The sequence below is a fragment of the Abramis brama genome (genome assembly GCF_963993115.1).
Source record: "Abramis brama genome assembly, chromosome: 6".
Lineage (NCBI taxonomy): Eukaryota > Metazoa > Chordata > Actinopteri > Cypriniformes > Leuciscidae > Abramis > Abramis brama.
The window spans coordinates 24,628,254-24,700,342 of NC_139968.1; the positions used below are offsets into that span (position 1 = coordinate 24,628,254).

A 72,089-nucleotide genomic window follows, 5' to 3' on the forward strand; every position below is an offset into this window, starting at 1 on the left:
GGTATTTGCGCCATTATTTACTGTCCCAAAACCAGGCGCTAATTTGGTAGCTCTTGGTATATTGCGTTGGTCATTATGGAAATGACCTGACTGCATCTGTGTTCTTTAATTTGCACGTCGTCAGTAGATCACGTGCAGATCTTTCCACTCCCATCGGCGCTTTTGTGGAATTGCGCTCCCACGCTAATTTGCCCTGTTTAGTAAATCTGGCCCTAAATGTAATATCAAATGACACAAGAGTTAATTATAATCAAGTCGCCTATACTTTAACATACAGTATGCTTTAGTATGTTAGTCAACACATTGAAGTAAGTGTCCTTTAAAGCACAACCAAAGATTATAAAAGCATAATGATTTAAAAATGTAAAGTAAAACTTTTATTTTGACATTAAAAGGTGCACTTGATCATGAAGTCCACGTGGCCGTACACTTATATTGTTTATAATGAATTGATTGAGGAACACTAAGGAGGTTGATGTGTAACTTTAAAAAATGAATGAGGAGGATGGTACTAGTGAGTGACATCCCGGGTCACTAAAGACCCGAGGTATGGGTTTAAGGGTTAATAACGTTGCATTTCAAGGTTAGTATTGATAAATAACTTGCTTTGCAAACTGTGACTACATAAGAAGTTTAGAGATGGGGTTAATTTAAGTGAATTTTTAGGTACATTTTTTGTTCAGAATCAATTTCCATGTGATCAAAGATCAAATATCACAATCTCTGTTTGAGGCACACAGGCTTCAGATCTTTGTGAAATATCATCTCTACACACAGTCACAAACTCTGAAGGACAGGACACTACTGTGCCGTGCCATATCTCCCAACAGCATCTGACAAATCAAAGCATGTCACATCAGTCCAAAACCCACCGGGAACAAAACCCAGCATGGAATACATATTCAATCAGATGATCTGTGAGTGGCCTAAAGGGTTGTCCGAGTGACAAACTGCAGGCACAAGAGAGCTCATTTATTTCACACAGAACGAAAGCATTGAAAGAAAAACTGTTAAGTCCTTCTCAGATAATTTTTTACATCGTTCTGCCTGCCTTATGACCTAACCTTGGGGAGTGTTTCTTTAATTAAAGCCAATGAAATGAGACTGAATTCTTTGTTGCTGCAATAGAGCTTATCAGTGACCACTCACTTTTTCAGCGACCTTGGTTCGGGATTTTCTCCATGTTTTAAACAAATTTCAATAAAGAGTTTTAAGCATTGAACTAACCAACAAGTCCTGAGACATCTGATTTGGAGCAAAAATAATTAAAACATTAAAAAAAAAATAAAAAACATTCTTGTTTTTATTTTTAATGGGGAATGAATTTAAGTATAAAAACAATATACAAAAATAAAATGTATTTTATTAAGTCAAAAGTACATATTATAGAAAAAATATTAATAAATATAAAATATTTAAAATGCAATATTAACATTTTTGTCAAATGTATTGACAGTCAATGACTATAAGTATAAAACAATATTTTCTAAATATTTCAATTTGTCAAGAAAATCTCTGCCTTAAATGTTTAAGTACAATCAACTTGGATGTTTAAGTCAATTCAACTTAAATTACATTAAACTGACTTAAAGAAAATTAGTTGAATCTTGTATAACATAAAAAAGTTGAAAATTGCTTCACTTTTTTTGATGAGTTAAAGCAATGTAATGTTATGTATGTCATAACTCATTGGATCATATAATTTTTTGCAGAGTAGTTTGAAAGTGTGAGAAGACCAAATCAATTCAAAATGCTTCCCTGATTGGTGTATATTTCTTCAGTATTATGATTGATGTAGTTTGTGCATTTAGAAATGAAACAATATTCTTTAAACTGTTAATGCTTCACAATAAGGTTCTTTTAAATGAACATGGGGACATTATGTATTTCAAGAAAAATAAAAAGATCTTGTTTGTGAGATGTTTTGTAGCTGAAATGGAGATTTAGATTTCTCTGCTGGCCTCAACTTGAGTGCATTATTCTTAGGGCGTAAAGATAGTCTTTTTCCATCTCAAAAGGTTGTTTTTCCATGGATGAACTGATGCAGGAATCGAGGTGCATTTATTTTCATACCATTGTCACCGAGCTTTTGCATTTACGGTGTAATTATGGAAATGAGCTCTGTCGGGCCAACTCAGCGAGCGCGATCTGGACACCTTGTGAAATTGGAAATGAGTTGTCGCTTGCCTGCCACAGATTTAGGAGATAGGAGATATGAGTTCAGTTACAAAAGGATGCCAAAAGGCAAGGGGAGATGCTTACGGGTTTAGTTGCACTGAAATACAGTGCCCGACCAAAAAGAAAGAAAGAAAGAAAGAAAAACATGGTGCTTGTCTAGTGATAGGCCTATTTTATTATGTAAATAAATAGCAATGATGTCTGTCGAAAAAGAAAATCATGGTATTGCCATGCATCTATTACCAAATAAGCATGGTATATGTCCAAAAAAAATTTGCATTACCTACTTTTTATTAGTGTACCTTTCAGTCTAAACAAATCTTAATGGATAAAATTAAGTTTGCACCTTTCATTATTTAGTACAACTGAATTTTCTTTTTAACATGTAAATACGAGTTCTAGAATCATTTTGCAGAAGTTACTTTTGTTTTGAATGTTGTTTAATGTTATTAAGGACTTCCACTTAAGTGGACCAGTTTGATTTTCATTAAAGGGATAGTTCACCCAAAAATGAAAATTCTGTCATAATTTACTCACCCTCTAGCTGTTCCAAACCTCTATGGGTTTCTTTGTTCTGCTGAAAACAAAAGAAGATACCTTGAAGAATGGGTATCCAAACAGTTCTGGGGCACCTGACTTCCATAGTATTTTTTCTCCCCACAATATGGAAGTCAATGGTACCCCAGAACTGTTTGGATACCCATATTCTTCAAGGTATCTTCTTTTGTGTTCAGCAGAACAAAGAAATTCATGCAGGTTTGGAACAGCTTGGGGATGAGTAAATGATGACAGAATTTTCATTTTTGGGAAAACTATCCCTTTAAGTCGTATTGTTAATGTTTGCCCATTTTACTGAGGCTGGATTCATCCATTGCAAAGTTAAGCTGAAGGAGATATTGATTATCTATTAACTATTATCCGTCCACTGCACTCAGCGGGATGAGGAGATATTAATTAAAGGGCTTTACTTCAAGAGCAAAGTCAGTTCGAGCTCTCTCACTTTCTTTCCTATTAACTTTAAATTCCAAAACCGTTTCTTCCACCTGTCCTGCTCATCATTCAACTTCGCAGGTCTGTACCGTCGGAACAGGAATATGAATTAGGCCTAGCTTGCTCCCTCAGGAGACGTTTCTGCCGTTTTACTGCTAGATTAGCTGCTAAACGAGGCTGTTTACTCACCTTTCATTGCTGCTACGAGACAAACGGGTGCTAATGACTCACAGGATGCTGGCTATTCAATTCAGAGAAAAGAGATTTAAATTCGTCCCCTACCTCATGCTTTGTGTGTAATGTATTTGTGTTCGCGCGCCCACGCGCGCTTTTGTCCTCTACATTATAGCCATACTGCTGACAGCTGTGTGTAGTGGTTGTTGTCATAGAGACAGCGCATTAGAAAAAGTTCAGAAAGCGATTATTGCAGCATGTAATCCCCGCAATAATCGCTTTCTGCAGCTCCTGTGTTTCAAATTATGAGGCAAACACACATAAACACACCGTTTAAAGGTCGAAAAGTGCAAGTTTACCATATTAAAACAACATGCAGGCCTACTCTGAAACGCGCGTATTCCGTCATTTTCTTCCCAGTTAAAAAGTTTTATAAACATACATTAAAACATAAAAATGTTTCTTTTGAAAAACATATCAAAAGGCCTTTTTCATTTTGAAGAAAGTTGCGATTCTTTTGTGAAAAGTATCGAGTGCGTTTTTAATTAATAATTTGTAGAAATCTGCCAGAACAATTTGTACGAAGGCATCTGATGACCAAACTACATTTGGATTCGCGAACGAAAAAAATCAAGTGAGCCCAGAGCGGTTTGTGTTCTGATTGAGTGTTTTTAGCGAACCGTAGGCTACCATGAGACCTCAAATAAACCAAATAAAGATGGTTTCCGTTCGGTTCGCTTTAAAGGGGTCTGAGATCGTTTGGATTGTTCACATATGGGCCAAAAATCACGCGAACCGCGCTCAGACCCCTGAAAAGGACCAAGTGTGAAAACAACCTAATAAAAGCGGATTTATTTAACATGGAGTGGATTGCTTCATGGAGGCTGCCATTTTGAAATCACATGATCAATCAGTACAGTAGTCAAAGGAGATTCCCAGTGCAAAATATTGCAAAAGAAAAAACCTAAAATGAATAAATGTACTATTTTTAATATTATTATTCATATAATATTATTAATAATAATGCAATAATATATATATATATAAAAAAAATATTTCAAATGATTTTGGTGCAATAAACCTTAACTAACAGGGGAGAAAAATAAAATAGTTGCAAAACTGGTCCCTTTAGGTATTGCACAGCATTTAAACCAAAAATCGAATCAGGTCCACATTATTTTGACATTCACTGAGTATTAGATTCAGCTTCTTCACAAGGACTCATGAACTCTTCCCCTTTAGCCAATCAGCCTGAAGCATTCCCTCGTTTCCTGGCAACCATCTGGAATGTTTCCCTGCATCTCACGCTGTGTGGCCTTGCCTCATCGCAAAAAGCTCTCAGTGTCGGCTGCCCATTGTGATGCGTAATGCATTGCTGGAACGTTTAATTAACCTATTTTTGCAATGGATGCCTGTGACAGGCAATTATGTCATCAGAATGATCCATTCATTTGATCATTGGCAGCAATGCAAGCTTAATAAAAGGAGCGAATATAAAGTGTTACGAGCCTTTTACAAACAAAACCATCATGATGGGGCTTTTGTTTTTCTTATGTGAAAGAAAACAAGAATGTTGGTTGTTTGTTTGGTTGAGGTTTTTCTTTTTTTTCTGCCACTTGTTTTGCATCTGTGCTTGAATTTCAGTCTCAGTCTGATGTCGATGAGAAGCGAAGGGTGTGAAATAAACTGAAAAGCGGAAGTGCTTTGGAGGTTCATCCTCTTTTGCTTCTCAAGAAGTTTTACTCCTCAGAGAGTCCTCACGCTTTGAATCCACCAACATGAAAAGACTCCATTAGATTATGAAGAAAACGGATCAAACGGCTTTTTAAAAACTTAAAGCCTAATATTTCAGTAGAAGACACCTTTAAGTCACTCCTCAGTTCATTTATTCATTAAAGAAGAGCCAATTTATTCTTTCTCATAGAAGTTCGGCTTTGAGTGAATCTCACAAAAATGCCACATCACATTTCATTTCCATGGCAATTATGACATTTTACCTCAAATAAAAAAAAATGTAAGGTGTCCTGATGTTTTAATTTAATTGTTTTACATTGTTATTTTGGACATTATTATAATAGGCTAATTTGCATTTACAAAGAATTTGTAGGGAAATTGTCATGAAAATTGTCATGATGCAAAAGAAAAAAAAAATGGGCCTCAAAATAAGTGTTTCTTTTTTAAATATTTAATATTTTGTTTGGTTGTTTTTTCTTTAGATTTCAGAGCAAAACATGGCCTGGACATGTTCTTGAGAGGTTTTGTGATATTCACCTGTATTTTAGAACAGGAAAACATAATAAGCCAAAGTATCTTTTAACTTGAGACAACACTTGCTGTCTAACTTCAAAGAACATGTGATGAAGATGAATGAAAGACATATTTATCAATATCCTCGGTTTCTAGCCGTAACAAATCTTGTCACTGACACTTGACATGATAACTGCAGACATCGCAAACAATGAAATCAAACACGTGAAAAGACGTAAATATTTGCTACAGGGTTGTTTTCTTTAATTTGTTTCCCTTTTAGGAATTTAAAACACTGCCAATTCCACAGTTTTGAGTATGTAATTGCCTGTATTTGATGGTTATTTATAAAACTGTAGTACAAAATAAAAATATTACGGGCTCATATGTTCTTTAAAATATTAAGCAAATTGACTGCCGTATTTCAACTAGAAGATATTGCACCTGACATTTAAACTGTTCTTAAAGCAATTTTTCAACCAAAAATACAATAAATACAAAAATAGTATTATTTTCTTTCTTCCATGGAACACAAAAGGAGATATTTTGATGATTTATTCTAGTCAATCTTGTATAAAAATGGGACAGAGTACTTCAAGCTTCAAAAGTGACAAAACAACACCACAAAATATCATAAACTTACTTATTGTGATTCATGCATTATTTAAAAAAAAAAAAAATCTCCAGAAGCCTAACAATAACTTTGTGTAAGAAACAGATTGAAATTTGAACAGGTGTTTTTGTGTCATAGCTGTTATTATATTGTTTAATTTAGCACAGCTGCAATGCTGTATCGACCACTCCGCATCCAGGATCCATTTCTTCATAAAGGATACAGCCTTTGCTGCTGTGATTTGATGTGTTTGCTCTGCATTTATGTCTTTATTATTCTAGTCATTGTGCTTTGCCCTCGTTAATTATGATTGTAATAAAACAATCTTGATTTTATAGTGCCCATTCAAGTTTTTGCAAGCTTGTAATTAATTTAGCAATTTAAATATAGTGTTAATTGATTTTTCACAGTCAGCTCTATTGAAGTGCTTAGGGATGCAGAAAGCTGCTCGCAGACTGGGCAGAGGTCAGACACAATAACCACAACACACACACACACACACACACACACACACACACACACACACACACACACACACACACACACACACACTAAAGGGCATATACTCTTTAAATGCATTAAAACTCAAACCACAATCCTAGTTATAGTGGTTGTAATATCTTAGGCGTGGATGATATAAGCAAAACTTTGTCAATGTATAAGTGCTATTAGAGGATTAGCATTTGTAATTTCTAATTTAAGATTTTGACCTGTATATCACTATGTAAGCCTGTTTCTGCCTCAAGAGTAAAAAAAAGTAAAAGGTAATTGTGAGACCGTTTAAAATAAAAATAAAAATTACAAGGTGACAGTCACATGTGAGAAATAAAATCGGTTGCAGTAACAATAACTTCTCAATAGTTGCAAGAACAAAAAAAAATTGCAATTTCAATTTTGAAAACAGTCACAATAATAGAAAATGAAGTCACAATTGTGAGATATACTGTCGCAATTATGAGAAAAAGTCACAATGACAACATTTTGTCGCATTTGTGACAAATAGTCAAATTTATGAACCGTTTTATGAACAGTTAAAGTAACGAGAAATAAAGTCCTGATTGTTAGATAGTTGCAATATTGCAAAATGATGTTGCAATTGTGTGATATAGTAGCAATAATAGGAAATGAGGTCATAATTGTGAGATATACTGTCGCTATTGAGATAGTCACAATAACAAAATTTGGTCGCAATTGTGACAAATAGTCGAATTTATGAACCGTTTTATGAACAGTTGCATTAACGAGAAATAAATTCCCAATTGTGTGATAGTTGCAAGAACAAGATGATGTTGCAATTGTGATATATAGTCAATAACAGGAAAAGAAGTCGAAACAGTCGAAATAAAAAAAAATGAAGTCAGCTTTTTGTCCTTAAGAGAAGTAGTCCTTATTGTGAGGTAGTTTGAATATTGCAAAAACAAACACTGCAATTGTGAGATATACTGTCGAAATCATAAGAAATGGTCGCAATAAAAAGATATGAAGTCATAATCGTCAGATAAAGTGCACTTTGAGAAAGTTGTAATAACTAGAAATGACAAATTTGCAATTATGAGGAATATCACAATAAAGAGGGAGCTGACAAATCTAACAACAACATTCTCTCAATTTACAGCTGCTTTATTGAATCCATGGGAACAACATGGGACAGCATGTTTAATTTGTTTTCGTGCTAAACATTTGGCTGCAACTAAGACAATGTGTGAATTATAGCTTTTCAAACAGTCACTCTCAAAGAGCTAACACAAAAACAAGTTATAAATGTGACAGAACTCTGAATCACAGATATACATACATTTTATATGTATATATATATATATATATATATATATATATATATATATATATATATATATAACATACAAATTTTTTTCCCTACATGCTGTTACAATAAACAGCACAAAATCTCCTTGACATGTACAGGGCGTGAAATGATTATTATTCAAAACAAATAAACCAGCAAACATAAAAATGTCTAAAATTGGAAAAATTGTATATCAGGTACAAAAAATATAGAACACAAAAGAAAAAAAATCATCAGTCATAAATAAAATCACGCTATGATCTATTCATTTATTCATCTGACTGCATTTGTTTCTCGACAAAAACACTGAATGAATGACTCACGATTGAAACTAAAGCCACACTGCAATTTAATACCTAGTACATGGTGCGATATCTGGTCTCTCAAAAGCGAACTTTGCAAAAGCTTGAAATGATGAAACACATGATCCACAGTCTGAACCTTTCCTTTTTTTTTTCCACAGTCTGAACTTACCATCTCATTAACACACCATACGCTTCTTCCTCTTACGTAACCAGTTTGTGGTGTTTCATGTGTCTAGTAATACTAATCCGCCTCCTTCCTCATACAGAGCAACAGATCAAATCTGACGCGACAAATGAAGATTGTGGAATAAAAATCACAAATGTGGAAGGCTCGAGCATTTGGCGACAAATTACAGAACGGCTAGACCAAGACAAACGTGGGTAAATGTGACGTCACAAAATAGACCTTCGTTTTTAGTAACGAACCAAGATGAAATTGCTTTTTTTCCAGAAAAAATCGTTCTTGAAAAACGTGATTGTATAAATTTCCTTTGTGCCATCCGATATAAAAAATATAGATATCGCAAAGAACAAAACTGATAAAAATGGCTTCAGAACTCTAAAAAAAATTGCTACACTTAAAACACTCAGTGTTTTGGCTTCATTGGCTTTCCGCATGCCCTTATATGGACGTGGGCGGGTACAGGACGTCCTCGCGGTTATTGGATTGAGGTAAACTCACAGCTGACGGTGAAATAGAAAAGTGTACATCCGTTAAAAGTTTAGCAGTCTTGGATTCTGAGGTGTGGATTCTGCGAGGATTGTGAGGAGGTGGAGCTAAATGGCGAAGTCATCCTGAGGGGCGGGGCTAAAGGCGGAGCTTCGAAGCAATTCGAGGCAGTTGACTAGGATAAGGGTGCCGGTGAGGTGTTTCCAGCGTTTGGTGATGGGATTCTTCATCCGGTCCAGGCCCATGTGCAGTTCGTGGATGACATCGCGGTAACTGTCGCCGATCTGAGCGGCCCACGTCAACAGGAAGTCGTAGGCTGGTTTCCACATGGCCTGAAATTGTGAGATAAATGTAAATGGCTATATCTTGTGATTGAACTCACAAATGTAAACTGTACTCTTCCATATTTAAAGGAGGTTTTGTGTGCTTACTTCACTATCCACCATCCCGGTTTTGTCTCTGTGTGGAGCCTCATAGGCCTCCATTTGTTGTTTGGATACATGGGCGAGTTTTTCAGCAAGTTCCCTCCAGCGAGGAGCCACTTCCACTGCCGTCGTCAGCAACACAAAGTCCATGATGAGCCGGGCCACTAAACCCTGACAATCTATTTTCAGAAGAGCCTGGGAGAGAGAGAGAGAGAGAGACAAATGAAGAAACATTATATTAAAGACATCCTATTATGTTTTTTTGTTTTGTTTTTTTAATCTTCAGTGTGTTGCTGTTTGAGCATGAAAAAGGTCTGCAAAGTTACAAAGCACAAAGTCACTCCAAAGGCAGTTATTCTCTATATCAGCAACCACTGTTTCTGAACTCCCTGAAACACCTCAATTGCAGTCTTGAATTTTCTTGAACATGTCAAAATATTCCTCATTTAAATAATTCCCGCCCAAGACATACGCAAAAAAATAAAGGGGCAAGGGCTGGTTGAGTTGAGTTAGTTGGTTGAAACTCGCAGTTATGGTAAGGGGCGTGACATTTCTGAAACACTCTCGAAGCGGTTGACCAATCACAACACACTGGTCCAGCCAACCAATCAGAGCACACAGCCCATTTTGGAAGGAGGGGCTTCGTAGAGACAGGAAATAAAGAGAGCGTTACTGACAGACTGGGAAGAGAGGAGCTGCAATAATGTCAAATATGTGAAAAATAATGTGTTATTTTGGACATTCAAGCATAAAAACATCTAGTAGACCTCAAAAACAATGTCACGACTTTTTAAAAGGGCATAATAGGTCCTCTTTAATTTGATATCCCATAATCAAGATAGAACCGAAACAGGCCAAAAATATAATCTTTATGACCTTCATACAGAGTTTAAATATGTATCTGCAATTTTATTTTATAAAAAAAAATCATATATTTTTGTTTGTGTTCTACAAATTCAAGAGAGAAATTAAGTCAATAGAGAAAAGAGAAATTTATTTTTTTTAATTTTTTTTTATATTCCAAAATTAGGCATTCAAATATGGTTATAATAGAAATGTATTAATATGTTTTGATATGTTATATAACAGGCATATACAATACTTTTCAATAGTTTTTGGGATGGCAAGATTTTTAAATGTTTTCAAGACATCTCATTTATTTGATGAAAAAAATTAGTTGTTTTCTATTTGAATATATTGTAAAAATGTAATTTATTCCTGTGATGGCAAAGCTGAATTTTCAGCATCATTACTCCAGTCTTCAGTGTCACATGATCCTTCAGAAATCATTCTAATATGAGGATTTGGTACTTAAGAAACTGTTCTTATTATTATCAATGTTGAAAACAGTTGTGCTTCCTAATAATATAAATATTATACTGTATACCTGTATATATATATATATATATATATATATATGCCTACATAATATAATGTGAAACCAAGTACCAAGCATATTCAAGCAAAATAGCTTAAAATAAACCACACAGCCAATAATAACAATCACACAGACACACACATATACGTAGTGTGAGAGATTAGACACTCTCCATGACAGCCGTATTTCTAAATCCAATTGTGTGCGACACATGATCCTCCCAGCACACAACTATAGAGAGTGATCTGGCCTCCCTTAGAAGAGGAAATTAAACTAATGTGAAGTTAAATGCGTTTTAAAACAATGCCCAGGTGTGGCAGAAGTACAACAGTGTATACAGTCATAAAGAAACAATGGATAAGGTAAGACAAAAATGCAAGGTCGGGAATTTGTACTCTTATCTGTGCAGCCCTCCACGGATGAGTGACTGAAACCTTCAGAGGACCCGACCGACCCCGTTTCCTGCCACACACACACACACACACACACACACACACACAAATGTTTGGAATGAGACGGGACCCCTGGGGTCCAGCAGAATGGAGTGGTAATCCCCTCTCTCTTTCATGATTGCTGCCGAAGAAGGGAAAAGAGGAAAGAAAAGCACAACTAGAGCCGGGGAATCTCAGTGAGACGATAACTTAAGATGTATACAATCATGAGAACGGTCGCACATATCCCATCTCCCTGTTGGGTAAATAAAGTCAATGACTTCCTTTTCATTGCTTGATGGAGAGACACTGTACATGTATAAGGGAGACGAGGGAGGTGGAAACTTCCGGAACAGGGGAGTATCGCTTCAAAAGCGTGATCAAACTATGAGGTGACTTTAGATTTATTCCCCTGCAGAGATGAGAGTTCTTTTGTTTAAAGGATGCATTAATATTCTTTACCGACTCGATATGAAACAACTACAGAAAGCTACGGTAAATCTAAACCTAAAGGACAGACACTTTAGTTTGAGGGACAAAAAACAAGCGAATACCTACAAAAACTTTTTTTTAAATGTGACCCTGGATCACAAAACCAGTCGCACGGGTATATTTGTGGCAATAGCCAACAATACATTGTATGGGTCAAAATGATCAATTTTTCTTTTATGCTAAAAATCATTCGTTTATTAAGTAAAGATCATGTTCCATGAAGATATTTTGTAAATTTCCTATATAAATATATATAAAAAAATATTTTTGTGAGTGAATGCAGCACAATCGCGAACATAAATGGACAACTTTGAAGGTGATTTTCTCAATTTTTTTGCACCCTCAGATTCCAGATATTCAAATAGTTGTATCTCGGCCAAATATTGTCCTATCCTAACAAACCATACATCAATGGAAAGCTTATTTATTCAGTTATCATATGATGTATATTTCTCAATTTCAAAAAAATTACCCATGTGACTGGTTTTGTGGTCCAGGGTCACAAATAATAAGCACTAAATAGTTAACTATATACTTCAAAGTATAACTAAATTGAGATTTTTATTCAGAAATCATGTAAATATATATTTATTGTTTATATGTGTATAAATGAATATACACCTTTTATAAATATAATGAATATGAAAATATTGAAAATATCTATTTTATTTAAATAATTATATCTATATGCATACACACTGTGTATACATGTGAATTATGTAAACATTTTATTATATATTAAAACGTGTAAATAAAATAGATAGTTAATATTAATCTATATTTTATATTTTTTACATTATTTTATATACATATATAAATATATATAGTTATTCGTAGTTATTATAAATTCATAAAACTATTCCTATAAAAATAAAGCCCTAATATTATAAAATTCTAATATACACACATTTTATGTTTATTATATAATGCGGAAAAAAACATTCCACTGCAAGTGTATGCGTTTATATATATATATATATGCACACATACATACATAAACACGCAAAAAACATTTTTATTTAGAATAGATGGAGACTCATATAAGAGATTCACATCTTGTAGTTATATGTGTGTATAAATATATATTGCTTTGACAGTATCTGACACCACAGGATGCAAATGGCCTTTTATATGAATGCAGTAATGCTTTTCTGAAAAAGCAATTTCCATCTATTCTCCCCCATCTTCTCTCCATCTTTCTTTTTGCACACTTTAATTGATTGCGAGCCGATCCACGACTGATCTTCCAGACAAACGTCCTCGCTGCGCTCCTGGCCAGAGAGAAGATTCTCGTTTTGGATCTATTGAAAGCACTCAAGAGGTCTGCTGATTCCTGACATTTGGGATGAGATGGCAAAATGTCACAGTCATTAGAGGGAAAAATACGTTCAGCTGAGCAGCCAGGGTAATTTTCTTTCTTGCCAAATGGCCCTGTAATTTATTATTTTTGGAAGGCTCAACTCGCGTATATGTTCACAAGAAATGCACAGAGTTGCATTACTGCTCCTAACAACACCTCCAGCTAACCTTTAATGAATGACTGATGAGTCTTTCAGCTAATAACTTGAAAAGATCTCAAATTTCCAGTTGCATTTGCATAATCTTCTACAACATATATATACAACACTCTATAACCTTTCTAAAAACAGATCGCTTCAGAAGTAAGAGCTGTATGTTTTTGATTTGCTAAAAAGAACCGATTCCTAAGAATCATTGGTTGGGACATTGTTTCCTCAGAACAGTCCTATACAGTATAGTTTAGTACGGTCGGTTTTGTCGTTTTCGTTGTCAGAAGTTGTGAATGGTACCTTAAAGGGATAGTTCACTTTGAAATAAAATTTTGGTATGTTTTAGCTTACCTCAAGGGCATCCAAGATGTAGGTGTCTTTTTTTCCGCAGAAGTTTCAATTTTGATATTTTTTGGTCAAACCGTTCTTGTCTGTCAGTCATATAATGCAGGTCTGTGGTCACCACCTCAAAGAGCAAGCACAGAGTCCAAATTAAAACAATTCCACATCGTCCAAATTAAACAATTCCCCATCGTAAGTACACATTGATGGCCTAAGACACGAAACGAGCGGTTTGTGTGAGAAAACGAACAGTATTTATATCGTTGTTACCTCTTGAACACAGCCGCGTCCAAGTGATCTGAGGGCGCGGGCGGGTATAGATATATACACTAGATGTCGCCTTGGCTACGGTTTCATTCCAATGAATTGTTTTAATTTGGACTCTGTGCTTGCTCTTTGAGGTGGTGACCATAGACCTGCATTATATGACTGACAGACAAGAACGGTTTGACCTAAAAATATCAAAATTGAAACTACTGCGGAAAAAAAGACACCTACATCTTGGATGCCCTTGAGGTAAGCTAAAACATACCAACATTTAATTTCAAAGTGAACTATCCCTTTAATTCCGAACTGTACCGTACCACTTTTGTGGGACTCTTCCGTTGGGGTACCTAGCACAGTAGTCCGGTACTAAGGGTGGAGCTAGACTCACTGCAGAACATTGATTGGTTGACAGAGAATCGTCACTTGTGCGTGCTCTACAAGGGGAATGACAACACAAGAGGCGCCATTTTTTAATACAGTTGAAACACAATACCGTTTCTTCTTGTGACAAACAGCCACATGTCGAGAAGAAAGAACAAGATCTGCTGTATTTTCTCCATTGTTGTTGTTTCCTGTGTCACTTCTTCGCACAAGAATGACATTGATCGCTACTTTCCCGCATACACCACGCCTATCAAGTAAGGGTACTGTTGGTGGTGAAAACACAAGCCGGATCTGGGTCTAACATCCCGAATTGTACTGTACTGTACTGTCCTGTATCGCTTTGTGGAAATGAGCCATAAAATGAGCAATTAGTCATTACAGTCATTAGTTTGGGAATCCAACTACAGTTGCGGTGCTGTATGTTATTGATTCGGTAAAAAAGGGATCTTGTTCATAAGAATCATTTGTACACCAACTGTGCTGTCAAAGAGTTGAACCACATGGGACCGTTTCTGGATCTGAACAGTAATGTGAAGGACTGTAGGTGGTATACATTACCTTACCCTTGTCAAAGAACAACTGACAGAATTCCCACTATGAATGAGACTCCAATTGTTCTTTACTCCAAGTCAGAAAGAAATGGATGGCTCTTAAATGGATGGTTTATTTATTGTTTGAATGTGTCTAGTCAGTCCAGGGTCGAGCATCTATTTCCAGAGATGGTTTGGTGAACTGGCACTCTCTGTATAGACTTGTATTTATGTATTCACTTCCTGAGCTTTTCCAAATGAACTCTATACACAATGGGAACAATGTTGTTTTACTAACAAGTCTATAAAGAGTATCCACTAACAGAGTACTCAGGCCCAAAAGTAAAAAAAAACAAAAAAAACATGAAAGCATAATTGATTGTTTTGGTTTAAAGACTTAGGAAAACCGAACATGCAAATTCAATTAGATGTCTGCTAAAGCATAAACGGCTCCCTATCCATCTTTCTGATTAAAATCTGACTTGAAAATGCAGAGCCTGAATTACAACATCACCTCGCTAGAATACATATCCAGATTCCAGACTCACAGGAATGTAAAGTCCCTACTGGAGTGCGGTTGGAATGTAACAAAAGCATTACAGATGCATCCAATTGGACCAGAATACCTCCTGAATTACCTGGTTAATAAGAAAATGATGAATCGTGAAGGAATGGGACCACAGGCATGATCAGAATTCTTGTGCCTATCCATTACAAAAGAATGTTCCGGAATTAGAACACGGAACATTCCGTAGGCCAGCAGGCCACCTGTTCGGAATGCGACCGTTTTAATGAGATTAAAGTGATGATGCTGTTTGGAATTGAGCAAATATCGGAACTTTAAGTAAACTTATGCATCTTAATAAACTGCCTTGTTGCCACTACCACAACGTTATCGAAGTCAAACAAAATATCAGAGTGCAGATGCCAAGCTCAATAAGATGCTTCAATGTACAAACAAGAAGATGATTGGATTTGTGGAGGTGTAGTTATGTAGGCAAATATATGAGGTTAAATTCAAAGGTTTGTCAATACAAAGAGAACACTTTTTTTATGCTTTTTCGAATATTATTACCTTTCATGTAGTGTGTGATATAGCTGTTTGTGAATGTAAAAGGTCTGCAAAGCTTCAAAGATCAAAGTTCACGACTGAATGGTTAGTTGATGAATTTATGTTGGTGATGTCGAGTTAACTATCTTCAAGTCTTTGATTAGCATATTGTCATGATAATCAATAGCAGAGCAGACTCACAAATGTGCTGTACTACAACAACTCTTCCTCTTCTCTTCCTCTTAAATTTTAGGGTTAGTGATGTCACTGATATATTGATATATAGTAGTGTAACACTGATATTGTGCACAAACATGCTGGAACGCTACAATGCTCTACACAACATGCAAAGTAAAAGTATGCTAGCATGAGATTCCATACATATTTAGCCATGTTTGCTAACTCTAACTCACTTTAAAAAGCTCAATTAAGGACTGGGCTGGACTTCTCACAGACTTGCATTGTCAGATATAAAAATCTCCGGTTTAGCTATATGAATGAAAACACTGCAACAACAGCTGAAGTAGCCTTCAGTTTTATAATGCAGCAAACTGGTCTTCAGGGACTCAGACCTGAAAGTGGGATTGAAACCAATTTCAGGTTTTACAGGAAAGTTCCAATCACTAAAAAAACCCATTAATGGTGTCGAATAGTGGCTGAACGGTTGACTATAAGAGACATGCTCTCAAATGGGATTGCCGAGCCACTCGTCCTCGGCACAATTTCGTCCACTTTCTTTGGAGGCAACCTGACGGGAATGATGGACAGATGAAATTGACCTGTGAGCTTAGGGACGGTGGCATCTCGTTTTCTACAGTTTAGATGCCTGCTGTGGCATCCTGCGTTTCAGGAGTTTAGAAAGAGATGGGAAGCAAAAAAGATGGAAAGAAAAGAAACAGCGGGGGATGGGGGGAGACAAGCCGATGAGTGGGAGGAAGACGGAAGATTTTCTTTCTTTGTTGTAAAACTGAATAAAATGAACCCACTAAGGATTTTCTATCTCTCTAGTGACAAGAATAATGAGCAGAGTTTTATTTTCTAGTTGAAAGGCTTTTTGCCTGTGCAGGAGAATGTTTAATATCAGATTTGTTCTGCATTCTGGTCAACATGTCACAGGAATAGCTCACCCAAAAATGACAATTCATCACTTACTCACTCTCATGTCTTTCTGTATGACTTTCTTTCTTTTGTGGAATATGCAATAAAAAAAGTGAACGAGGACCACGGCACTCAAGCACGATTTTCAAAGCAAGAATAGCAAAAGTCTGAGACCATATTGAAAATATTCATTTAAACCAGCAAATCATTTAAGATTTTCATTATGCCAGATTTCCAAAAGAAAAATGAGAAAAATACAAAACAGGATAAAATTGACAAGTGATCTTAGAGTTTTGTATTGTATTCACTTTTCCATTGCTTTTAAAATTTTGAATAACTTCCAGAACTTTTTTCAGGTCCAGAAAAGCTACAGCTTAAAATATTTTTGTGATAATATATTATTCTTTATACTTTAACTTTATAATATAAATATATCATATTTTTATCAATCTTTCCAAAATGTAATCTATGTTTGTATTTTACTTTTGGGTCCAGCTGACTCCCTACCATTAAGTTTAATTTTAGGGAATGATGGGATGATATCTCAAGCACTTAATTACCAAGTGATTCATCACGGCATCCACCATGCCATGGAAAATGAATCATAGCTGCTGGATTTATCTTGACCTCCCTTGGCATCCTCCCATTACATGGTTTCCCACATCATCAGATAGATTACACCTGCCAAGATCAACCATTGGCATCACACGACACAGATCTGACAGATCGGACTGAGAGCCGTGAGGTAAAGGTGGTTTGTAGTCTGCAGGGTTAAGGAAATAAATTTATGGCTAATGTCTGCTGTCAGAACTCACTGTGCAGAGGGAAAGAGTAACTCAAGGAAATGAATGACCTCTGTCGACAAGACCATTGTCTTCTTGTAAGTTGTAAGACGTTATTTACCAGATAAGGTCTTGATAACACAGTGATATGTTTTAGCAATAATTCCAACTGATTTCGTATCGTTCATGCAGCAGTGCAAGTCAAAGTCTTGGAATGCGGTTCTGAAAAGGTTACTGTGATGAATGCTAATTGGACTTGCTAACACATTTGAGCTATGAGACTGAGACAATGGATACTTATATGAGGCATTTAAAAGTATGAACAGCGAACCACTCGAGCAAGTGTGTAAGTATATAGCAAAACCAAGCCAATTGCCTTTAAAGGAGCTGTATGTAAGAAATGTATTTCAATTAATCATAAAATGGCCCTGATATGTCACTAGACATTAAGAAATCATGTTTATTTCAAATACTTATATCACTGACAACAGTAGTCCGGCCAGGATATTGTCATTTAAAAAGTGAAGTTGCAGCCCTCAACTGATGTTGATGTTGTCATGTTGTGTTTTGGCCTGATGCTCCACCCTCCACCTAACTACCAATCACGAAGTCAGTAGTGTTTCGGCATCCGGGTTGCCAGCTCTGCTCTAGTTACCACAGCTACATAGCAGCCTACGTTCCTGCTGGATCCTGCAGCCTATCTGGCAACCTCGAGTCAGGGGGGAGGGGGAGGGGATACACCGCTCTACAGTCATTTGAAAGTGATTGCAGTACCAGTTTTGGCCACAATCTTACATACGGCTCCTTTAAGATATATATTTTTATTTTCTTGTTGCTTGTTGCTAACACAAGGCGCTAATGATCAAATCATGCTAGAAATGTACAATACATTTTATATAGGTATACACACATATTTATACACATTTATAGCATGAGTTGAGCGTTAGTATTTAGCTAAAATCTTCAATGTTAACATTTAAACGTTCTAGTAGCTACTAGATAAATTTCCTTCATTTTTATTATTTCTTAACATTTAAGTTATATATATATATATATTACAAACATCTGTCCATGCATGCATTTATCATTTAGAATCTACAATCTTGCATACTATTTTCAACAAGTAGTATGCAAATTAGAATGCGAGTAGGTAGGTGAGAGCGAGTGCAAAGTTTCAGCTTCTCCCTTTGAAACTCAATAGAGCTAAATGATACTGCTGAATACAGCAACAGGCACATAATGCGTCAATATACTACTTCCACTCACAATAATGACTGTAAAATGAGTTTTGTGGTTATGGTCGAACAGCCACAGAAAAATAATCTAATTTTGGCTATGCTACCAGAGGGCAGGGAGAGGTGAAGGTCATGTTTCACATTGATTTCTAAAGAAGCATGTAAAATGTGTCCCACCACACCATGGCTATTTGAGAAAAATGTCAGGGCTCAGCCAGTCCTCAGGCACAAGCTGTTGGAAATCTCTTATAAATGCATTATTTAACCCTTAGGGGCAGAGATGGCCAGTTTAAACCAGACAGACAAAACAGTCAGCTTTCTGTCAGCAAATTGAGATAAAATATGCTATGTAGAAACAGCTAGATGTAAAAGATCTCTCCAGACTTATCCAAGAGCTAAAAAAAAAAACCACTAAAAAAAAACAATTAAACAAATATAAATATGCTATCTTACAACACTTTGGCTATTGTGACTACAGTGACATTTACACAAAGAAGCTGCATCAAGCCCAAAGCAGGTGGCTGACTGTGAGGTGGCGATAACCCCAGTTTTGCCCACTCCAAATATTTAAACCAAGCACATTTAAAATGTCTGTATGCCCCCCACCCCCCACTCTGCTATTTGGTTTTATTTTAGGAGTGTTTAGATATGGCTAAGGCAACTGCCAAGCTCTTTCAGTCTTTGGAAGCTTCCAGAAGGCCTAGCCAACCACCTAGCATACAAGCTTTGAAAACGCACCACTTGCTGAGTAAAGGTGGAAAAGCTGCCATTTGACTCGATAAAACTTGGCTTAATAGAAAAAGTCATATATTTATGGATTTAGGCTAAGCACATTTGTGTGTGTGGAATGCTAACTGTAAGTTAGGATACTGAGGCAGCATACAGAACTGTTAAATCACAATACCGACGGGTATTAGCTTGAAAGAATTATAAATTGCTATGCTAAGCTTAATAGCTGGCCTGTCAGACTTAACGCTGAGCAAAATTTCTTCCATCTCATTGTTTGCACAGCTCAAAATGTCACCAGGCTCAGAAGCATTGGGCGTATTTAACAAACTCAAAAAGACAAATCACTAAATAATAGCAAGAGCGAGGCAAGGAAAGGCCGTGCGTCCATCAGGGACAAAAGGCTGCAATTTCAAAATCGATTCACTACCACAAAAGACAATCGGCTAGCCTCTGACGTCAGGCCTTGGGAATAATAGCCTCATCTCCACTTGATAAATGTGTCAGCACTAGAAGCACGGCAGGAAAACAATGATGAAGCTCCCTCTCAGCCAGCAGAAACACTATGAAAGAGACGCTAATTATTGTTGAGGTATAACAGGCGCTTATAGTCCACTCAAGTCTTGAATAATTTAACTTTAACAAAAGCTCTGTCTGTTGTGGAGGAAAATATAAAATGAAGATTCCAGCTAGGGATATTTCACTTTATCTCTATTTGGACCTTCAAAAATAACTATACATTTAGCTAAACTTGCATTAGTATCTTTTATCCAAGATAAGATGTTACAGCTAGTATTTTGCTAAAGATAAGACTGGACTTACTACATCTGTTCTCTCTTTTGCTGTCCAGTCTGAAAAGGTGAAACATCTTTCTCAATGCACCATCTCCTCAGATCTGCAAGACCCAAGCTGACAAAAGTGGGGTGCTAACATGTTTACTTATAAATGGGATATTGGTCAGTGCTAGTAGAAAGTATGTAAGGTAGAAATGGCAACAACAACAAAAGAAAATTATACTGTGCTGTGCTGTTCTGACAATAACTCAACCACACTAGTGTTGACAGTAACACAATAGTGTAAAAAAGGCAGTAACTAAGTAGTTCACCCAAAAATCACCCACTAATGTTTTTCCAGTCTTTTCCAAACTTTTTTTCTTTTCAACATAATGAAAGTGAATGACGTCTTGGGAAGTGAAAATGTCAAGCTCTAACATTTTTAAAAAAGTTCCATGAACATATCATTAAAGTGTTCCATATGACTTTTGTAAGCCTTCTCAATACATAAAAATAACTTTGTGTGAGGACCAGATAAAAATGTAGGTTCACCTTTAAGAAAGCCATAGGTTTGTAACAACATGAGCAAAAGTGGTGAGCAAAAGAAGACAATTTTCTTTTTTAGATTAACTAATCTTTTAAGGACACCAAAGAGTTTATATTTCTAAACATTATGGGGATTTAACCATGGTAGTTTGTACTGTACATTACAAACCCTGGACATCCTGTTCCCAGTGATAAAAAACTAATACAAGAGCAATCTTTCTTTCAGTCAGAATGTGAGTGAGCCAAGAAGGGATCCGGCTGCTGTACTTGCAGGTTTCCACAGCTGTACAGATAAGAAAGGCAGCACAGAGCAGCTAAGTGCACTCTCATCAGAATTAGCCCCAAGCATTAATAAGAGAAAAGGCAGATAAGCAGAACTGCATAAAAACAGGTTTAAATCAAGTATTTTGGGGCCAAATTTCCAATAGTTCTCCATTTAGAACAGAGCTTCTACTGTATTCAAAAAGCAAACACAACCAAAATAGTTTGAAAACTATGCAGTTTGGATAAACCAACACACACGTAGGCTTACCATCATCAGTTCCTTCTGAAAAGATTTCTTCTCTTTGGTCTCCATGTTGAGGCAATCTTCCTTTAGTTTCTCCAGCACTGAGGCAACCCTCTCTGGTTCACTATCCAGATCTGCTCTGCAAAAATACGTCAAAGGAAGATTCACATAGCCCAGAGCATCAGCAAATGCTCGCCAGTTTCCCAGATTTTCCATAAGTATTGTCCTCACAGAGGCGTAAATGTAAGTGAGAAACTTGCAGGGCTTCAGGATTTGTTCCATCAGCATTGTGGTTGTTAGGTCTGGCCCACAAAAGTATATAGGCTTAACCTTTCCCAAAACAAGCACATTTTTTACATGTACAAGCCCAATCTTTCCCTGATAGTATCCAATGTACCACTCTTTGGTCCATAGTTGTCCTTTGAGTTTGATCTTCTCCTCACTGAGTAGGGCGATAATATCCCCTTTTTTATATTCCAGCAAGTACTGATTCTTGGTCTGCCTGATAACTGTTTTGATCAGTTTGCCAAATTTCAAGTTGGTAATGCAGCGCTCTTGAAACTGTGGGTATTTGGTGGTGATGGCCAGAGGAGACAAAATAATTTTATCAACTTCCTTTTTCTTTAGGAACCGCCTCTGCCCGTTGTTCCGTATCCCAGTTTTAGGGGGCGGCTGTGGTGTCTGAACACAAAATTGTGCAAGGATGCATTCCTGATCATCTTTTACCTGGACACGTAATGTGAAGTCAGAAATCTCATCTGCGTTCCGAGACGTAATCATGTAGATGAGCCGGCTCACCTTGCCTAGTTTGATCTGAAACCCACGAACAACCCTAGCCTGCTCATTTGCCTTGACCTCATAGTTTGACATGTTAGAGTACATACCTATCAGCAAGTCCTGAGGTCTGCCAAGGACAAACTGGTGCTTTCCCCACAGTTGTAGTGAAACAGGAGGGGCAGACTTTGCCTGCTTCCCAACCTCACTGACTAGTAGAGTCTTGGGGGCGCAGTCATGGCCAAAAATGGCCACCACAGTCTTAAAAGATGGATGAATGTGTTTGGGCCCGTAGAGGCCCAATGTAACTTTCTTCATCATATGATCCCAAACAGATGAATTGAAGGAAACATGTTGGGTCTGGACAACAACGGCTACATACATGCAGGGCTCCAAGTTGTCCAGCTGAACCTGAATCGTATCACCATAAATGTATGCTTGTGGAACAGGAGAATATGGACCCTCTTTACAGTCACTTCTTACACACAAAACCTCAGCCATTGGACTTTCTGTCCTAGTCGTGACGGATACCTTCATCTCTAAGGTAATGAATGATTTTATCTCCATGTTACTCAGTTTGATTTCAACCACTGGACTGACAGTTGAGCATCTGTCATTGTTCAGCTCCAAGGGAGGATCCAGTAGAGCCTTCATAGAGATTTGCTGAGTGTCTCCCACTGCAACATGGCCTTCGGGAACATGAATACTGATATGTGTATCTGGGAGCTGGACTGCCCCTCCACAGCTGTCCAACTTGCAGACAATGTTAGTCTCTACTGGTTGTGTTTGACCCCAACCTGGGTTCTGCCCAAGAGACTCAAGGTCATGGCAAGAGCGTGCCAACTTTCGATGGTTTAGCCATGCTGTCCTAAAGTCCTCTCTGTTCTGAAACTGCTCCGGTGAGGGAGCTTTAAGCCCTGTAAAAAACCCTGATGAAGGCAATGGAGGATTTGACTGAGCTTGTAAGATTGATAACTCTGATAAACTGTAAGATCTCTTGCTCCGAAAAAAGGGATTGTCCTTGCGAAGCATCTGCAAGGCTTCAAGATCAGCGCTGGTGGATGTTCCATCAAAAACACTATTGCTGTACCCTTTTGTGTTGCTGGTGGTGGAGATGGGGTCTGAAGGCAAGTCAAAGAAAAGCAAATCCATGCTGTTGCATTGGTTCGTCTTCTCATTGCTGTTCTGATCGAGGACATCATCCATGGACCCATTTAGGAATGGGTTGGTTGAGGAGAGCATGGAGAAGGGGTTGTTGTTGTCATAAGGCATGGAGGGCTTCAGCGACATTCCAGTCCACTCCCCCAGCAGGTCCAGCTCTTTTGCTCCCTCCTCCGAGCAGTCCCCAAGATTGTCAATCATCCCACTGTCACTTAGAGATGAGTTCCTGTAGTTGATCGGTTGGACATATGTCGAAGGAATGTATCCCATTTCTCGGTTGTTGTGGGCGTACCACCATTCCCCACCAGATGTGTCCAACACATAGAGATGATCACCTTTGGAGAACTTTAGAGTGGTAAAACTGGATGGACAGTAATCCTTTATGGCGACCACTTCCCGTGCAGTCCCAAATGACGTTGAGGAGGCCAAACGCAAGGCACTGGGAGAAGGCACTGTAAAGATAAACATATTAATAAGAATTACTGATTTGCGATGTACATGGCACAACCATATTAGTCGTCCCTTTTATTTATTTGCAGTGCAATAAACTGACCTTTGACATCTATGAGAGTCGACTCAGTCAGTCCCTCATCAAGGTCAATAAGAGTGCCCTCTGATTTACATCTAGGGAGCACATTGTTGTTGTTGGTTACTCTGATCCTGTGGGCAGCCATCTTGCATTGGTTAAGCTATTTTACCATTGCTCCAATCCTGACAATCACACACTGGCAGTTTTCCATTTTTTTCCTGCTGTGAAAACAAAAAGGACAGGGACTTGATTAGCTTTGTGTGGCAGGACAAACGCTTGATGCACTGAGAATAATGAGACATGCTGCAATCAGATTATTGGATCATTAAGGCAAGACAATCTTCTAAGAGATTGTACCCAGAGATTAGTGTGGTATAGCTAAAGGGACAAACTGGGACGAGATGTAACTCAAAATGTACTGCATGAGATTAAAAGATCTTTAAAGTTGATTACTTTTAATCTATCTTGGAAGGGGTTAAAGCATTGTTAGATGGAAACTTGAGTCAGAAACCGTTAGTTCAGAACTCAAACAAAAGATCCTCAATATTTTTTTAATGCTCTTTGCTAATTTTTTGCTCCTTTCATAACATTCAGTCCTGTCACATCATGGTTTAATTGATGGAATATCTATTGCCAAGGGATGACAAAGGAGGTGGTACCTGCAGATGAACAATCAATAAAACAGCCACAACAAGGTACTGCCACCGCCAGATATGACAATATGTGTTTAATCTTTGACCTTCATTTGACTTCAACTTTTTTTTAACCTCTCAGAAAATGTCTTAGTGATGTCTCACTGCTAAAAGAGCTTAAAGCCAGCATGAAATCAAAATGTATCAAATTTGCTTAATGCACATTCCTGGTATTATTGTGTACGTCTTTTATTCAAATTGAATGCCTTGCTGCATTTCAGAGACAACATTTATTTTCAGCTAATGTAACTAATCCCTTTTTTACTGTTTCTTTTTCATCTTGAATATTCTTTTTCATTTTTGAATAGAGACGTAAAAAGAATTTCAGAAAAATATACTATAATTTATTTCAGCATAAAAAGGCACTTATTGTAGCTTTTAAAGATGCATAAGGCTTTATGGAACAATATTATTGCACATTTAGCACACTACCTATAATAATGTAATAAAATCACTTAAAGATATGTCATTTACATCAATAAACAACAATGTAAAATGTACTAATTTACAGACCTGATTTCTGGATGAAACAGTCTTTTATCACTGGTAGAGCGTTTGATTTGCCAGGTTCAGAAAGAAAGATATCAAAGCATATCAAAGGACACCTTGAACTAAAAATCACATGCATATGGTGCAGCAGGGGTTCCATCAATTAAACAAACTAAAACACCGCTGGGTGATGACACTGAATAAATATCACCTTAAAAATGAATACATTACTTTTTGTGTCAGCATGGTTCCATAAAAAAAAAGAAAAAAAAGCACAGACTTTTTGCAAACTCCTATAGTGCTATATAAAATGATCATTATTTGCAGTTTGTTGTGGATTAGAGGAGCTATTTTTCCTGTTATGATTTATGCTCTCTTAAGATCAGCAACAGTTTGGCTTTGGGGGTGGAGGAAACAGACTCAATTTCCATGCATGATTGCCTCAACTTCTGTCTGAGATGATGAGCGCTATTAATCTGCTCTTGACGTGACAGACATGCAAAACAACACAGAGATGTAAAACAAGCTATGATTAGTTGGTCTAAATAATCACAGAAGCATGAAAAGAATATCAAACAAGACCAAAGGGCCAAGTAACTCCAAGTAGCTGATAATAATGTAATTTCTACACGAAAGTTAACCTCAGAAAGTAATAAATGAGGTTGAAATGACACGAGGGTGCCTCTGTACTACTTCTACTTTTATGAATGCACAATTTTGTGGTGGAAAATGCTTTAGAAATACTTTCAGAAGGCTCTTGGAAGGAAATCCATGAAGGCCTTGGAAGGAACTTTCATGTCTGTTACTTAAAAGCTTGATGAACCCTTCAAAAGAAGGAAAGCATATCTGACATGTATGTTTTAAAAGCCTTTCACACAAAAGGCTTGTGGAAGGATTCATACCCTTTTAAATGTCCATTTCTTTATCTACATAAGATGCTGAAGTAGGTCAGCAATACCACTTGTCTTTCATTCCCTCCAGTCCAACCCTCAAAAAAAAAATCTCCCCCTTGCTTTTATTTTATTCATAATTCAGGCCATCAGAATTATTTGATGAAGAAAGTGCATTCCTGGATGACATGAAATTGTAAAAAAATATGGCACTGACCTCCACCAACTCTATCAGAGCTGGAGAAATGCTTCAAGGTTCTTCTAATACTAGGAGTGCCAACAAATAAAGTTTATTAGAAACCTAGTGGTCTAACATGGATGTAATCACGGTTACTGATAACAGCACCTGGGGCACTTCAATGACTGAAGACTAGTGTCTCCTTCCTATAATCCCTCTATCCTCCTACCCTCCCGTGTCTATTTTCGCAGACTCTGGTGATAAACTTTTTTGTCGGGATAATTTCGGCCGCCAATTATTGAAAGTGGCAGTTTTGGTTTTTGGTTGAAAGAGAAAAATGGCCAAAAATATGAGCCGAAAATATATGCCGCATGTAGTGTTCAGTGCTCAGGTTTCACTCTTGCTCTAGCCATTATCATGAAATTTCTATGTAGCAGTAGACTTGTTTCTGTTTGCAATAGTCCTACTGTACTGTGACATGGTGTGGCTATGCTGGGCAACGCTGGTAAAATGACGCTACCCTCTCGAGGTTCACTGATCCGCTTCCCGCTCACATGCTCTGATAATAATAGCTTTGAAGGACTAAGAATTTTCGACCGAGAATTTTCTTTTCAGTGCATCCCTACTTTTTTGCCCACGAAATTTCACTGAAATGCGCTAATATGGTCAGACTTTGAAAAATGTGTTTGTGTAGATAGAAACATTTGCAGTTGCGCAACTTGTTGGTTATGAAAAGGCAACTTTAAAAAAAAAAAAAAAAATGACTTTGGTTCCATTAACAATTAAAAACATGCTAATTTTTCTGCCAGCATGGATGGAATGGCGCTGTGCAATACAAAACAGCACTCAATACTTCCTCAAAGGTACTACAAGAACCATTAATGGAACTGAAATCAAAAAACAAAATCTTGCAATTCCCCAGTAGTCACAACCCCATCAAATTCAGCCAAAGAGACATTTGTAACCATCCGTCTACAGCATGAAACACTTGTAAACCACGGCTCTCGGGTGTCCCATAAGACAAGAGAACACTTATCTCAGATGCAGCACGTAACTCACAGAAGATGAGTCGAAAGCACTTCAAGCTGGAGGCCAGGGAATTTAGATGCTCTTAGATACATTGTTAGCTCTGCAGAAACCTCATGGGTTTAAATTCAAGCACTTCTTAATTATCGCCCTTCAGACAGCTTCATACAGATAAAACAGTGTTTGGCTAAATTAATTAATTCAAACTGAGCGGCATTATCCTTCCACCTTGCATTAAAACACCTGTCATTTCAACTGAATTATTATAATTACATTTCCAATACGTGACATTGGGGCAGTAACTGAGATAACGTGGCACATTACAGCCTGTGGTTATTACATTTTATAATTTTTTTCTATTGATGATAGGGAGGAATTTTATATTACTTTGACAAGCTAATTGGGTGAGTAAGACAAGTGGCATTTCTGCCGATTGCTCATCACTTGGTAAATATGACCACCTCGTATATATAGCAGAGGACAAAGCAATTTCTCCCTCCACTGCCCCGCCAGTCCATACTTCACCACTGACTCTAAAACAAAGGGTTTACTCAGGTAAAGTGCAGAGGGGTGTGGGTGGAAGATAATATTTCAAAGTTCCCATAAGAGGCTAATTTCAGGAGTCCATTAAACGACAGACTTCATTTATCGTCTCTACGTGAATAGGTCATTCTACCTGACAAGGATCAGCTAACGCAAAAGAGTCTGACATTACAAACCTCTTTATATATAAAAATATTCCTCAGTACAAACTGGATCATTCTGACTAGGGATCTAGGGACTAAGGAAGTAAACAGACAACAGCTCACTACTTATTTTGTAAAGTTTTTACACACACACATCTAAATGTTATATAAAATGTTTTAGAAATACATGAAAAAAATATTAATTTTAAAATGCACATACGCATTTATAAATATTGCATACATAAAAATAAAATAAAAATACAATTAAGTGTGTAATATTAGATACACAGTATTGGGGAAAGTTACTTTTAAAAGTAATGCATTACAATATTGCGTTACTTTCTAAAAAGTGTGCAAGTTACTTTTTGTGGAAAGTAATGCGTTAACACTTTTGCGTTACTTTTTCTCATCTTGGCTGGGCTTGTTTGTTTGTTTGTCTGTTTTATAATAGCTAAAAAAAAAAAAAAAAGATTCTATTTTCCACAAATGTAAAGGCCCTTTCACAACAAAAATGTAAAATGAAGAAATCTCAAGCTGTAGGAAGTGCAAATTCACACCTGTACAATAGAGGGCGCAGCTCAAAAAAATCTTTCAGCTGTGCTGTCATTCTGGATTGCAGAAGAAAAAGACGCAAAAGAAGCCAAATTCAAACTTGTGCCACATGCACGAGCACATCATAGCTGGGTCATTGTGCTGAAGCATGTACACTAATTTTAGTTCTGGTCTACCAAATGTCAAAGGAGAACACATCATATTGTTGTTCCAATTACACTCAGAATTTTATTTGCATACATGAATACACAAAAAGAAAGAATTCAAGGCTAGTAAACTGTGTTCCCAAATGTATCTCTCCAAAGAGAGAAGAAATCGATGCCAAGTTTCATTCCTGTTGGGAGGTCTGGATTAGCAGAGGCTTAAACAAAGTCCTCTGTAAATGAACTGTGTTGTTTTGCATCAGGTCGGGCCGTCTCTCAAGAAACGCTCTACATATCAATGAAGACTTTTCCCTAGCATTGCTCACCCCTATCCATCTTCACAAACACCACCACACACTCTGAAAGACATATAAACCTCAGTGCATTCACCATAAGCCAGTGAAAATTTACCTCGGGGGGCACGCCGACTGACAATAAGAGTTACAGGGGCATTTAGGGGATTACAAGGACTGAATTTGTGCTGAGTCCCCATTAATTATGAAACACAATGCAACACTCTTGTGCTTGTGGAAACTGATGACGATTGTGCTTTTATAGGTTTGTTCTATTCCTGAGGGATTCGCAAGGTATAGATCGCAATGCTGCAGAAGTCATGCTTTCAGCCACTAAGAATCTGATTCAGGAGATTTGCTAATTATTATTGCACTGCTGTCAGTAGATATTTCAACAATCATTTGGTTAAAAATTTAGGTATGTTCATCATTTTAGTGACAATGTTAGGTGCAAAATATACTCTGAATGCTAAATTTCTAGCTACGCAAGTGCAAATTTCATACTTCATAGTCTGAAATGTCTCAAACTGTAATCTTTGTGTATTGCCACAAAGGGCGCTATAGCGAGCATTAGCATTTATTGTCGTCTTCTATAGTCCGTTTATCTTTCAGGTCAACTACTGTCATGGCAGGGAAACAGTTAGAAAAGAATACAACGAAGAAAGCTAGCCAAAATCCCATTATATTGCAAGCTAACCGATTAAGCTAACGCTAAGAGCTAAAGCACAGCAGGCTAATTAATCCCTGACTCAACAACAACTTAAAGAACAAAATCTAGTCAACATGAACGTTGTTGGGCAACTAGTCGACTAGTCAACCATCACGACCTATCCAGAACACACAACAAGACCGTACATTGGCGTACTTTGTAGAGTATTTGTATAGTTTCTATATTAGTGCTAGTAATTGGACACAAGACCCCCCTACAGGATGTGATTCCAGCGCCTCAGCAAGAGCATAATCATTTATTTTCTGAGTTTAGCGCACACATGTGTTTGGGAGAGAGTGAAGTCCTTGGTGGGAGGAGAAACCCTGCAGAGACTAACTGGAGCAAAACCATGGAGACAAACCTAATTATTATACACACACACACACACTTCTCTGGAGAGCGGTTCTGACAGGAAGCCAGCATCCCTGCACATTCATCATTTAACATGTTCATGGTGCAATGGAATCATATTTTACATTACACACCAAACGTGGCCTGAAATTAAATAAAAACCTGAAGCGCAGGATGTCTGTGTATTTTCTCACGGGTGTCTGTTTGGCTACTGGGGTGGTGCAGTCTTCACATCAGAGGTCTTGCGTCATCACATGGTTTCATGACGCAACCACAATTTAGATAAGAAAATATCAGGTGTCTAATGCAATGAAAAAGTGCCAAATACTTCTTTTTTAGAGTTTCATTTTTAAGATCTAGTTTTTTATAGTGTCTTTTGTTATGTCTATGAAATGTTATGAGATCTAAGCGTTACTTAAATACTTATTTAAAATTTATGTAAATTTAATTTACATAATTACTTAATTATTTACATAATTATATATTAAATATAAAACATGTTCATATTTTATAATTGTTTTTAATATTATTTAGTTACCATATACAATTATTAAATAAGTATTTAGCTAAATTATTTATTAATATATTTTTTTTAATATTTTTTTAATATACTTATTTTCTATATTAAATAATTAAAATGAATTCAAGCCTGGAAGGCCAAACTCAAAACCACGTAGCACCAGGAACAAGAAGTGTCAAAGGTAATGAATTGACCATCTGCAATTACAGATTTGCCATTTAGAAATCCACATTGGTCAACCACAAATTTGGATATTTAAACACTCTAGGGTGTATCAGGGTGTGCTTGGTAAGAAATTGAAAAACAAATTGTGTTTTCAGTCTAGCATTATTGAAACTCAAGCTGACGCTTCATTCTCTCAGTCATTCAGACAGAATCAAACACCCAATTGGCCAATCTCCAGAATAGCAAGGGCCAATCAGATTCCTCGTCTCAGATATCAGACCGCCAGCATCTCAAATGCATCATGTAGTGTACGGTGTGTCTGCATTTCAGTTGCAGACTCTTTCTCAGATGCCAATACTTCCCTGAAGGCCCTTTTGGCAAGAAAACAAATGGAAGCACAAAGGATAATGACTAGATCTTTCGATTTAAAGAAAATCATTCAGAAATTGACTAAGGAATTTCTACATCTCTGACTGTTTGCTGTGACTTTATCTATGAAACACTTCATTAAATGGGACTTAAACATGTACTTAGTCTGGTGAGACATTCAAAAGCTTTCATTAACTAAATGAACTATTAAAGCACAAAGTTGGAAGTGACTTTTTAATTTAATTTAAACAGGATTAAGGGTGAATATCTCAAAATATGTTCAAAATATCGCAACTGACCCTAAAAATCGAACTAAAAACTAGAAGAAATTATATTTTGCCTATAAAAAAAAAAGAAAAGTACAGAAATATAAGCCATTTGGGAAGAAACAACGACTTTGTTTACAGAAACAGGAAGTGGCCGAACTATGACAGGAAGTGCTCCGGAGAGAATGACAGAGTAAAGGAGAAACGGCAAGAGAGGAAAAGGGAAAAAGAAAGAGAGGAAATGCTTGGCTGATGAGTAGCTCGCGTCCCTCCCCGTCTCCTACTCCTCCTCCTGCTGTGTGTATCTGAAGCCCTCCAGCTGGAAATGGGCTGCCACAGAGTGGAATTTAATATCATTCCTCAGCTGATAGAACATAAACAGCACAAAAATCTCACTTATAACCCTGAGCTTCCTCTGGGCCAAATATAGGATGCAGAAACGGCAAAGAGCGCAGACAAATTACAGATGGAGAGCAGCACATGTCCGCCTGGCTGAATCAGTGATTGAGGTGAATCTACAGTGAAGATGCTCCTATTTTACAAATAACGAACACATAAAAACAGAAAATCTCACTAAAACATGTCTCTCTCACACTTCATAATATTATATATATACACACAGTTTATAACTTTTAATATAATATATTTTAAAATAAAATATATTAATATTTAATATAATAATTAAATATAACATAATTTAATAAAGAATAGGCAATTTATTCTTTCATTGCTTGTGCATTATTTTCATGATAGTTAAGCATGTTTTACACAAATGCAAAATAAAAAATAAAAATGTATTCTCATTACCATAAAATGTCCAGACATTTTAGTTTTTTTGCAACCTCATTACTCTCAAAGGAGATTGTCATTAGATGATTTTACTGTAATTTTTTATTTAATAATCAGTTTAATTTAAAGGCAATCCATATTTCATGATTTAAAATCACAACTAAATTAGAAATAAATTAAATTTTCTTTCTGAAATTACACTGTGAAAAAAATTGCTGCCTTACATTTTTAAGTACAATCAACTTGGATGTTTAAGTCATTTCAACTTAAATTACATTAAATTGACTTAAAAAAAATTAGTTGAATCTTGTATATCTTACAATAAAGTTGAAAATTGAAACTTATTTTGATGAGTTAAAGCAATGTGAAGACATGTTGTCATAACTTCTTGATCATATAATTTTTTACAGTGTATGGGAATGTAATGAGAATTTTGGAGAAAATGTGTTTAATTGTCATGAACAATGTTACGTTGCAATAAATAAATAAAAAGACCAAATTTTTCTCAAACAAACCAATTTATTATTTTTTCTTTATTTTGATTTTAGGCTTAAAATACGAGCAGTTCTCGCCACGTTTCATGCTTCTACTTGAGCAAAATGAACAAAGATTGCTAGTTTATATATAAACACATCTGCGGCCGATGAATCACCAGGAATCAGAAAGTTAGACAACAGGCTTGAATAAGAGCCTCAGACCGTTGAGCGTCTCATGAGTCCTGAAAACAAACCGCCCAGGTCTTGGTCCTGATCCCAGCTAAAGACACCCACTGATACCATCAACAATACACTCCCTCATCCCGACACGCAGAAAAAGCAAAAGAGAGTATATAATTCTAGGTTATTCTGAGTAATACTTACCCTTAGCTGAACTGAAACTAGTGGCTTTCTTTAAACATAGCATCATTACGCAGACCGTCTATAATAGTCGCATTCGTATTGGAAGAGCAGCCAAAGGCTACGGGAATGGAAAGGCCATTTGAATGGGAGTTGGAGCACAGCGTTTCTAGACCAGACCTGCTTGCCTCAGGATAAATGCTTTAAAGGCCACAATATACTTACAATGTAATCTCTCCTGATGGCCAACTCAGAAACATTAAATCCTCGTAAAACGATCTGCCATTTTATGCCCTGTCTTTCACAGTCTACTGCCATCTGACTCGAGGGGGATTTTAACACTGCTGTTCTAAGCTGGACTAACATGGCTTTATGTACAGTGGACATGACACAAATAATAGAAAGAGTGTTTTCTGGCTGATAGGCATTTCTGTGAAAGGAATGCTTCAGCTTTGATCCAAGTTAAGCTGTATGGACAACATCTGTGGCATGTTGTTGTTTATTTGATTTATTGTATTATTTATTGTTAGTTATTTTACAGGTTAGATACGTATTTTTTATGTAGTTTTGGCATTTTTAGTGGTGATTCTTAAATTAGTGAATCAGTGTGCTGTGCTTAAAGTTGCCTTAGGGTGTGTTCACACTTGTCAGGTTTGGTTTGATTCTCAAACAAACTCTGGTGCGATTGCTCTGTTAGTGTGATTGGTGCGCAGTCTACCCGAGACCCTGGAAAGATGGATCTCGATCCGCTTCCAAACGAACTCTGGTGCGGTTCAACTGAAATATGAACGCAACCGGGGCCAAAGACATGTAGACATGAAAAAACAGGACATGATGTCAAGATGTGACCCTAAGACAGAATGCTCAAGCACAACTGTTTTTTTTTCTCGTCAAAGTCGTGATGTTTCCCATTACAGTTTGATACAGGTGTCAAAAACGCCGTCTCCTCACAGCAGATCTTGGTTTGTGTGTGACGGAGGGATTCCTGCCACTGTTTTGACCCCTTTACACATTTTATAAGCCCTTCACGAGTTCTCAGCTCCATCACATGTATGCACATACAAAGAGCGCATTTAGCCCAGCACACAGCATTGTTTTGGATGTTCTACAAGTTCCGTCGTTTCTTTAGGTTCGGTGTTAAAAATGACAGTGAGAACGTTAGAGACGAGGAAAAAAAAGTATAATTTTGTTTATTGGTCCAGACCAAAAAAACAAAGAGAACCGAACTACAAGTGTGAACAGACCCTTAAAAGTTACATTTTTACCATTAAAGGTCCTTTAAAGGCCATTAAATGTATTGCTTTTACATGTGTTCACACTTGGCAGGTTTGGTTAAATTAAAACGAACTCTGGTTTGATTGCTCTGTTAGTGCGATTCATTTCAATGAGTGTGAACGCTGCCAGTCAAACCTTGGTGCGTACCAAACAAGCGGACCGAGACCCCTGAAAAGCGTTGCCAACTATTTTCAATGGCGAGTAGCTAAAACCTGCTATAATCGCTAAATGGCGCTAGATGACGTAATGTGCCAATTGTCTGCAGTTTACATTGGTTTTCTCTGTAATTTTAATTCTGTACATTTTTCTGTTGGACAACGGAACGAGTATGAGACACTGACTTACTACATGCTAACCAGCAATCCAAAAAGTATCTAGATTTGTCGCTAGTCGCTCGATCCGCTTACAAACGGACTCTGGTGCGATTCGAACCAAAAACAGGACGTGATGTCACAGGATGTGACCCTAAAAAGGACAGACTGCTCAAACACAACTGATTTTTTCTCATCATAGGAGGGTGTCGGACAACTGTCTCCTTGCAGCAGATCTTAGTTTGTGTGTGTGACGGAGAATGAACCTCTTCATGAGGTCTCAGCTGGTCAAAATTCTTGTTTGTTTTATATCTTTAGGCTCGGTCTTAAAAATGACAGTGTGAACGCGAAGTGAACAAGGACTAAATGTATCATTTTCTTTTCCGGTCCAGACCAAAAAAAAACAAGAGAACCGAACTACAAGTGTGAACACACTTGTAGTTCGCTTGGTTCGTTTGGTAACATTTGTTTTGATACATTTTGTTTGGTGCATCCATCTATTTCAGATGGATGATTTTGTTTGATGATGTTGTAACCTATAGTGCGTAGTAAATGATCCACATGACACAGGTTACCGTTAATGATTGTATTTTGAACAGAATGGCGCAGCATACATTTGCCTCTGTTATTCACCCCACCAATAGCCTGGCAAGCCAGACCTACATCAAGATGTTAGGTCTGGCAACTCACCATAGACACGGCACACGGCTCAATCCGAGGGGCGGGATAAACGGCTGTCTTTCAAATTCCCTCTGCACGCAATAGGACAGCGCTTCAACCAACCAGAGCGTTTTCCCAACAGCGGAGCTAGTTGATAGATTCAACTTTTGCCATATCTGGCCGGCAAAACTACGAACACATCTTCCTTTTTTAAGAATGACTTAAGTGCCGTTCTTTGCTCTTTTCTCAAAGAAAAACTTAACTCCAAGTTCTCCAGAGTCGTGACCAAAGCCGATTCGAAAGACTGTTCTCCAGCAGCAGCAGCAGCCATTCTTTGTTTTCAAGTAGCAGGGAACCGTCGCAACTCTGTCGTCATTATGTTAAGCCCGCCCCGCCTACTCTATACATGATGTGATTGGCCTGACCCAATTTAGGTTTTTACAGCTCCGAAAGTAAACGGAGAGTTGCTAGACTACCCTGGCTGCAAAATAAATTTTGCTGCCGCTAGGGTGCGTCTAGATTTCTAGGCTACCCCACCAATGCAAGACTCGGAGAAACCCCAAACATGGGTCTTAGAGGACCATACACCCAGACCATTACAATGTGTCAAGTTAAAAACAGTCCAATTTGTCTTTGAGCACAAAAAAATGTCTTACGCAAACATATCCAATCAGGGCCAGGTGACTCTGAAAAGAGCAAATAAACAGGGCTTCCTTAAAGGGATCGTTCACCCAAAAACTATGGAAGACAATGGCTACAGTCAACTGTCTGGTTACTAACATTCTTTTGTGTTCAGCAGAAGAAATAAACTCATACAGGTTTGGAACAACATGAGGGTGAGTAAATGATGACAGATTAAAATTTTTGGGTGAACTATTCCTTTAAGAATGATTAGTCGAATAGTGTTTCAGTCAATCCACCTTCTAAAATACATAGTTTTTTACATCCCTGATCAATTAAATTAGTAAATACTTGCTAATCAGTTTGTAAAAAACAAATATATTTAATTTACGTTACAATAACGCACTTACACTGATGATCTATGACGCAAGGTAGGTCTATTGCTGACATTCAAACACAGAAATGTAAAACTGTATGTTGTTTGTGCTGACAAGTTCCTTAAATCGATCTTTTCTAGACCCATACTTTGGAACATACAAGGTTAGTAAGTTATGTTAATCACATTAGTTTCACGTTAACACATTTAATGGTTTAAAACTCATGACTTTACTTGTCATATTGAAGCCAAGCTGTAGCTCCATTGTAAGTGTATTACTGTAAAAGCATCTAATCAAGTCCTAAGTCCTAATCAAATAAGACCAATTTTTCTGCAGTTATCGACGACTGGTTGTCGACACATTTAACTTCGAATTTAGAATCTGGAACATTCATTGAAGGAAAGTCTCTTATATCTTGACTTGTCATGATTTCAAGATGATTTCTGACTCAACAAACGTGGTTTCACTGCAAACAAGCTTGTAAAAAAAAAAGTGACTGTTATATTCTAAAATTCAAAAAGATTTCATAGGAATATAGAATATAACTGTTATTAAAAATACACAAGCATATACAAACACAACCATACTGATCTAAAGTAGCAGCCATTTGTTCTGCGAGCCATGAATATTTAATACACCACCTAACTTGACAATAAATTGTTAATATAACAGGGGGAAGCTGAGGTCTTGTAGGAAAACGAGGCTGAGTTATGCCAGAGGTCAATCCTGTTCCATTCAAAGTCTGAAAGGAATGTGGGAAGGGGAGGGAGGAAGAGGAGAGAGGGGATCGGCGGCTGGGAATGGGAGCTGAGAGGGAGGGAGGGGGGGGGGGGATGTATAGGATGTCCTCCTCACCATTAGAAATGACCACCGGGGTGGTCGTGACTATCAAACACTGATAACCACGGTAACAAATAACCAACTGTCAAACAAGAACAAGTCGTTCCTAATGAAACTGTACTATTGTAACCACAGTTTCAGTAGTTTAGTACTTAAAATAAGACACTGTTACCAAATTCATACTGTATTCATTATGTTTAGTTACTTTGGTATTTTGGAATAAACTGGTGTATTTATACTGGTTTTAAATCGGTTTGGCCATTTCACGAAATTTCAAGAAATCACTATAATTATTCAAAAAAATAAAGACATTTTACTGGCAGGCATAGGCTTTATCTCAATGAAGGGCTACATTACAACAATAATTGATGGTTCACAAAGGGAATTCTGGGAATATCAATTATAAGACAGTTTAAGCTTTTTAATCGCCTACTAAGTACAAGTAGCCTAAATATGCACAAATGAAGTATACACACACAAGTAAATTAGTTCATTCAAATAATATATCCATCAGTTTTAGTTCTAAAAACCTTTTTATATGTAATGTATATAGAGTCCGTGTTGCCTTATTAATATACCCCATTTAAGTTTATGCCTTTAAAATTTTAATACACCTGATATGTGTGCATCATTGTAACTTCAGGCTTGTAAAAGCAGCTGAAATGTTACAAGAAACGCTAGTTCTACTTAACACTGAGAGCTGACACAAACATTTCGGAGGTTTGGAAACATAATCCGAATCATTTCAAAAGCAGTCAGAAGGATTAACAGAACAAAAGCGCACATATGGCATAAACTCACCTCTGCATTCCTGTTATGTTTATCCAAAGCAGCGCGCAGTTGTAGTGTTGAGTTGGTCACTTTGTGCTCCTTTGTGGTTCTTGGGCAAAAGCGTCTCGCATCGCATCTGGGCGGGGCCGGAGCGCCGGTGATGTCACAGAAAGGGGCGAGGAATATGAGACGACTGGGCGGAGACTGGAATCCTGTGGTGGTTCGCCATCTGTCACCATGGCCCCTCAAGGAAAATCACTTTTCCCCTGGCGTCTAGAGTTTGCCTGATCAATTATTAATTTTATTTGAGTGATGATGCGGATTATATTCATTCTACACCCTGCATCGAGCTTTCCATCTCTTTCTTATATACTTTTTAGTCCCAAGAACAGACTAAAAATTTTCTGTAACTTTATTTTACAGTGTCCTTGTTGTGTTACATGTACTTACCAGAGTGATAACAGTAAATTATGCATAATTACATGCAACTAACCCTCAACCAAATCCTAATCCTACCCTAACCCTGTAGTAAGTACTTCTTTTTTTTACCTATAGTAAGTACGTTATTAATTCATATTATTCAGTACTTAAATGTATAATTACATTGTAACAATGACACCTTAAAATAAAGTGTAACCAAACATTACACATTACATAATAATATAATGTATAATTAATGATTTTTGTATTTATTTAAAAGTACATAAAAATGTAATTAACAAAGACTTACCTGTTCAATGATGAACATGTTTTTAATTTCGAAATTAAATTAATTTATTTATTTATTCATTAATTTTGTTGAGCATACAGTCAAAATGTCATGGTGGTTTACTGATACACTGTAACAAATTAAAAGGATTTAAAAAGTTTTAAAAATAGTGTAAAAATTGTTTGGCATGTTTTCTTCCAAATAATCAGAAAAGGTGAAGCAGCTTAAAGCATTATAAATGTTATCTTTCTCCACCAAGTCAGTGTGGTTCTATAAAGTGGTCAAAAGCTTTCCGGGTAGTATTCCGTAATTCTGGACAGGGCCGTGGCTAGAGGGGAGAAAGGTGGTGATGATTCTCGGGGCCCCTGGCACTTGGGGGCCCCTGCGATTTCAACCAAAGGGCGACAAAGGAACGCGATTTCAATCGAGCCAAATAAGTGCGATTGAGATGAACAGGACTGCAAAAAAAAAATGACTAATTTAATTTTATGTAGTATAGAGCTCCTTGGGTATAACCAACATGACTAACAGGAAGTGATCTCACAAAAAAAGAGTTTGAACACAACACACCCTAAAATTTGATTAAGGTTGATTCAGTGAACCGGCTCAACCGGTTACCCACTTATAATAACGATTCGTTCAAAAATCAAACATCACAGTAAGTTCACAGTATTCATAAAAGAGTAAAAAGTAGGCTATATATATGTAGATGGTTGAAAACCCACCAAGAAGAAAAGAGCTACACAGAAACAGCCTTCAGCTTAGAGTTTGAAGTTCCAGAAAGCTACAAAAAACCTTTATAAATATCCACAAAAAATGCGTGGGGGTCTGTGGGGTGACGCTCAAGGGGCCGGTGCAATAATATGATAGCAGTCTCGAGGAGGGAGCGAGAGCCATTGCTATCTTTGAGACTGCAACAAAGAGACTCCTCTTCACCGCGAGCATCATGCCCCGCTTTCTCTGGGGGTTGTGAGGGCTTGTTGTCTGTTTTGTGAGAGAGGGAGAAAAAATGCATTGGAAGGCAAAACAGAAAGAAAGAGATGAAAAACATATGAAAAGCCACATGATATAAGCTTTTCACAGTGCTTGGACAAAAAAACAAAAAACCTTTTTCTGGCATAAAAGCAGCAAATGAACGAAATACAATCATTAGACGGTGATGTACTCTGTTCAGACAAATTGGATCAAACAGTTGAGTTGCATGTTGATTTGACAGACACCAGTTGTTGTGCGCATGAAGCCATACACAGTTCATTAGTCTCTGACACGGGCTGCATCCAAAACCACATACTCACTGAGTAGGTACTTAAATTCAGTAAGTACTTACTTAACAAGCGCTAAAAAGAGTAGGTACTATATAGCCTGATCTCGTTAAGTATGAATGCAATCCGTATATCAAATCAAATCAAATCAAGTATATTTGTATAGCGCTTTTCACAATACAGATTGTATCAAAGCAGCGTCACAGTATTAAATTAAAATAAAATAATACAACAAGGTTTGTTTCTAGTGGAATTGATTGATAAAATAAAATTAAATATCCCCAAAATATCCCCATGGCGGTATATCATCCGCCATGTTGACGTTATCATGTGATGTACGACGTTATCACAGGCCAACAACTTAAAAGATTTGAGTGACAGGTTTAAAGGTGCTCTAAGCGATGTCACACATTTTTAAGCCGAAATATTTTTTGTCACATACAGCAAACATCTCCTCACTATCCGCTAGCTGCCTGTCCCATGAACACACTGTAAAAACGCGGTCTCTGTAGACAGCCCAGGCTCCACAAACGGCAATAAAAACAAACTGGCCCAGCCTGGACCACGAAACATAACAAATATTGTTCCAGCCAATAACCGACAAGAATGATTTGGAGGTGGGGGTTTGGGGGGTTAGTGCGCGTGCACATGAAGGGGGGTGTGGGGAGTGGAGGAGAGAGAAGCATGAAGAGGGAAGTTAGCTAGAGGAGAGATGTCCTAGACAACGACAACGACTAACGTTAGAATTATATTCTCTTGAATTTTGATATGGCCGACACACGACCAAAGAGACGACGTTCCGATAAACAAATAGCAAAGAAGAGGGAAAAGGAGAAGGAACGCACAAAGTCCCGAATTCATGACTGTTTCAGGAAGCACGGAAGGGAGGGGGGGGGGGGGGACGGGATGAGGAGAAGGGAGGGTCATTTTGTTTGACAATTCTTCGAACGTCAACAAGAAGTGACCCTGATCTTTATGTAACTATAAGTTCTGCAATAACAAAATGATATGAGCGACAGGTGCACTAACATCAGTAACTCGACAGCCCTACCTAGAACAGTTTTCCTCAGCGTTTGTAATGTCTGTACAAAGGAGACGGGCAGCTGTGCGAAGATCTCGACTTTGGAGAAAACTTGATTTTATTCTGGGAAAATTCAAGCATCACTCCTTAAAAATTAAGATTACCCCAAAATTGAATTGCATTGCTAGCCCACCCCAACACTTATGCACAATATATTGGGGATATTTTGGGGATATTAATTTAATTTTATCAATCAATAAATTTACACTAGAAACAACCTTGTTGTGTTATTTTGGTTTAATGCTGTGAAGCTGCTTTGATGCAATCTGTATTGTGAAAAGCGCTATATAAATACACTTGACTTGACTTGACTTGACAATAATAATGATAAATGCTGACCAATACTTAATTATATTACTTTTTTTTTTACTGAAACTTTTAGTAAAACAAGCTAAGTGTAATTTGTTTTTTCAGTCAAGCAATGAATTAATGCATTAATTAATGAAATTAATGATATTTTATTTAATGACAACAATAAGAAGCATGAATAAATGATTAAAAGATTGAAAAAAGTAACCATCACAATAAATAAATATATATATACACAAGTCAATAACACATGAAACAAAGCTTTATTCAAACTTATTGTTCTAAAAATCACATATTTACAGGCGTTGAACCCCACGTCCTACTGCCATCTCAACACAGTGGTTCTCATTCTGCGGCTTTATTCTGATGAATCAGCTGACCACCGTTCCCACCTTCACCTGTCTCTGCCGTCCATCATGTCCCTCATTGCTGCATCCTGCGCTGTGCTTCACAATCTGAGGCAATAAGGGCCGGTGGAGTGATGGAGGGTCTCATCCATGGCACCATTTCCAGGATTTAGCTCTGGGCTCCTCATCCTCAGTGCTCACACCAGCCTGCAAAGATTTCACATCCTACAAACATAATACAAAAGCAGTCATTTTAACAGCACAATGTCATTTGATTTCTGTATTAGAAGCAACAAAATTATTTTACTTTATATTTTTATTTCAGGAAATCATCTAAAAGCAGACTCAAATGTGCAAAAACACACGGCCGTTCAGGTTTAAAGGTTGTGCGGAATTAGCATACAGCCGTGCAAGCAGACAGCTCATTATTTGAGAAGTTCCCCCTGTGCGTGTCCTTTTGTAGACATTTGTACGGTCTCCGCACAGCCCTGTTTACACTTATTCTGAATTTTAGCCTGAGGTGCATGCCAAATATGTTTGTATAATACCTTACGCATAAGCAAACGTCAACCCCATAATGCAGACATGGAATAAATAAATATGAAATAAATATGTAGCAGTAATGGCTGCATCTTATATTCAGGGATATAATCACACGTAAACAAACAATTATGGTTCATAAATGATTCTTTTAGTACTTGTGAGGATTTTTATTTTATTTAGTTTTTTACCATGGTACATGTCCAAAAACAGTATTACCATGATTTATGTCCAAAACACTTGGCTCACAAACTCAAAAGTCATCTTCGATCTGTTTACTTTGGTCTTAAAGGGACAGTTCACCCAAAAATGACTGTTTTGTCATGTATGACCTGTATGACATGGAAGCTTGTTTCCGCCACAGAATAAAAAATAAAAAAGGCAATTGCGAATTTTTTCTCACAATTGCGAGTTTACATCTCACAACTCTGACTTTGCCGGACATAAAGTCGCAATTGCGACTTATAAAGTCAAAATTGTGTGATATAAAGTCGTAATTGCATGTTATAAAGTCAGAATTGTGAGATATAAAGTCACAATTTTCTTTTAAAATGTTTTATTCTGTGGCAGAAACATGCTTCCATAGTATAACTTTATTGTGTGGAACAGTTTTATCCATATAATGCAAGTCAATGGTGTTCAAAAATACAACATTGGACCCCATTGACATTCACTGTGAATAAATAACATAAATTTTAATGAACTATCTGTTTAAATCAGTATTGCTGGGTTTACTACAAGCTACTCATATCAGACAGTAGTGCGTTGCATTGTTAGCATAGCAACATGCTAGTGTTTCACACATGGCTACTTAAATGAGAAAATCTGCCTAGAACCATAGTCCTGGAGCTTAAGGATGTTTTAGACAACTTTACAGCTCAAATAATGCACAACTTGTACAATTTTATATGTTATAGAGTGTTTAAACAAAAATGCTAACAGCACATTTCTGACTTCCATTGTAAGTGAATTAATGTAAACATGATGGTTTGTTTTTGAAACTGAGGGAGGAGTTGAAATGGTTTTCTGTGGTTACTGACAGCTTGTCACATCTTGTATTTAACCCAGTACGTTCCTTTAAAAGTATGTGCCGTGTCTCTGTAAACCAGCGAGAACGATTCAGGCTGTTTCTGTTATTATCTGCATGTATCATCACACAGAGGGTATTTGTGCAGGCTGCAGTAGTTTTCACTGCCCGCACTGCATTCTCAGGCATTGACTCAGAGGTTTTTCTGTCTGGGAACTGAACTATGGGAAACACACAGGGGTATTCAAGCGGCCACATCCTTATCTGGACTTCTGTTTGAGCTCCAATGTCATGCGGTGACGCTGGGTAGCATGTTGTCACACCTGGCTGCAAAATAAACACACAAAAAAAACATGAGAATTTTGAAAGTAAGTAAAGGCATTTGAGAATAAAAGTATCGCAGTTTGACTCTCAGGAGATCACATGATAATATTCAGACCAGTTAGTGGCGGTTTCTGCGTAAGTGTCGAGCTGGAAATGTGTCCGCAGCCAGTGTAATCTGTAAAACATGTCACAGTGGGCAGCTCTTCTCAAGGGTTTGGGCCATTTCCAGCGTTCTGTTAACATTAAAAGCCAAGCGCAACGGCGCACACACAATGATGCAAGGCTTTGTAATAAACAATTTAAACAGAACCAGCGCTGCTTAGCAAGGGTGTGTGCTTCAAAAAACATGTGTGTGGCATGGCACACATGGAGAACAGTGTCACGTCTGGGCACAATTAAAAAGAAGAAAGAGAATGAAAGATGGCTTTACTGTATCACAACTCTGACTGAATCCAAAATGGCTGCTCAGCGCATCAACCACAGTGAAACAATAGTAATATATTGTTTATTACACTTTTGTCTCCAACTCTGTGGTACACACAGTAACCTCTATCTGTGGACATGATACTGTGGAAAATACAGTTGTTTTTTATGTGTTTGTATTCCAAAAGAGCAGTTACAACAGAGGTTTGCCTGGGCGTGTCCATCTTCCTCCTTCTAGTTAAATTAAACACAGCAAAATTATAGCCTATAGTCATGTTCCACTAAACTGAAGCTGTCATATCAGCTATTCAATCAATTAATTCCCAATAAAATTAGTTGCTTCTCTACATTTTTTCTCATCAAATACATAGCATTCAGAAATACATCACATTACAGAAGTAAAATGAGTTTTGATACCTTATTTCGGCCAAAATGTAAGTCAGAATTTCAATCATCCTTCATGAATGAGAAGTAATCCCAGAACGCATTGTATGCTCAATGAAAAATATTTCAACCCTGACAAACTTCAATCTAACTCAATATGTCACACATTTATATGCTTGTTAAGAGTATCACCAACCTGTTCTTATGAGAAAAATGTTGCTATTTTACCAGTTGGCAATTCTTCGAGGTAGTGATACGTACGGAAATGTGTTTTTTAGAAAAAAGTAAGTATAAAGGTCCACCTGTAAACCTAACTGTCAGTTAGGCATGAGGAGATCATATGAACACTTACAAATGAGATCATACAAATTCATATGACTTAATTCGGCAAAATGTAAATTCTGCGTTAGCTTAGCAACATGTTAACGTCTAGCACTGGTGAATTGAGTCTGTGGGAGTTGACTTATAGAGTTTGAGCGCATGCAAAGTTCTAAATCTGTGACTTATGGGGTTCCATTTCAAATAGGACGTTGTTTGGCAGTATAGCAAGCTTATTAAGGTTTTAAAAAGAGCTGAAGCCTCAGACTCTGAATGCTTAGAGTAAAAAGTGCCTATTTAGTATTAAAAAAAAAAAAAACATTGCACAGGGTTGAAATGCATTGTGCAAGCTGGGGAATGAACATGCTGATTTATTCGATTGCCCTCAGTGCCATTTCATTTCCCTTTGTCAGAGAGGCACACACACTTCTGATAGATATGAGCCTCCATTTCAGCGGCCATGACTTCAGATATAGCATCTGGAAAATGGCCTAATCCCTGCAGCCAACGTCTAAGGTTTTAGCCTTTAAATTTAGTTGCCTTCTTGAGAGCAATTAACCAACCAGAATGTAATTGATTTCCATGAAATGTGATGTTCGACTTGACACATTTAAAAAAAAAAAAAAAAATCAATCTCTGGTTATCAGATTTTTTACTTTAGATCAGTGGGCCTCAAGCTGGGAAACTGCGTGAAAATATTGATGGCTTAGTGTCGTCCTTTTGCATTCGTGATATGCGCTGACATTTTGAAAGCCTCCTGGCAGCCGTGAACTCTCAGCGGAAGCAAGGTTATAGTGAAGCGAAATGAATTGCCTTTCCGCATTGCTCATTCTCCTTCAGGGTGTACACAAACACATAAGAATAACTGTCAATGTTATTGTTGTAGATGAATCATCAGGCCAGTATGCAGGTACACACAATGATGTTCTTGATTTTAAGGTACTTCCTTTACCTTCAAGGAGTCCTATTTTTAAAACCTCCTTTAGCTTGCTGTTTGAGCATGAAAAAGGTCTGCAAAGTTACAAAGCACAAAGTCACTCCAAAGGCGGTAATTCTCTATATGAGTAAACATTGTTTCTGAACTCCCTGAAAAGCCTCGATTGCAGTCTTGAGTTTTCTTTTTGGAACTTACGCTTCACAATATTCCTCATTTAAATAATTCCCACCCAAGCCATACACAAAAAAGGAGGCAAGGCCTGTTTGAGTTAGTTAGTAGTGTGTTGAAATTCACGGTTATGGTAAGGGGCGTGACATTTCCCAAACATGCTCAACGTTGTCAATCACAACACTGGTCCAGCCGACCAATCAGAGCACATTGCGCTTTTCAGAAGGAGGAGCTTCAAAGAGACAGGCACTAAACATAGCGTTGTTTACAGAATGTGAAGATAAGTGCAACAACGTAAATTATGTGAAAAATAATGTGTTTTTTTTAAACAATCAAGCAAGAAAACCTATTCTAGACCTCTAAAACAAAATCAAGACTTTGAAAAAGGGCATAACAGGTCCCATTTTACCATCCAAATAATAAACAGCACTTTTAAGACTAGCCTAGCCTAGCCTAGGAGTGATTTGCTTCAACTACTGTAAGAAGTTGGCACAACCACATGCGGTTCTTTGGCGCATAAAAAGACCGCTTCATCAGCCTAAAACAGTGGCAACAAAGCTGCTCTAAACATGTGGAGCCTGAGCCTCTTGTTCAGTCTGTTGGCTAATTAGCGCTTGAGTCGCTATCCGTCCAGGGACGTTCAAAAGACCATTGACTGCCATGGCAACGTGAATATGTCATGATACTGGGCCTTTGTCTCTTTGCTAAAGCGTCAGTGAGACTGTCTCAATCTTAATTAGACACAGGGATGACTCAGATGCAACTTTAGATAGAGTTTAAGCCCTACGTGCACATACAGCTTGCTAAAAATAGCTAAACATTTCACAGCTATTTCCCAACACATGCTCCAAGCTAATTTTCTACTCTCACCTTTTGATGAGATGTCAAACCGCATTAAAAATAAGTGGACTCTACTGTATGAGTGGTCTCAGATCTGGTTAGATTAGCATAATGCTAGCTAATTAGCCTGCTGGTTTAGCTACCACTACTACAAAAGTGTAACTAGAAATGCTATAGAAAATATCAATGTGAAATATTTTTTTGAACATGCTTGTTTAGCTTGAGTAGAAACGTCAAGCTAATTTACGAGCATCTCCCGTCACGTCTCTCAGACACAACGTTTTAACGAGACAGTAAAGCTGTTCTCAGATCAATGGGATGACTCGTTGAAAGATTAGAGACTGGAGATGGCAACAATTACTGGATGACAAAAGCTCTTCCGATCACTGCATTTTGCGTGTAGCCCAGATGATTTCCACATGCTGAGAGCATCTGCTGGTCATTAGATAGTGAAGTACTTACAGATATTTGCTGTAAAAACATAAATGGAGAGTTAAGTGTGTTAAAAAAAGTGTATTGTAGAAAGCCAAAAGTCACTGGAAGAATTTCAAAACTTTTAGCAGTTGGACCCAGGGGTTCAAATTTCATTGGTTTTCTTTGGTAGATGCCATAATTACACTTTTCTGGGGACAAAAAAAAAAAATTCTGCTGAAATAATTTGGTAACACTTTCTTTTAGTGTCCTTGTAACACGTGTTACATGTACTATACGTTACTATACAGACAGTAACTATAAATTATGCAAAACCAAACCCTATATTAAGTACATGTAGTTAATTATTTATAACTCAGTACTTAAATGTATAATTACAGTATAAAAATGTAATTACATGGTAACACAGACACCTTAAAATAAAGTGTAACCCTTTATTTTAAGGTGTCTGTGTTACAGTGTAACTATACATTCTATCCAACTATACAACTATATCACAAATAAACGGAGCAATTCCAAGAGGGTCCTCACGCCATCGGTGCTCAGGCCCTAAAAAGCCCCCAAAAGTAAAGATGTCATTATATTATAGCAGAGGAGGTTTTTAAGAGCTGTGGTGTCTCTCATGCTGCCACAGAGAATTATGGGAAATCACCTCAATCTGTTTTCTGCAAATTTAAAATACATTTTAAAAATACAAACAATGGCCACAAATATATTGCGAATAAATAACATTAAATATATATATATATATATATATATATATATATATATATATATATATATATATATATAAATATACATTTTTTTTATTATTATATACTATTAAGTGTTTTCTTAGAAATCCTACAAAAGCATTGTTTATAAAATGTTAAAATTGTATTATTTAAATATATAAAATATATTTATTTTATGTTTTTATTGCGTGTATGTTTAATCACATGTAATATTGTTTAAATGTTTAATATATACACACCAGAATATATATATATGGCACATGCAATATTGTATTTGATGGTTAGTTGACCATTTTAGCAGACTGTTTGCTGATTAGCCGGCTAGCAGTGTTATTTTTAGTATCATGATATACTATTATAGTTAATATTTAATTTATAATAGGTCATTTGTAAATTAATAATAGTTCATTTGTTAATATTTTGAGAATATATTGTGCTTGCTATAGATGAATACCAGATGATGTCACCAACGTCTCCTCACTGACGTCACTCACTTCTAAAACTTGTCTGCCGCCATTTTGAGTACCTGATTCACGTCAGTCGCAAAGGAACTAGCTAGCTATGTCTTCAATATGTTGTGCAGTGGGGTGCAACAACAAAAAAGGAGACCCCAAAATATCCTTTTACAGGCGAAAAAAGACGCCGTAATTTGTGGGTGGGACATATCCCCACCACTTTTGAAACATCTCGCGGCACGAATGTACCAATACAAATAAACAAAACATCTCCAGTTAACTAGCAGAGCATTCATTTCGTTCATTTGTTAAATAAGAGGCGATCTAGCGCTGAAATGTGTTGTTTCTGAAATCAAGTGATCAAAGTGCTCGTTGCCGCTGCGATCAGTGGCACGGATACTGTGTTTGTCTGTGGCTCGCGCACAGTCTTCACTTGGACGCGCGCTTCAATGTGGAGAGACTCTCTAATCGTTCCGGTGAAATTACAAAACAAACTGAACACAAATTCACAGTTTTGATGAGAAAAAAAAAAAAAAACCTATACGAGTGCAGATTAGAACCCAGAACCTCTGACACGCTTGGCAAAAGTTCTGCCCCTGGACCATTTAAATACACACTTTAAATAGTCGGATCAACATATAATATCATTGAATGTCAGGATTGGTAGTTCGGTAGCAGCGGACAGAGGCTGTAAGTACGTATCAGGTATCGCGCAGAGGATCACACCCTAACGATATTATTTTTTGAAAGTAGCGTTTCTTTTCATGGCAGTCGAGGTGCGAAATGTTGTCTTTCGTAGCCATTTACTGTATCCATACGAAGCTGTAAATAGTAGCAAGCTAGCTAGTTAATGCTTGTCGGTACCATAGACAGTACTCGGTAGGTACTCAAGATGGCGGCAGTCAACTGGAAAAAGAGCGGATGACGTAAGAGGTCACGTGACTGATATTCATGTATAGGCTGTTGCTGTGCAGTTGCTAAGGTACGCGGGGTGGTTACTACGGTGTTGCTATGCAGTTGCTAGGGCATTCTGGGGGGTTTCTAGGGTGTTTCTATTTGGTTGCTGGGTACTCAGGTAGTTGCTATGCGGTTGCTAAGGTACTTAGGGTGGTTGCTAAATGGTTGCTAGGGTACTCAGAGTGGTTGCTAGGCTGTTACGTATTATCACACTGCTAGCATGTTTCAGATAGATACCATGCTAGTTGATAGGTAACATTAATAACCCTGCCTGCTAGCTGTAGGTAACACCGCTAAAACAAAAATAAACGAAAACTGTTTTCAAATAGGCATTACAAATAGCTATCTTTTGGGGTCCATCCAAGTCGCATATTTCCAGTTCGTAATTTCCCATTGAGATGAATGTGAATGCTAACAGTTAGCTTTTTTCCAGAGATATTAGAAATCATTAGCAGAAGCTATCTTGAATTCTTATTAAATGGCCCCTGCTGGCCGGTTCTCTCTAGTAAGCCATTCAGTATAGTTGACAAATTTTGTTTACCGAAGCATCATTACACGTTGTTTGTTAATGGTTTCTCGCAACAGACTATTTATACTCAGCCGGCACGCAGAGAAAAAAATAAAAATATAATCGAAATATAATTTGCGCTATTGTCGAAGAATCACTCAAGCATTTGGTAGCTTGGTTAATGCAGTCTTTTAATATTAAAGAACAACATTTATTCGCAGCAAGATATATTCACACTTACTGGAGTTTATCTGGTCCATTTCACAAGCCCTGGTATACACGCCAGGCAAAGCAGTCTATCTTTCTCTCTCTCCCTGGACCGTTTTATCAGCTGTTTGATGGAGTGAAGCGGCCTGAAAGCACGGCTCAGAACTAGAAGGACCCTTCAGAAATCACTGCTCATATGCAGGAGAGGAGAGAGAGAGAGAGAGAGAAAGACCGAGAGACACAGAGACAAAGCATTCCATCCTGTCAGGTTGCCACAGTAACATCCATAATCCATGACAATGTGACCTGATAAAACAGGCCTTACTGACAGATCTGGCAGACGCATGGTAAGACGCTTGTATCTCTTTTTACACCGAGAGATGAAAGGTCTTTTCTCTGCATGACACTGTTGGTTTATTTCAGGCTCTTTCTGCAGCTGAGGCCCTACAGCAAACAAACAAACAAACAAAATAAAAATCTATCTGTCTGTCTGTCATGATTCCTGTCCTGTGTTTCCCTTGTCTGACCCTCTTCGCCGCTGGTCCTGCCCAGCTCAAAGCCCTCTTCGCCGCTGGTCCTGCCCAGTTCAAAGCCCTCTTTGCCGCTGGCCCTGCCCAGTTCAAAGCCCTCTTCGCCGTTGGTCCTGCCCAGCTCAAAGCCCTCTTTGCCGCTGGTCCTGCCCAGCTCAAAGCCCTCTTCACCGCTGGTCCTGCCCAGCTCAAAGCCCTCTTTGCCGCTGGTCCTGCCCAGCTCAAAGCCCTCTTCACCGCTGGTCCTGTCCAGCCCAGAGCCGCCTTCGCCGCTGGTCCCGTCCAGCCCAGAGCCTCCTTCGCCGCTGGTCCCGTCCAGCCCAGAGTCTCCTTCGCTGCTGGTTCCGTCCAGTCCAGAGCTTCCTTCGCCGCTGGTTCCGTCCAGTCCAGAGCTTCCTTCTCCGCTGGTCTCGTCCAGTCCAGAGCTTCCTTCGCCGCTGGTCCTGTCCAGCCCAGAGCTTCCTTCACCGCTGTTCCCGTCCAGCACAGAGACTTTTCCGCCGCTGGTTCTGCCCAGTCCTGAGCCTGTCTCCATCCCAGAACCTCAGCCCTCACCAGAGATGGCCGCCGGCATGCCAGAACCTCAGCCCTCACCAGAGATGGCCGCCGACGTGCTTGTTCTTGAGCCGGTGTCTGTTCCTGAGCCGGCGCCTGCTCCAGCCCACGTCTCCGTAGCTGTCCCCAAGAAATTCTTTTGGGGGGCCTCTTCAGCCAGCTCCGCCCTGGCCGCCTGAAGGGTCATCTCCGCCCTGGCCGCCCGAAGGGTCGTCTCCTCCTGCACTGCCTGCTCCGCCCTGGTCGCCTGCACTGCCTGCTCCGCCCTGGTCACCTGCACTGCCTGCTCCGCCCTGGCCTCCCGTACCACAGCAGTCTCCAGGCCTTCTTCCGCTCCACGTGCCTGGCCCTCCATCCCGCCCCCGGGTCCGCCTCTGCTCCACCATCCTCCTGTACTATTTCCTGAGGAGCGTCTGGAATCCGCTCCTTAAGTGGGGAGCTATGTCATGATTCCTGTCCTGTGTTTCCCTTGTCTTGTGTGGACTTTTGTTATTTCCTGTCCTGTGCCATCTATCTATCTATCTATCTATCTATCTATCTATCTATCTATCTATCTATCTATCAAAAAATAAAATAATGACTTATACCATAACAAATGGCCAATAAAATAAATACATACAATTAATTTATAATAAAACAATTGTATTTATTTTATATTAAATTATTGAAGTTAGTACTTAGTATCAAATAATAAAATAAGTTATAATATGAAATAAAAATAAAACAGTATATGATATAGTTAGTAATAAAATAATATAAGTAAATAAGATATAAAATAACAAAACAAAAAATTCACCATTTTTGTTTTATTACAATATATTAATGTTAATAATCTTAATATTAACATTATACATGTATTGGTGGACCACCTTATCACCTTACAGGTAAAAAATAATAGGCTATATATCGGTTAAAATGTTACTTTAAACTGTTCTTAACATACAATATACTCGAGATAAAATCGGTGAGATAAAAATGATATTTTTGCTGTGTGTGCAAGTGAGCTTCCAAACAAAGACAATCCAGACATCTGGTGCAGTTACATCACACTCATTGTGATTAAAATAGAAAGATAATCTGTCTGTGTGTGTGTGTGTGTGTGTCTCTGAATAAAGATGAAAGGCTAATCATATGAAGTTATGGTGCACTTTCCCGGCGTTTCGACACAGACGGGAAGTGACACGCTGACATGCCTTGCAGTGATACATCTTCCTCTCAGACCTAACAGGGTTTATACCCATATATCACTTCATTATGTGGATGGATTTATGACAAGTGGCCAATATTAAATCTCAGTACAGTAATTATGATGAAGTCAGCTATCTGCCTTACATTTTGTCTTGCAAGGCAAATTTCCTTCATTGTGGCTTTGGAAACTCATCAAGCATTTGGACAGATTCCAAAAGGTGTAAAGTATTCTGTATGTGCATATTTAAATATATATATATATATATATATATATATTTTTTTTTTTTTTGTTGCAATTTTTTGTTTTGTTATTTTATATCTTATTTACTTATATTATTTTATTACTAACTATATCATATACTGTTTTATTTTTATTTCATATTATAACTTATTTTATTATTTGATACTAAGTACTAACTTCAATAATTTAATATAAAATAAATACAATTGTTTTATTATAAATTAATTGTATGTATTTATTTTATTGGCCATTTGTTATGGTATAAGTCATTATTTTATTTAGTATATATATATATATATATATATATATATATATATATATAAATATACACACACTTTTTACACTATTATAAGTATTATTACAATACTTTGATTATTTATTATATTATTTTTATTATTATATTTTAATTTATATTATCTATATTGTTTTTATTACATATTATTAATAATTATTCACATTTAATTAGTCATTTCAAAATTTATTTTAATTCATTTTAATTTCATCAAATTAAATCCTGTTCTGACACTGTATTGTGGAGTAAGTTTTTACATTGGCTGATAATAATGCAAACCTTTCTTTATTTCTTTCTCTTTTTCTTTCTGAAACTGGGAACAGTAATTAAAAACGATGAGATGAATAACAATAAACCCAAAAATAAATAAATAAAAATCAAAACCTCATCTACCCTCTGAACAATTATTTAAAGAATATTTTTCCCTACAGAATTAATTCCAAACAAATGAGTTTTTTTTTTTTTTTTTGTGATCAAAAGTCCTTTCTGCTAGGTTGTGCTTCTGTTTAAACATTTTCTGCTGTTAAATAATAAATACAGTTATGTTTTGATAGTTTCCAAGGTTAAAATTAAGTATTGAGTTAATAAAGGATTACGCATTCTTGAACCGTTTCCACATTTGCTATTAGAACAAGAATGATAATTCATTCATTGTGAGAGGAAACATGCCTGAACATGTCCTCTTCGCTGTGGAAACTGAGTATTTAAATGGATAGTTTACTCAAAAATGAAGATTCTTCATCACTAACTCATTCTCATATCGTTCCAACCCTGTATGACTTATTTTTCTGTGGAATATAAAGGAATAATATGCAAAAAGTCCATAAAAAAGACAATAGTGTCCACTAATGTTTTGGCTATAGGCTAAATTCAGAGTAGCATGCTAGCACTAGGTCTTCTGTGCATTTCTTATACTGTAGCTTCTACATTTGACAAAATTCACAAACTATTTTGTAACAGTAGTATGCTAGCTTTCTTTTCCAAGCAGATGTTTATGCTAGCTCTTATTTTTCTTTTTAACAACTGATTTGCATTAACCTCTCCGCTAAAGTGGTGCAGAAATGGCAAAGGTTTTAAACATAGGCTACTTCTCAAAAGTACAATTCATTTATTTAGGTATAAAACCTTTTTAAGCATAAAAATATACGAGTCTCCTTTAATTTTACACTGTGTTTTCTGGGAGTGGGAGAGCAGTCTGTGTTGCAGTGAGGTGAAACCTGGCTAAAGAGCTTATGTCCGTCCAGCATACTGACCTCACATTACAATCAGCCTGGTGACCTGGATTTACTATTCCTGTTCCTTTCAATTACCCAAAGGAAAGGCTGACCCCTGTGACCCAGACACTGTCGCTCCGTCAGAAATCGAATACTTCCCTACTATATAGTATGCGGAAAACAGTACACCAAAAGAGTAGTATGTTCGAATACATAGTATTCGAAAAACAGTAGGTGAAACGATTCTGAAGTGAGATACTGAAGTGTGCATTCGATGGACTATTTACTATCCCATGAGGCCATGCATGGGAGATGATTTATGAATGGCAGTGAAGCAATGCAGCTGGAGGATGCAGTACATCCGAAATTCATTCATACTTCCCAGATTCATATTATATAGAACATACTTTTTATTTGGGCAAAAACGCATGGTTTTTGTGTCTGTCCCTTTAAATGCAAATGAGCTGCTGCTCCCGGCTCAGAGGGCGGAGCTTCAACAGCTTTTGTCCTGAACATTTCAAAAACTTTTAGCCTTTTATGTTCAAACCGGAGTCAGACAATGATGGAGAGACTCAGAAAGAGGTGACAACATTTCTGCATGGTTAGTTGATGAATTTATGTAGCTTATGTAGATATCTTCTAGTCACTGATAAGCATATTCTGTCTTGATAATCTATAAATCGTGTTCCCGGGGGGCGGGGTTTATGTAAATTTTAGGGTTTGTGATGTCACTAACCCAGGAGGAATGCCGTGTAATCCCTACCAGCCATTTGTTGTAGTTCTTAAAAAGCGATTTCTTTAAAAGCAAATATCTCCCTTTGCTTTTAACTTTGAGGGTTGTGACTTTGCAGATGTTGTTTATGATCAAACAGCAACATTACACACTAACTAAAGCTAGAAAAGTGAAATCATAATCAACCGCCCCTTTTTTAATACTTTTAGAAATTGTATTACTATTTTATATTACTTAAAAGGGATAGTTCACCCAATAAATGAAAATTCTGTCATCATTTACATCATGTACCTGTATGAATTTTTAAAGAATATGGGTAACCAAACAGTTGCTGGTCCCTTTAATACTTTTTTTCATCAAATAGTTATGAAGAGATGTTTACCTTTCAGAAAACACAAAAATATCTTTCAAAAGTGAGTGTGTTTGTGTATATGCGTGTCTTAGTGCGGGTTGACATGGTAAGGTGAGGACAAGCCACACTGTTTTCCAGTGCCAAACTGCCAATTCATCACAAGGGCCACATAATCCACTTAATCGAATTTCATTACTGCACCTGCTTTGTTTCTGCCAGTTTGCAAAGCTTGTTTACTACGGGACAATAATGAGACGATATCTGGTTAAATGTCCAAATACTACACACCTTGATCTTCATTTTACTAGCTGTCAGCAAAAACGTTGGCTGGGGTAATGAAGTTGTGAGGGTAACATTTAAATTGTACTTTTGCAAAACTGTTACACAAGAGCATCGTTATTTATAGGTGACCATAAATGTTTGTTTGTTTGCGCAAAGGGATTTATGTTGAACTTCACCTGTTAATCTCAGGGAAGTTGAGCGGAAGTCTTACATCCGTTTCTAATTACCTCAGCATGTGACTGACTCAAATAAAGGCAGCTTACAAATATATGACCCTTGATATAGCCAAACCAATTCTATGCCATAGATCAAACCTATCTTCACTAAGTAGCGCAAAAGGGCCAGATATTGATTCAGCTAGTGCTGCCAATCTACCCGGCAGCCCTGTAGGAAACATTACAGGCTTCAACACAACAAGTGCATGAACCTAGCAAGTGACTACCTATTTCTCATTTAATATTTATAGCAGATATGCCACCAAACCTGCTATGCTATCTGCTAGCCACCATCATGGGTGCTAACTAAATGACATTTAACAAAGTCTTGCTAACTCGCTAACAACAACCAGTGTTGGGGAAGCTGCTTTAAAACTGTTGCTCGTCAAGCTAAAAGCTAGGCTATTCAAGATGAAACAACTGTTAACTAAGCTAATAAAACATAGCTGACTGCATTGAAGCTAAGCAATTAAGCTAAAATATGCCTGTTTTTTCTGAAGAGAAACAAATATTTACCTCAGCAATACGATGTGACAAAAATAGAAATGTAACATTTTGTCATATACAACTGCTACTAGTTGGAAAAAGTAGCTTTTGAATAGACAAGTTGCACAGTTTTGAAAACGGTTAGCTACTGTTTGCAAAGTTAGTGTTGTTGCTAGCTTTTGAAAGTTATAGGTACCCATAGCTAGTTACTCACTAACACGACAACTTTGCAGCTAGTAAAATGCTACTAAAATTCTTTATTAGTTCTCATCATAATAAGTGGTACTGTGGTAGACTGAGTGTTAGCGTTTTCTACATATTCTGAGTTGAGTTTCCACAGAGTTGTACCTTCACCGGTTGTAGAGATCTGCGATGGAATCACGTCCTCATGTTCTGATATCAAAGACATGCTGGTTGTATACAGGAACAAACTCAATGGCATTTGCAATAATTGAAGCTATATTATATATTTTGTATATATTTTTATAGTTTTCACATGATTTTATATAATTATATTTTATTACTGTTATTACTGTATTATGTTTATAAAATTATCTCTTCAGTTAAAACCAAAAACGCATAATGTCCACTCAAGTGGACATCTGAAAATCTCTTGTTACAAAAAATAAATTATACAACAAAAGTTCAGGTCTTGTTTTTCAAGAACTAAGAGCAATAAAAACACATAAGAGAAAAAATATCCTTGTCATAGTTCATGCATGAAAGGGTTAAAACAGGCGCGTAGCCAGTAATGGGCCAGGGCGGCACTGGCCCGCCCACTTTACTCACTGGCCCGCCCAGGCAAGTTTGATCAAAATACATTTTTAGTTTATTTTTATTATTCAAATGTATTTAAGAAAATATGTTAATATAAACCTGAATTATTGTTGACTGGTGTGTGTGTTTAATTTGTTTTCCGAATAAAATGGAATTGTTGAAGCAAGTTGTAGAAAGCCTATGGTTGCTAGGGCGACAGAAGACTCTCTGAGCGGCGGGCTCTGGCGGCCTTTAGCCATAGACTGTAAAAAATAGCAATTAACATCGCCACAATAATGGCTAAACAAGTTTCTTTAATGTTTTATTTAAAAAAAAAAAAAGAGTTGAGGAAGAAGACACGCCATTATTGTGCCGATGTTCAATTGCAGTTAGATCGGCGGGTAAACCCGCGTCAGGCTGACCGGGAGAGAGCACTGGCACTGCCGCCAGGGAGAGAGCGGTGGCCGCCATCAGCGCATTGACTTTGTATGTAATCTACTCGCGCAAATAATTAAATTCGCGTTTGGTGTGAACACGCCATAAGTTAGCCTTCTTGTGGCGGCCACCGCTCTCTCCCTGGCGGCAGTGCCAGTGCTCTCTCCCGGTCAGCCTGACGCGGGTTTACCCGCCGATCTAACTGCAATTGATGAACCACCTTCACAACCCAATCTGAAGGTATTTCCCTGCACTGTCAAGAATAGAAAATAAAGGTGCTTCTCATCAAAGTGGTATGGACAGTTTTCTTGGTTGTATTTTTTGTAGGTTTTTTTTGGCACAAAAGCTTAATTTCCACCAGGCTGATTGCATTGTATATGGTTGATTTAACAGAAATTAGGGAGTGTGTTGTTATTTATTTCAAACCGTGCTCTGCTGAGAGTTTTCATTATTTGAATTTCTTTTATTTTTAGCCTAATTTATTTTCGGGTGAACTGTCTTTGCACTGCTGAGTGCTGACTAACCTGAATAAAATAGACAGGTTATTGTCTATGCTGGTGGTTTGTCCAGCCTTTATTGAGCTCTGTTGGTTGAACTTGATGACAGAACAGTGTTTTGTTATTGTCTTTGTCGAATATTGCAAAATAAAGGTGTAACTGTTTTTGCAGTTTGTCTATTCTTTTTTCTACTCTCTAAGGTTTAATTATTAAGTCATATTTTTTCTAAGAAAAACTATAGGCCCACTCACTTTTTCAATGGCCCGCCCAAAATACAATTTCTGCCTACGCCACTGGGTTAAAATAGTAAAACTTTAATAAAATAATCACAGCTGAAAGCAAACCTTTTTATATTTTCTGTGCTGATTATAGAGGAAAACCTGGAGAATTAATTTAAGTATGGTAAAATGCTGATTATCACATTCTTATATATATTAAAACGTATATATATATATATATATATATATATATATATATATATATATATATATATATACACGTTTTAATAATAAAACGTGACCATAATAAATATTATATCAAATAATGATATTAAAAATAATATGTGTATAATATCCGACACGGTCCTTCATTAGGGGAGTCACGTGACTTCTGAGCCGTAACACGGTATCTTGTTTTACTGGGTTAAGTGGCTTATAGATCTTGTTAACTGGTTGGTTTATCTGTGGAAGCAGACCAGACAAAACACTGCAGGTAGGAAATAAGGGACAGATTAGAAACCTACGTGCCCAGACATGGATGGAAGCTTCCTTTTAAATAAGCCTGCAGGGCAGTAAATCACAAAAAAGCCAAGTCTGCCACCTAGTGGTTAATCATAAATATTGCAAATGAGAAAATGGCAGCGTAAACAACAATTGCGGTTACACAAATCAAATGTATCCAAAAATAGTCCATAAAATTTAACAATGGCTTATAAGCTATGCGTTATATTGCGTTTTAAACAGTAGCTGTTACTCTGAATAGTTTTCAAAGAGGCTGGATGCATTTGTAATGTTTACAGAATATATGACAGCAGAAAAGTAGCAAATGCGGCAACGCCACCACGTGGTCATATATGAAACATTCTACTCGGATGTAACATAAACTTCTACTCGGATGTATCAAATGTCAAGTTTTGATATTTTCGAAAAATCTTTTCAAGTTCAAAAGCGTTAGCGTATATATATTTTTTATCAGACCTGAAGTAGCCTACTTAACTAGCACCACCTGGAGAGCTGCTGTTGTCCGCTAACGTGGCGCGTTGCCAGGCGATGACTCAGCGTTTTTGGCGAACCTTTCTGGCACAGCGCGAGATGGGAACGAAAACCCGCCACTGCAGCGCGGCAACAGGTCATCGCCATGGCAACAGCCAAAGCGACAGGAAGGCCAGTGAATCTCGCTGGGTGATTTGTATGGAGAGAAAAGTTCACCTGACTGAAAAATAACTCTAAAGACTTTCTTTCAGCGCCTTACACACGAATGTGGCCAAACATACTAAATTCTCTCTCGGATCAACCACCCGCAAACAGAACACACACATTTCGTTCCTTAACGTTCAGAAGGTCAAGCAATGAAATATTAGGTCGTAATTGTCTTTGTAAATCCTTGTTCCTCACTGTTATCCTGTGGAAAGCAGCCTTGTCTTTTAAAACTAAGAAGAGAACGCATTTACCAACTGAGGTAACTGATCCAACTGATCTTTATATTTTAATTAAGTGCACAAATATGCTGTATAATTGGCATTAACTGACATTGGTTCGCTATCATCTAATATACAGAGCCTGGGATGCTTAAAAAAAGAAAAGAAAAAAAGGCAGGAATGTGTCCTTACATGACCTTTCAATTTCAATTTCCTTTTTTTGCAATTTAAATTCATAGATGGACACAAAAGGCCACAAAAATATTAGATTAATATATAACACAAAAATTAAGAGTGTTAGAAACTTAAAAAAAAGAAAAAAAAAGAAAAGAAAAAGCTAAATAGAAATCTTTTGTAACAATATACACTACCGTTCAAAAGTTTGGGGTCAGTCTTTTTTCTTTCAGTTAAAAAAAAGAAGAAATTAATACTTTTATTCAGCAAGGAAGATAGTGAAGACTTATTGTTAGAAAATATTTCTATTTTGGATAAATGCTGTTCTTTTAAACTTTTTATTCATCAAATAATCCTGAAAAAAGTATCACAGGTTATAAAAAAAAAATTAAGCAGTACTACTGTTTCCAACATTGATCATAAATCGTCTCAGGTTACAACTGTAACCCTGGTTCCCTGAAGAGGGAACGAGACGCTGTGTTGAGACGCTGTGGGAACGCCCCTGCGTGATTGCGTCATGAAGCACGTATGAAATCAGTCCAATGGTGTGACGGAACGTCATGTGACGTCATCGACCAGGAAACTATAAAGCATACCTGGATCAAACAGTCACTAGCTTCTCATAGGCTGAAGCAAGTCGCTCACAGGCATGCAGGGAGCATTGCAGGGCAACGCAGCGTCTCGTTCCCTCTTCAGGGAATCAGGGTTACAGTCGTAACCTGAGACGTTCCCTTTTAAGAAACCTTGAGCTGCATCGAGACGCTGTGGGAACACTATACCCACAATGCCACAGTAACAAGTGCCTGTCCGTGTGAAATCTCTGCGCACACCAAAACGAAAGCACCTGTGCCCCTGGAGTGGAGCCAAGGTCAAAAACCTCACTAATGTGTGCGGTGAGGCAACATCCTGCCACATCACAAACTCCTGACAATAATGTTTTAGAAGCAGCCATACTCCTAGTCTCTTGGTCTGACGCCTCAGTGCCACGAAGGAAACGTTACTAGAGGGTGTCTCCCCAAGGATACACCACTTAAAGGGTGTAAGAAAAAAAAAGGTAAGCAGCTAAGGCTGCCATGTACACCTTTAGTGTGGAGGGGGATAGACCTGCGGAGAAATGCTCCTGCAGGAACTTCAGCACTGCAACCACTGGGCAGATAACTGGGTCCAGCTGGTGCTCTCCACACCAGGAAGTGAAAAATATCTTCAAGGTGTAGAGTTTCCTCGTGGAGGGAGCTCTGGAGTGGAGGATGGTCTCAACAACCTCAGTTGAGAGACCTGAACTTATGAGCTGGGCCCCCTCAGAAGCCAAGCCCAAAGTTTCCACAATTCTGGGCGGGGGTGAAGGATCAACCCGCTCCCTTGAGAGAAAAGGTCCCCCCCGAGCAGAAATCTCCAGAGGAGAGCCATCGAGGAGAGACTATAGGTCCGAGAACCGTACTAGGGCCTGCCAAAACAGGGCTATTTACAGAAGACAGGCCCCGTCCCGGCGAACTCTCTCCAGATCTCCCGGGAGCAGAGAGATCGGGGGAAAAGCGTACAGACATGACCTCGGCCACGTCTGCATCATAGCGTCCAGCCCCAGAGGAGCTGGCTGACTGAGTGAGAACCACAGTGGACAGTGTGTCGTCTCTTAAGATGCGAACAGGTCTACTTCCGCTTGACCAACGTTTTTCATAGGAGCTCCACCACCTCAGGGTGGAGTCTCCATTCCCCGGGCCTCGGCTCCTGCCTCGACAGGATGTCTGCTCCCTGATTTAAAAACCCCGGGATTAGGCATGTGCCGGTATCACATTTTCATGCTGCGATTAATTGAGTGATCTTTTATCACGGTATACGGTATTATCACGATATTTTAATTGCACATGAGAAACAGATGGATTGGGGGGGAATGTAAAAAATAAATAAAACTTGCATCACAAGGTGTAATTGTGATTGTCAAAACATTTGGTAACTAAACTGAATTTTATTAAGTTTAGTGACAACATGTTACAATGATTATGGTACAATGTAGTAGGCTACTGTTTGTATTGCTTAACACAAATTTAACGATTTCAATTCAATACTTGGGATTTGATTTAAATCTTGATTCAATATTGACTAATTTTGGATAAATATTAGGAAGGCTACAGTAGATAGCCCACATGTTATTTTTTTCTCATGAAAAAAAATATCTCACATAATGCTATGTGACCATATAGAGCCCTATCAGCTGGTATTATTAAAGGTTACAAATAACTAATTAAATCAAATATAATGTGGTTTTCATTATAATAACAATTATGTAATGACACAAGTAAAAATATAATAAATATGTAAAAAAGTGCAGTGCACATATTCAGCAAAATACTCCTCTTTATCTATTTGTTTTAGTCATCTAACATGCTGCTGGTCATTAAATGGTTTAAATGTAACGTTCTGTGACACAATTGTTCTCCTGTTTCATATCAAAAGTAACCTGCTCTGTCTTGTTTGACGGTCTTCGTGTTCTCTTTGCTCCGCGATTTTTCTCTGCGTGAGAAAACGGATGTGTGGCGTGAGCGTGTGAAGAGTCTCGCGCTGAATGCGTCGAGTTGGCAGCTCTGCTTTTAGAAGCGGGATGGATCCGGATAGATCGGCGGCGACCATAGACTGTAGGCGGCGGCGTTCCTCCATGTGAGGACTGTTTACATTAGACTAGAAGTGCGCACCGGCCGCATGCTTATACACGTGGCGATTGTTTACATCAGAGTGCGCACGTGTTTCGCGCAGCATATACGCAGTGTTTGTTTAAGCGGTTGATGGAAAATAAGCTATAATGCGCATTCTAAAAATCTAAATTCGGATCTATTATTTTTCACGGTATTTTGCCCGCGATAACAATATCGTGCATATTCATTACCGTGATTTATCGCATTACCGAATACCGGCACATGTCTACCCGGGATCTAAATTGCCTTGAGAGAGAGCAAATTCCCTTGAGCCCACAGGAGGATCTGGTGAGCCAGTTTGCATAAGTGAGGTGACTTCAGACCCCCCTGATGGTTGATGTAAGAGACAACCGGTGTGTTTTCCGTCCGGGCATGCACATGATGGCCCCTCAGGTCTGGGAGGAAGTGTTTGAGAGCTCGAAACATCGGCATCTTTTCTAGCCGAATTATGTGCCAAGAAAGTAGATGGTCCTGCCACAGACCTTGCGCCAAGCGACCACTCATGATCGCCCCCCAAGCTGGGAAGGAAGCATCTGTTGTTAGCATTACGCGACGACAAGAAGCACCCAACACTGGGCCTTGGGCGAGGAACCAGGGTTTCTTCCACATGACTAAGGCACGTAGGCATCGCCGCGTCATGCAAAACAGATTTCCCTCGGAGAAAACCCCTTGGTTCTTGGCCACCACTGCAAGGGCCTCATGTACAGGAGGCCAAAAGTTATTACGTTGGACGCAGCTGCCATGAGACCCACCAGTCTCTGAAACTATTTCACAGTGAGTGACTGGCCTAGTTTTACCTAGGCCGAAGGAAAAAAACTCGATATTGGTACACTTCGCCCCGAAAGCGAACCTCAGGGACTTCCTGTGATGAGGATGGATGGCTACATGGAAGGACGCGTCCTTCAAAACGTGACAAACCAGTCCTCGGACTGAATCTGTGACACAATCTGTTTGAATGTAAGCCTCCATCCTTCTTTGGAACAATGAAGTAACGGCTGTAAACCCCTGACTCCCTGCTGGGAGGAGGAACCCTTTTTATAGAAGAGTCGCAGAAGAGTCTTTACTTTCGTAGAAGAGTCTGTACTTCTTGCTCCATAACCAGAGCCTGCTCCACCGTAGGGAGGACGGCTCAAAATCTGGACGGACGAAAACCGAACTGAATTCTGTAACCCTTTTCTATAGTAAGCAGGACCCAACGAGATATATTTGGCAGTAGCTTCCACGCTGCCAGAAAATCTACTAAGGGGACCAGTCTCTCGAGACTGGCCTCTGGTATTGGTCGAACAGCAACTTCGGTGCCCTGTAACGCGAACCGGCAGGGAAAAACCAAACTGACTGTTCTACAACCCTCCTCAGAGGATCGTTGGGAAATGCAGGCACCTCGGCACCCTGAAGTGGCAAACCGGCAGGGAACAACCAAACTGACTGCTTTACGACCCTCCTCGGAGTATCGTTCGGGAACGCTGACGCCTCGGTGCCCCGAAGTGGCTAACCGGCAGGGAACAACCGAACTGGCAGCGCCGCGACCCTCTTCAGAGAGTCACTTCCCAGAGGGCGCCGAGGAGAAACGGGCACAGTATTTTGATGAGGTGGAATCTGTTTCTCCCCGGAGGGGACTGCCCTCAGAAGTCAGGACTTCTTCTTAGTTTTTACTGTTTTTAATGTTTTATCAGACAATAACCACTCAAGATTTTGCTTTAGTATAATTTTCAGGACAATTAGGACCGGATTCAGGATTCGGGACAACAGCTTAGCCGCTGTTAAACAGCTGTAACAGCTGTTCCGAATTTTTCGGGACGTCTGGTCACCCTATTGCAGCCCCATAATCTACGAGCTACCTTAGCAAATGCGAGATCTGGGCCAAAGAATCTTTATCAACTTTCTTCCCTCGAGAAGAAAGCCAACAGAAACAGAGCTAAAACTCTGGATGGTGCATATGTTACACGTCAGGAATTTATGAATGAACACTGTCAGCTCCCTTTTACTAGAGCTGACCATGCTTGCTCCACTCCCAAACAAACAACACATAAATCGCATGTGTCCCCACTCGTAATGAAGTGAGGGCAGGGACGAACACATGATCCAAAGCTGTTTGCTTGCCATTATACTCCTGTCTAGATATATATTTTATGCTGCTTGTGGACAAACAACAATAAATAGACAGAGACAGTTTCACACAGAGCGCTTGCTGAAGACACAGAAGCTAGTGACTGTTTGTTCCAGGTATGCTTTATAGTTTCCTGGTCGATGACGTCACATGACGTTCCGTCACGCCATTGGACTGATTTCATACGTGCTTCATAACGCAATCACGCAGGGGCGTTCCTACCGTGTCTTGATGCAGCTTGAGTTCCCTTGAAAGGGAACAGCATATTAGCATGATTTCTGAAGGATCATGTGACACTGAAGACTGAAGTAATTGCTATTGAAAATTCAGCTTTCGATCACAGAAATAAATTATATTTCAAAGTATATTAAAATAGAAAAGCATTATTTTAAATTGCAATAATATTTCACAATATTACTGTTTTTGACTGTATTTTTTATTTAAAAAAAATGCAGGCTTGATGAGCATAAGGGACTTCTTTCAAAAACATTAAATAATGCTTCCAAACTTTTGACCGGTACTGTGTGTAAATATATAAAAACCTTTATGTTAGATGTGATTATTCGCGATTAATCGATTTGACATTACTAAAAATTACTCTTTTTATGTTTCAGTATATTTTCGAAGGCCATGTAAGTAGTAGCTCCGCCCATTGTGAAATCCCATTGGCCGGAAGTTCTCATATCTGTACTTTTAGATGATCATGTATTTTATCGAAAAGACCCACTCAAAGATAAAAATGAATTAAACATGATTGCTGAGCATTTCAAAACCAACCAAACTAAACTGGCAAGTAATTATCAGCAATAAATAACTTTTTACCATTTTATTGTTTTTCTTACACTTCTTTTTAGTTGAGATGAATAGAAGTGATAGATATAGCAATAGTAAGGAAACAGTAGTCAATGAGAGCATGTGATCTTGAGCGTGGCTGGAGCTCAGAATGAGTCCTCTGTCAGGCCACCACCAGTATCCCAGAGTGCACTGGGCCGCCAATCATATGGCTGACACAATACAGGGACAGAACAGGTTCCTCAATCTAGCGGCCAACAAAAGCTCATTTATTCTGTTGTTTTTTATAGAGGCGATTATTCACAGCCAGACTTGGACAAATACACACACACACACACACACTTGATTTTATATCATGATGAAGGCCTTGCATTGACTTCTGTTTATTTATTGATTTATATTTAATTTGATTTAATGTTAGTTTAACTGTTAAAGCGCCTCAAATTATTTTATTATTTTAATTTAATTTGATTTAGTTGTAGTTTAATTGTTAAAAGAATCTCATATTATTTGTATTAGTTATTTTATTGATTTTGTTTATTTTGTTAATTTACATTTAATTTGATTGAATATTAAAGTTTAACTGTTAAAGCACCTCATTCATTTATTCATTTATTTTAATAATTTATTTAGTTTTAAAATGTATTTTAATTTAATAGGATCTAATATTAAGTTTAACTGTTAAAGGGCCTCATATTAGTGTATTTTTAATTATTTTTTATTATTTATTTACATTTAATTTGATTGAATATTAAACTGTAACTGTTAAAATGCCTAATTTTATTAATTTATTTAGTTTTAAAATGTATTTAAATTAATAGGATGTAATATTAAGTTGAACTGTTAAAGGGTCTTATATTACTGAATTTTTTATATATTTTTATTTATTTTACTTTAATTTGATTTATTATAAATTTTAACTGTTAAAGTGCCTCATATTATTTTATTAATTTATTTCGTTTTTTTATTATTTTAATTTAATTTGATTTAATATTAAGTTTAACTGATAAAGGCTCTCATTTTATTTAATTTTTAAAGAATTTATTTATTGATTATTTTTAAGAATTTCTAAATTAATTTTGTTTATTTATTTATTTTACTTTAATTTGATTTAATATCAAGTTTAACTATGAAATGGTCCCACTATTTTGTTATTTTATTTATTAATTATTGTATGAATTAATTTAGTTTTAAATGTAAGTTAATATTAAGTTTAAAATGGTATCATTATTTTATTATTTTTTAAAAATATATGTATTTTATTTTATTTAATATTAAGTTTAAATTTATTTTATTTATTTTGTTTTTTAATTTAATTTAATATCAAGTTTTTTAAAAAATGGTCTCTTTTATTTATTATTTTAATTTAATTTAATAATTTAATTTAAGTTAATGTTCAACTGTTTAGGGACATTTAATTTTAAGTTTAAATGGTATAACTATTTTTTTATTTCATTTATTTATTATTTTATTAATTTATTTCGTTTTATTTTATTTTTTCTTTTAATATTAAGAATAAAATGGTCTCATTATTTTATTATTATTTTTATTTAATACATTTAATTTAATCTAATTATTTAAGTTAATGTTCAACTGTTCATGGAAATTCAGTGCCCAAAATGAAAAAAAATGGAAAAACAATTTATAAACCTGACCCACACATCTCAGACTGGATCACGATCACTGATTCATCACTGCAAAACAATTCAGCAGCCATAATTGAACAGTCATCTGAGGCAGTCCACTCCCAGATTGCAATGTGATGAACAAATCAACACACGAGTATAGAGAGGGAGAGAGATGGATTATTGATTTGTTCATGGGGCGTTATATCCATCTGACCCCAGAGAAAGGCCGTCAGGACAGCAAGCCCCACACAAGATGCAGTGTTTGCTGTCAACAACAGTTTGCTTGTGCTGCCTATATGAAGCCACAAAGACACATTTATTATGGCAGAATAAAGGCTGTCCGGCAATCGCCAACCGTCCGGCCCGCTGGGCAAACGCCAGGGAGGAGTGGGACGGGAGATTGAAGGATCGTAGTGCCCCGTGACTGCATTCCCATGCACCTCTTCATTTTAATATGGACTATGACTTCATGATTTCAGATTTCACTGTTTATATATGCCTAAAACAATAGTAGTAATTAGTGCAACTAAATACATTATAATATGTATGTAGTTAAAAGTATTCATAGTTAAAACACAAGGCATAAACATTCAAAAATGTATTATATTATTATTCATAAACATCTTTTCATTTTTCTAATATTGTAACGCATGCTAAAATAGGCATTCGATAATTGTTATTTATATTCATATATTGTTAAAAGGGTAAATATTGATACTTGTGAAATTATATTGCTTTGATGTTTATATATATTTTATATATATATATATATATATATATATATATATTTAAAACAGGCAGATTACAAGTTTCCATTTTCTGTTGTCATGCTAAAAAGGCTCTCGGTAAATACAATTATTATTATTATGCAAACTGCCTGTAAATAATAATAATAGCAACACTAAACACATTTAAAAAGCAATTACATTGGTTGTTATTATTATTGTTATTCAATTTATGTTATTTCAATATATATTTATATATATAGTTGAGTTCATATGAAAATAAACAAGCAACCTTGTCAAAAGAAACTCAATAAAACAACAACAATAATAATAACACTTATTATTTGTATTATTCTTATGATTATTGTTATTAATTTTATTATTCAAACACTGAATTAATTGAATATAAAATACATACAATATATAATAATATATTAACATAAAAAAATTATTCATTTATTTATGTTAATATATAATAATAAATAAATAAAAGAAGTTATTATTATTATTATTCAGTCAATATCCTGCCTACAGTAACAAACATAAAATGATTCTGTAAAAAAAACGTATTGAAATGTAGTGTACATTATGTCATTCAGTGCATTGAATGTGTATGTGTGTGTGAGTATGTTTGTCTCGGTGTCAAAACTGTTTAATAGTCCGCTGGTGTTTAGGACACACGTCTGGCCAATTCTATAACAGAAAAGGATCGGCTGATTAACATGCCACACCACTCACTTCCTCTCAAACACACTATTGTCGTCCACCCAGATGCCTGACAACAAAACACTTGTGTGTGCTTATGGGCAACAGAACTTCCCAGAAAGATCAAAAGGAGAGCAAAAAAGAGGGAAAAAAAGTTGTGAACGTATCCTCACGGCCTAGAGTGAGACGACGAGACGACCAATGTATAGAAAAGAAGACTGTTTGATTTCCGTGGAAAAGACTGACAGGACAAAAGCTGGATGTTTCCAAAGAAACATCTAAAACATGCAGACAATCAAACGTATTTAATACGTTTACGAGACGATATTTCATGTAAAGAAAGTTTTGCATGATAAGGCATTATTTCATGGAACAGATTTTTGCACTCACTTCTTTACTATAAATTTGGCCAGACAAGTGTTATACTTTGTGTGTGCGTTGATCTTCAACTCTTTGTATCTCACTCTGAATATGTGTGTAGTGGAGTGAGAACAAGGTCAGAAGCTCATTGGTCAGTTCTGGTGATTGACAGGTCAGAATCTCAAAGCTACAGGCCCCTCTGTTACAGACCTATAAATAGACTCCCATCTCACTCAGCTCCGAATCGCTTCATTCTGACAAACTCTCTGCTGGTAAGTCTAGTAAGTTTTTATATCATTATAATGTTTTACAGCTTATTTCGCTCCAAGCGTTCTGTACTGCAAAACTAACTACATACTGTAATGACTAGAAATGTGTTTGCACAAGTGAAAAACAGAAAGAAAGTTAATGGTCCATAAAATTGCTACAACACTTAAACGTTTACAGTCGTTCGAGGGGAAAAGTTAAACAGCTTGAAATTGGTTTCAAACATTTTCAAACACTTTTTTTTGTGCTTTTTGTAATTATTCCAGAAAACGTCGAAAACACTACAGTACATTAAGATGTCCGACTTAGAGACCTGCCTGGGAACCATCATTGACACCTTCCACAAGTACTCGTCGAAAGAAGGCGACAAGTACAAATTAAAAAAGAGCGAACTCAAGGATCTGCTCACGCATGAATTCCCGACTCTTACTGAGGTAATTAAAAAAATAATAATTTTTACCCTATATTTTGTCTTGAAAATTTAAGAATATTTCATTTAGAAATCAAGGATTTCTGTCAAAATTGAGTTTTTGTGTAAAAAATTTACGATTAAAATGTAGTGTTGTCAAATCGATTAATCTCATCTAAGTAAAAGTACACACACACACACACACATATACATACATATATATATATATATATATATATATATATATAAATCGATTTAATAACATATTAGTGCTGTCAAATCGATTAATCACGATTAATCGCATTTAACAAAAAAGTTTGTTTATATATATGTGTGTGTGTGTGTGTGTGTATGTATATATACAGTATATTTGTGTATATGTGTGTATATATATATATACACACTTATATAAATAATATTTTATGTTAGATGCAATTAAATCGCGATTAATCGATTTGACAACACTAATATATATATATGCACACATACGCACACTCACTCACTCACACACACACACACACACACACACACACACACACACACACACACTTATATATTTACAAACTTTTTAAATTATGTTAAATTTGATTAATCGATTTGACAACCCTAGATTACATATTTTAATGCTAAGCAAATTAGCTATTTTCGTATTTCTTACGTTTTTCTCTTTATCTCCCTCAGCAAGTGAAAGATCAAGCAACAATGGACAGTCTGATGGAAAGCTTGGACACCGACGGCGACTCTGAGTGTGATTTTCAGGAGTTCATGACCTTCATCACCATGGTTACCATTTGTTGCCATGAGTTTTTCGAACACCACGAAGACGAATGAGTCGGATGTAAAAAAAAAAAACAAGTTCAATTTTCTGTAGTTTAATGAGTCACAATACATTCCTTCTCTTAAATTTTGCTTTGTTCTTTATCACAGCGTATTAGGATTGTTGTTTTGTTTGGACAGAATTGTACACGCTGCTTGTATGACAATTTGCTTGGCTTATTTTGCTAGAATCAAAACCAGTTTATAATTTATTACAAAGCATGTTTCTATTATTTTGCCTAGACATTTTCTTTCCAAGACATGCCCATCATAAATCTCATCGAGTGAAATGCGGACCAGGTGTTGCGCTCTTGTCATTTCAATTCCAGACTGATTATAAAATGTTTTATTCTGATTAGCTTCAGACTATTAGGCTGATTTACAATGGATTGTTCTGGGGTTTTAGACAAATCACACTGTGCTTTAAAAAGACCCACAAAAGCAAATTATTCTTTTGAAAAAACCTATTGAGCATATGGTATGATGTTTATGACCATCCAACATATGTTGTTTGAGGCATCAAAGCTAGTGTTTTTCATGTCTTAATTGCCTGAAACTTTACTATCAGATTTTTTTTTTTTTTTATAGTACATGAATTGTGTTTCCAATTGTAACCTAAGCTAAAAGTTAATGTGTCAAAACATCAGGCCTCACTCATTAAACATAAGCGATTTTCTGTGTAAATCATAGAAAAATCTATTTACGCCAATGATTGTGTTGAACTGAATGCAACAGTTTACATAAGAATAATTTACTCAAATTTGTTTTGATCGTACTTAATGAATGAATGAATGTTTCTTTACAAAGTGAAAAAAGTCTTTCTTTATAAATAGAAGGTAAATCAGTTTCAGAGGCCAAACTGTTAGAATTATGGAATGAAAACTAGCTAAATAAAATTGTGAACAGATGAAATTCAAGTAACGTGTGAGCAATTTTATTATCTATCTATCTATCTATCTATCTATCTATCTATCTATCTATCTATCTATCTATCTATCCATCCATCCATCCATCCATCCATCCATCCATCCATCCATCCATCCATCCATCCATCCATCCATCCATCCATCCATCCATCCATCCATCCATCCATCTGTTTTAAAATCTATAGCATTAGTTTTAAAATAAAGATGTTCAATAAAATTCAATTTTATCCCATCATTAACTCAGCATCAAGTTTTCTTTATCCATGAATCTTATCATGTTATTTATAGCAGGATACATGGTAATTGTTCTCCAATGTCTTTGTATAGCTCAAAACAGAAAGAATAATTCTACTATTTATTTAAAATGTAATTTAAATGCAATTTGAGAAGAGGAACTGGCACTCACTGGGCTTTATAAACCAAGAAACTCATTTGGAATTACCTTCTCTTTTAGAAAAAAATATGTACGTGCGCTTCCTTAGCTAGAGGACGCTTTTAAACAACTGCTTGGCATTGTCCCTGGTGACTTCCATTGATTTAGATGTCCCGCAGGTGTCCTCATTACCCAGCACAAACGGTCAATAAGGAGGCCTTCACATCCGGGTGCTAATTAACAGATCAATGGTCACGCTGCAAGACCCTGAAAGATGTAAATATTATATGCACACACAATCTGATAAAGAATACCTTATGTAAGCAGCTTGAAAATCAGCCAGATATTTATATGCAATTTACGAATCCAAACAGACAAATACAAGTTTGTTTGAAGGACTTTTAAGTATCGACCAATCACAGACTGCCGTACTGGATACTTCCGATAAGTGGCAGTGTTGTGCCGTGCCAGCACACGTTCTCTGATCTGAGAAAATGAGAGATGTGTTGAGGTGGAGAGTGAACGCAATATGATAAAGTCACTGGATTTATTTGACAATGCAATAAAGCATAAATAAATAAATAAATAAATAAATAAAGCATGATAAAAATAAGTGTCCACAGTATTTCTGGAGTGAAGGATGAGTGCCTCGGGGTGATTGCTTTGGCTGAGTTGAGCAAATGAGGCGCTCTCTCTCTCTCTCTCTCTCTCTCTCTGTGTGTGTGTGTGTGTGTGTGTGTGTGTTTTTGTTTGTTTACCCAGCTGTGTGGTCTGACTAGCATCTTTTAGCATCCCACAGTAGGTAATGTCCCATGAGGTCATTGGACTGGACTTTAGGGTGGAATTTGGGAACTCGGCTTGCTGCCAAGACAGAGTTCTGTGGTGGTGTTCAGTCTGCTACTTCTGGAACATATTCAAATATGGCATGATCACATTTGCATACTGGGCCGATTACGATCATATTAAAAGGGATTTTAATATTAAAATCCCGATTTTACATTGATACTTTTGACGAC

At 37.2% G+C, this 72,089-nt stretch overlaps 2 protein-coding genes across 4 annotated transcripts; one reads left to right on the forward strand and one right to left on the reverse strand.

The window, feature by feature from the left end:
- Window positions 1-8,463: 8,463 nt before the first annotated feature.
- On the reverse strand, window positions 8,464-37,883 carry sh3bp4a (SH3-domain binding protein 4a). 2 transcript variants are annotated; one of them, XM_084117250.1, is made up of 5 exons: window positions 37,761-37,883; window positions 23,946-24,142; window positions 21,482-23,844; window positions 9,413-9,601; window positions 8,464-9,313 (listed from the first exon to the last, which is right to left on the reverse strand). In XM_084117250.1, exons 2-5 carry the CDS (start codon window positions 24,064-24,066, stop codon window positions 9,089-9,091), a joined length of 2,898 nt encoding a protein of 965 aa, XP_083973376.1. In that variant the 5' UTR covers window positions 24,067-24,142; window positions 37,761-37,883; the 3' UTR covers window positions 8,464-9,088. The 2 variants fall into 2 exon arrangements, with proteins under 2 accessions (XP_083973376.1, XP_083973377.1); XM_084117251.1 differs by having other exon boundaries at window positions 23,946-24,139; window positions 37,761-37,836.
- Window positions 37,884-68,449: 30,566 nt separating this feature from the next.
- s100b (S100 calcium binding protein, beta (neural)) lies at window positions 68,450-70,691 on the forward strand. 2 transcript variants are annotated; one of them, XM_084115959.1, is made up of 3 exons: window positions 68,450-68,554; window positions 68,816-68,983; window positions 69,640-70,691. In XM_084115959.1, exons 2-3 carry the CDS (start codon window positions 68,846-68,848, stop codon window positions 69,787-69,789), a joined length of 288 nt encoding a protein of 95 aa, XP_083972085.1. In that variant the 5' UTR covers window positions 68,450-68,554; window positions 68,816-68,845; the 3' UTR covers window positions 69,790-70,691. The 2 variants fall into 2 exon arrangements, with proteins under 2 accessions (XP_083972085.1, XP_083972086.1); XM_084115960.1 differs by having other exon boundaries at window positions 68,524-68,563.
- Window positions 70,692-72,089: the final 1,398 nt, after the last annotated feature.

Coding starts and splice junctions, on each gene's coding strand:
- s100b (XM_084115959.1), top strand. CDS start 68,846: ATGTCCGACTTAGAGACCTGCCTGGGAACCATCATTGACACCTTCCAC. Junction 68,984..69,639: donor AATTCCCGACTCTTACTGAG/GTAATTAAAAAA, acceptor TATCTCCCTCAG/CAAGTGAAAGATCAAGCAAC.
- sh3bp4a (XM_084117250.1), bottom strand. CDS start 24,066: ATGGCTGCCCACAGGATCAGAGTAACCAACAACAACAATGTGCTCCCT. Junction 23,845..23,945: donor GACTCTCATAGATGTCAAAG/GTCAGTTTATTG, acceptor TTATCTTTACAG/TGCCTTCTCCCAGTGCCTTG. Junction 9,602..21,481: donor TTCAGAAGGAACTGATGATG/GTAAGCCTACGT, acceptor TCTCTCTCCCAG/GCTCTTCTGAAAATAGATTG.